This window comes from Cynocephalus volans, chromosome 8 (genome assembly GCF_027409185.1).
Source record: "Cynocephalus volans isolate mCynVol1 chromosome 8, mCynVol1.pri, whole genome shotgun sequence".
NCBI classification, from domain to species: Eukaryota; Metazoa; Chordata; class Mammalia; order Dermoptera; family Cynocephalidae; genus Cynocephalus; species Cynocephalus volans.
This window is the reverse complement of record NC_084467.1, coordinates 138207544-138278770: the sequence shown is the minus strand read 5'-3', so window position 1 is coordinate 138278770 and position 71227 is coordinate 138207544. Positions and strand designations below refer to the sequence as shown.

Genomic DNA, 71227 nt, shown 5'->3' with positions numbered 1-71227 from the left:
AGCCTCTGAGGCACTTTGCATTTCTTATTAGACTTGAACATGCACAGGGGTCACCTGGAAAGATTGTTACAAGTGCTAATTCCTAGGTTCCATTCCCAGAGATGCTGATCTGACAGACCTGGGGTGGGACCCAGAAATCTGCATTTTTAATTAGCTCCTGGGTGTGTAGTAGACTATGGACTTTGGAAAAAGATGGTCTAAGACAGTGGCTTGCAACCTTGGCTGCTCATTAGAATCACGTGGGGAGCTTTAAAAACTTGTATGTCGCAGGTCCCACCCCAGAACAACTAAATCAGAAGCTCTTTGGTAGGGACCCAGGCATCAGTAATTTTTAAAGCTCCACAGGTGACTCCAGTGTGCAGGTGGGGTTAGGAAGCACTGGCCTGAGGAGTGAGAAGGAACATGGCTGAGGTAAAATACAGCTGTGAGGGCCCGGGGACAAGAGCATGCCCAGACACAGACAAGCACAGTGACCAGGAAACCCGCCAGCCAGCTGCCCTCTGCGCCCTCTCAGCCTGACTTGCTCCTTGGACATAAGAGTGCTTTGGCCCAAGTTATGTGCACTGTTTGGCAGCAGGTATGCCAAAGGTGGGGAGCGAAGGCTACTTGATCAAGAGATCCAAGCTTGGTTGTGTGTCTGAGTCCTGTCACAGGCTTCCTCCAAGCTTGCCCTGGGGGCTGTCTCCCATTTGTTTTCATGCGCTCTTCTGTTTGGCCATCTGTGTTGGGCTGTGCCCTGTACCCAAGGCCATGCAACACGGTAGCCAGAGCTCAGGTAGTGAGTAAGAGTGTCATGCTAGTGGTAATAGTAGTAGCATAGTGACCTCCACCTTTCTCTCTGGAGGGTGTCACATCCTGGGGATATCAAGATCGGTGAGGCTTTGTAAAGCCACAGTAGGGTTTTGATCTTTGTTCCAACCCCTTCCTATGCCCTCTTTGGTCCTAGGCTGGAGGGGCAGCTGGGGAGTACCTAGCTGATTTTGCTCTCTGGTGCTCTCCCCAAAACTTGCTGCTGTGAATAAACCAAAGCTGTGAAGTAGCGTCTGTCCGGGCTGCAGGCCCTGCCTCTGGAGGCACGCCCTGGGCACTTCTCCTCGGCATGGTGTGTCCTGGTGCCCCAGGCCCTTTGTGCTATGAACCTAGTGTGTGAAGAGCTGGGGGAGGTTGGGAATGGGGAAGACTGGAGAGGAAGGAGCAGGGCAGGACAGACAAGCTGCCGATGTGGTGTCTGCTTCTCCATGTGACAGAGGGAAAGGTGGCATGTAGCCATTCAGAGGCAGGATGGTCTCCCATCCACAAGAGTGCCCAGGACTCTCCTGACCCTGTCTGTGCTCTCTTGCAAGCAGGGCAGAGGCATGACAGTTTTCCATCCTAGGCCATTTTTCAATCTGCCCAGTGCCAACTTTCTTTAAATCTGTATCCCTTCAAGTTAGAGGCAAGAGAGGTGGCAAAGTCACTCCTGGCATTGAGAGCCGGTGCCACCGTGCCACTTGGCATGAGACTGTGGAGGAAGAAGCCAAGAGTGAGGTGTCCTCCTGTCCCTGTGGCCTCTCTGGACTCCACAAAATGCTGTGGACTAAAAGGGGAGACTTCAGGATGCGGCCACTGGCCTTCCCAGGTTTGGGATCTGGGTCCTCTCAATAAACTGTTCCTTTCTTGATCCCTACTCCCTTTCGATCCTTCTGCTCCCTGCCCTCTGCCAGGTGCGGAGAAGGTGGCCAGGCTTGGTCTGCACCCCGGCCACAGTGGCGTCAGCCGAGTCACGCAGTGAGCACAAGAGATCTGTAGCAGCTCATCTGCCGCACAAACCACTTGGCCAGTGGAGTCCTCATTGAGTTGTTTCATGACCGTGGCAAGTGGAATGTCATTCACCTTCACTATACACAAGGCTGTGAGAACATAATAAACAGAACCTGAACAAGCTGCCCTTCGCTCTCTGCCCACATTTCTGGCCAGCTGACTCTTTGTGAGGAAACTCTTCACATTAACACATGGACCCCCTGGGGGAGCACGCGACTTCATCCTGGCAGAGGCTGGCACAGGGCTGTGGGTGGAAACAGGAGGGGCATGGTTTGGGGATGAGCATGAGGGTGGAGGGTGACTTTGGGTTATGAGAGTGGCTTTGAAGCTGTGAGGTGCTATACCAATGTGAGGTGGTATTTTTATTAGTACCACCTACGGCTTGAAAATGCAGGGAGAGAAAAGGCTCAGATGGTTTGTATGTTTGTTCAGCTGTAACCATCTGAGAATGCAGGGGTTGATTTTGCTCCTTCCTTTACACAATCAGTGTGTCCTTGAAAAGTGTGTATTGCCCATCAGATCATTGAGTGTCTCTGGTGACAGCTTCCATGGAGGCTACCAAAGGAAGATAAGGCACAGCATCTGCTCACAAAAGCTCATTCTTCAGGTGGGGTGGTAAGAGAGAGATATACAAAACCTTAACATTCCAAACAATTTGAAATGCACCAGAGATGTCTGTCTTTAAAAGAAAGCTGATGCTTCTTCAAAGGTAATTCCTTTGGATTAAATGAAAACGCCTTTTGTGATGCAAATGATCACCCCCAGATCCCAATTTTGTAGACTGGGCAATGGGCTCGGGCTGCTGCAGACAGGAGGCCCACCACTGGCAAAGGGGCTGTGGCTGGCTTCTCTCCTTCCAGGTTTACTCTTTTGCTCCTCCTATCCCTATTGCCACCTGGGGTTTCTGACAACTTCAAGAGTGAGTGGAGGGGAGGAAGGGGAGGAAAGGGAGTGACACTTGATGCAGATGCCATCCAGGATAGGCCATGGGCTCTCTAGACCTGGGAGGACCCTAGTGGGTCCTTCTTGGTTCATTGGAAACCCTGTATCTTGGAAATCCCCCTTATAGTTCCCCCAGTGAGGGTGAATGAGTCCACTCTGGCTGGTGGCCTGGTCCTTCCTGGACAGTGCCCCAGCTTCTCTCTGCTGCAGTCTGTTTACCCCTCTGGCCCACCCTCTTGGACAGGTCCTAGGGTAAACTCCTGCCAGTCTTTCTCTCAAGAGGCCCAACTGGCCTAGTGGAAACATTTAGTCCTTGTTCCCCATAGAATTACAAGGCAGCAGCTGCTCTCCTTTGCTTTGTGGCCATGGCCCCCAGCCAGCCCACTGCTCACATTATTGATTTTCCTAGCTGGAATCAGACACCAGTCACCTGGGTCCTCGAGCATTAGGGACCCATGCCAGGCTCTCTCTAAGAGTGAGATGAGAGATAGGCATTCCTCCCCTCTCCTTCCAGTGGAGTGGGGCTCACGGCACACAAACAGCTCTCTCCAAAAGCCTTCACAAATTCTCTCTAGCCTCTGATATTTTCTCCATGGGACAGGTTTTCAGTGCCCTCTCACTGGGTCTCTACTTACTGCCTGGAGAGTTTGCTTCGTCTGGAACCTGCTGAGCTCTCTTTCCTAGGCCTTGAAAGAAGGCTCGTACACACATAAGACACTTAGCAATATGCCTGGCCTCTCACCGAAATGCAGTACATGTAGAATAAAACAAATCCTATTATCTACATCAACAAAGTGAGAGCCATGGCCACAGGGAGACAAAAGATGTCACTGAGATACCTCCCTCCTGTGGATACTTCTTACTTAGAATCTCTTAGTCCGTTAGGGCTGCTATAACAAAGTACCATAGACTGGTGGCTTATAGACAACAGAAATTTATTTCTCACAGTTCTGGAGGCTGGAAGTGCAAGGTGAGGGTGGCAGCATGGTTGGGTTCTGGGAGGTTCCTCTTCTGGACTGCAGACTGCTGACTGCTCACCATATACTCACACGGAGGAAAGAGAGCTGGTTAGTTCTCTGGCCTCTTATAAAAGGCATTAATTAATCCCAGTCACGAGGGCTCCTCTCTCATAACCTAATCATCTCCCAAAGGCCCCGGTTCCAAATACCATCACATTGGGATTAGGGTTTCAACATATGTGTGGGGAGAGGGGGGCACAAACATTCAGTCCATTGCAGGGTCTGTACTTGTGTCCTGTTCAGGAGAGGTGGAACAAAGCCCTGAAGGCTAAAGGGAGAGGGTGGGACATGCTGTCACTTCATGAGAGGGGATTCCAAGCCCATGCCCCTGGTCACAGTGGCTGTATGCCCAGCCATGGAAACAGGAAAGCCACAGGCCTGAGACAACTGCCTTTGACCAGGGTTTCATCAACACACCCTTCCTGATCACTTGGGCTCTGACGATAGATAGACTTTCTGGGTTTGAATCTCAGCTTTAACTTTTCTAAATTGTGTGATCCTAGGGAAGTTACTTCTGTTCCTCAATTTCCTCCTCTTTAGAACTAAAATAATAATAACAGAGTCAACCACGTGGGGCATTTATGAACATTAAGTAGGTTAACATGGGAAGAGTGCGGCACACAGTAGGCACGAAGTATGCACCAAGTGGTGTCTTCTCTCACACTGGAGTCACCAGCATCTCCATTTAGCTCACTTGCTTCTCAGGTAAATACAAAAGAAAACTGCTCAAGTCAAATTACATTACAGGATCAGACTCTAAGCTCCCCAAGGGCAGAGACATTGCTCTGCGTTCTTCCCGATGTTCTGCTTTGTTTAACTCTCTAGTCCCTAAATATTTGTTGAAAGAATCTTGAATCTGCAAATGTTTTTTGAGCACCTCTTACAGATGAGGCACTTGGGTAGACTGGGGAGTGGAAGCAAGAAATCTCACACCTGGGCCTTTAAAGAGCTTACTTAGCTCTTACAAGGACTCAGAGCCTGACAAGCACTGGCACTTCCCAGAGGAGTGGTGCAGGAAGTCATTGGCCGCACACTCAGAAGCAGAAGTGCTAGCAGGAAACACTCAGGAGCCAGAACCTTGCTGGGCAACTTAGATGGTTCCCCTAGTTGGATCCTTGCAAAAATTTGATGAGGGAGTGTATTAGTTTGTTCAGGTTGCCAAAACATAATACCATAGACTGGGCGGCTTAAATAACAGAAATCATATTTTCTTACAGTTCTGGAGGCTAGAAGACCAAGATCAAGTTGTTGGCAGGTTTGGTTTCTTCGAAGGCCTCTCTCCTTGGCTTGCAGGTGGCTGCCTTCTCCTTGTGTCCTCACATGGTCTTTCCTCCCTACCCTTTAACCCTTGTTGTCTCTTCCTCTTCTCACCAGTCATGTGGGATTAAAGCCCCATCCTCACCTCTTTAAGAGCACTGTCTCCAAATACAGTCACATTCTGAGGTATTAGGGGTTAGGCTTCAACATATGAATTTTCAAAGGACACAATTCAGCCCATAACAGGTAGATATTGTTAGTATCCCCACTTACAGATGAGGAAACCGAAGCCCAGAGAGGTTGAGTGATATGCACAAGGTCATATAATGTGCAGGTGGCAGAATTGGGATTTATAACCCTGGCGCTGTAAATCCAGAGCCCAGTGCCCTTAACTATTGCTGTGCTGTGGACTAGAAGGGAGGGGGTAGGATGGGGCATGAGGGGGGAAGGGACCCGGGAGTGCAGGAGCTAAACTGCTCATGGGGGCTGGCCCTTGGCTCACTTGGGAGAGTGCGGTGCTGATAACACCAAGGCCGCGGGTTCGGATCCCACATAGGGATGGCCGGTTTGCTCACTGGCTGAGCGTGATGCTGACACCACCAAGTCAAGGGTGAAGATCCTCTGACCGGTCATCTTTAAAAAAAAAAAATACATAAAAAAATAAACTGCTCATGGGATGGGAAGGACGAGCACACACCATGCAGGTCGCTAGAGGGAGAGTAGGAGGAGAAATGACGGTCAGTTCTCTGTCTTCAGCTTGCTCAGAAATCTTAGCTCCTGGATAAGCTGGAGGCCTGGAGGAAAATGATGGTGGCCGAAAGACATGCTGCAAAGCCCAGTGGAGACTGGATGAACCGATTATCTGCCTAAGCTGTTCCTGGCAGTGAGTGCAGGGGCAATTACCTGGGTTTGTTTTTTTTTCTGCCCTGCCCTTTGTACTCAGTCTTCATTAGGACAGTCAGTCTGTGGCTGTCTCCCCCAGCACAGACCAGCCAGCATCCTCAGAGCGCAGCATTCTTCCTGGGGAAGCTGAGTCACGACCCGTTCACAACCCAGGCATAAGTGCTGGTTCTGTCTCCTGCATCTGCCATAGGAGAGCACATCTGCGGGGTGCAGGCTCCAAACATGCCCTTCACAAGAAATGAGAAGTAACCCCCATCTCTGTAGGCACTAATACCAGGCTTGCAGGCACCAAAAGGGGCAGGGGCTCTCCCCAAAACCATGTGATACGAGGGAGAACACAGGATTTGGAGGCAGACAGGACTGACGCTGGATCCTGACACTGTTGCTTACTCTGTGTGTGGAGAGAAGGTACTTAGCCCCTCATTGCCTCAGTTTTCTTATTAGCAAAAGAGAGATAATAATACCCACACTTCAAGGCAGGGCTGCTGTGAGAATTAGAGATGACATGTGTGTAGCACTTGGGGCAGGACCTGTATTGTGTAGGTGCTCAAAAAGTAGTAGCTGTAAGACTTAGATACACTGGTCTGTAGGCATCTCAGCACTAGGTCTCTAAACCTTGCTGGGGTCAGAACCTGTCATGGAGCAGTTGGCAACAGAAAGTCTGTCAACGTAGTTGGAAGGTAAGTTGTACTTGCAGAAGAAGAGGACCTCTCTCAGCTAGAAGCCAAACAAGGTGCCTTTCATTCAGAAGGGTGCTCTGCCCTGGCCAGGGAGCCAATCCTTGGGTGCACTATGAGACAAATGTAACAGGATCACTCACTTGTCACACAGGCTTTTCAATGTGGCACCCAAAACACAAACAGATTAACTGCATGTTTGAGTTGGCAGTGCTGAAAAAGCAAATCCCTGAGCCAAGTCAACTGGTCAGGCCCCTTCGGCATGCTCTCATCTCATTTATCTCGGGATAACCAGAGTGCTATTTTTGACTTTGTAGACTTTGGAGAAACACAGGAAACATAACTGATGTGGTTGTTCTTATTCAAGGTACAGAGGCTGTAAATGGCTCTGGAATAGATGGAAATGGAGCCTGCCTGGAAGACGGAATTGCTCTGTGTGGGTTTGCTGGGATATTAAGGGAAATAATTTTATCATATGTCCTAAAAATAAAATTGTCAGGATTTTCCAGTAAGTGCTTTATCAGGTCAGTTTTAACCAATAAGCAAGGATGATTTAAACCTGCAACTCCTCAGGGCCTAGGTTGGCAGCATCTCCCAGGAAATGGCAAGGAAGGAGTCAGGCGCTGGGAAGGGGGATTCTCAAGCACGGTTTCTGAGACAGTGTGTGTCATAATCACATTCAAATCACAGCAGCCCGGGAAACAGCGGCATGCTGGGTCAGGGCAGACTTCCTCAGAGTCTCCCTGCAGCACAGGGAAAAGGAGAGCTGACCCTTGGGGAGATGAGTACGGGCAATTACTCACAAGCACTCTTGGCCCTTGCTCTAGCCTTGACCTGGTGGAAGTGGGGATAAACCCAGGGAGGACTGAACCAGGGCTGGAAGGCAAACAGGCTCAATGGGCTCGCATTCCTGACTCTGGTGGGGGTGGGGGCAGTCGCTAAGATAAATCGACCTGCAAATAAGAGAGGAGATAGCGCCCATGAGTAGCCAGGGGAGCCCTGGGACCCTCTCCCCTCCCACTGGCAAATGGCCCTTGCAGGCAACTCTGCAGAGGGACTTGTCTCAGCCAGGGCGAAACATTCTCATGCAGAGGGCGGCATCTGGGCCTGTGCTGAGCCACGGAGACAAGCTTGCTCTGTCAAGGGAGCAGCTGTTGGCCACCTGCTCATCAGCCTGGGCTGAGCCCTTTTTTTGAGCAGCAGCATGGGAGCCTGGCCACAAGAATAAAAGGCTGGAGGGACAGTGGAGAGCTAACATGGTGCATTTTGCACCTCCTGCAGTGGCCCAGGCGCCTGTTATGTGCCCCCTCTCACCCCACCTAAGGTTTCATGAACATGCCCTTCAGCATGCTGGCAGCTGTCCTGCCTGCCTGCCTTTTGTTTCATTGGCACCTGCTTCTGCTCCCACTTCCCTGCACCAGAGACAGCATCTGTCTCACAGCCAGACTGGCCAGCAGCAGGCTGGGCAGAGACTGGTGATTCCGGGCCACTTGGAGGGATTCCAGGGATTCAGCCTACTGCCTTTCCCCCTCCACTAGGACACATGCAGCCTATCCTGCAGGTCCCCGAGAGGCCCAGAAGCCATTGGGATGTCCATGCTTGTGTGTGGGGGTGGAGGGGAGGGTGGTGGGGGTAGAGGAGCAGGGAGATGCTCTCTAAAGCTGTAGAAGATGCCATTGTGTACATATTCACCACCAACTCAAAAAGAGAGGAAAGAAACAGACCAGAGGTGAGGAAATACCACATCCTATAATCATCGAGTTTGGAGAGAGACCTTGATAGGGCAGGGGGCCTGAGGAGGCCCATTCAGTTCTTGATGTAGGGATTGCTGCTATTTATGAAGCACTTGAGTGTGCCCATGTTTTACGAATGTCTTGTTTAATCTTCACCGCAGCCCTAAGAGCAGGTATTATTATCCCATATTACAGAAAAGTTAGGTGAGGCTCTGAGGGGTTGCTTACTGATTCCACGAGTGAGTGGAGGGGCAGTATCGCAGGGCACGTGTGTGTGACTGCAGCACGGAGGTGCTCGTAGCCATGCCTCCCACTGCCTGCTGTGCCCGTGTTTTGCCCTCTCCAGGAAAAGACCCGCGGGACTCTCCAGACCCCCTTTTCTCTGAGAGAGCTAAGCCATTTATTTAACTTTTCATGTGTTCATTCTCTCTGTGTTTTTACCCAAGGTATAGCTCTCAGAGGGCAAGAGTCAAGTCTGATATTTCTGGGCTGGCAGCCACCACTGCCCAGGGCACTTACAGGACACACGATTAGCACCTTCCTGTGCAAAGTTGACATCCCTGGCCTTCCATCTGTAGGGTTCCAATATGAGATAGTTTTTCCAGTTGGCACCCACACTCTTTCCCCTGATAGCCCTTAAAACCTTCAGCAAATTCCATCAGAAGGCTGGGTGAGGGCCAGTCTGTGACTTTGGGAAAGAGTGAGGTTGAGGGGCCCTCTGAGGAGGGGTTTTACAGGCCCTGCTTTAATATACACAGATCTTATTCTTAAATATACACAGATCCGTGACTCCCGTAAGCCTGAGGCAGTGAACAGCTGGTCTGCCGAGGGCACATTTGCCTGGTAATTCTAATCTTTATTTGAATGTGCACCTGCCCCATTACTGACATCACAGTGCAGCTGCAGGTCTTGTTGTCCCTTCCTGTTGCATGCGCCTGCGGCATGGCCTTGCACTCAGGGATGATTAAATGCCTCTGTGGGTGGCCTCACCTTGGTTAGTGTGTGCCTGGGGTGGGGTGGGGGCAGGTGGCCAGAAGGCAGTGAGAATTGATGCTGCAGAGCAGGAACAAGGGAGGCTCTGGCTTTGTGTATAGTGGGCAGTCTGGGAGCACCTCACTTGGGAAGGAGGGGATGCCCTCGGAACAGGCTGCTTCTGAAGCCCAGAAAAGTTTGCCCCTCCTCTAACAAAGTGATCAGTGCCGGGGTTTAAAGGGCCAAGTGACCCTTTGTCCAAAATCAGTGCAGAAGTTTTCCCAACCTCTGGAGTTTCCCAGTTCCATCATAGGTCAAGGCACATAAAAACAGGTACATGGAAGTCCCTGACTTACGATGGTTTGATTTATGATTTTTCAGCTTTGTGATGGAGCGAAAGCTATATGCATTCAGTAAAAACCATACTTCGAGCACCGCACCCATACAACCATGCTGTTTTTCACTTTCAGTGCAGTATTCAATGAATTACATAAGATGTTCAACACTTTATTGTAAAATAGGCTTTGTGTTAGATCATTTCCCCCAACTGTAGGCTAATGTAAGTGTTCTGAGCACATTTAAGGTAGGCAGGGCTAAGCTATGCTGTCCGGTAGGTTAGGTGTATCAAATGCATTTTCAACCTACTCTATTTTCAACTTGCAATGGGGTTTCTTAGGACATAACCTCATTGTAAGTCAAGGAGCATCTGTATAAAGCACCCAGCACCTTCCTAAATAGAATTTCTCATCTTAAGATAAGACTGTAAAGTAAAAAGAGTTTCCTCCTTACTCTGATGGCCCCCTACATCACCTTTCCCCCACTTTTTCCTCACCTTCTGTTCTTGATAGCAGTCCTGGGTTCAAATCCTGATTCTGGCTATTTACCAGCTGTGGGATCTTGAACAGTCTCGCTTACCTCTCTGAGCCTCAGTGTCCTCATCTGTAAAATGGACCCAGCAATTCTACTCTTATATATAAATCTTAGAAACATTCTTATACATGAGCATTCTTATACATTCTCATACAGAAAACACGTGCAAGAGTGTTCTTAGTGCACTGTTAGCAATAGCAAAAGACTGAATGCCACACAAAGGCCCTCATAAGAAGAATGGATAAACCGTGGCACATGTGCACAATAGAATATCACATAGCTGTGAAAATGAATGGACTACAGTGATACCATAGTAACCATATGGATAAATCTTAGCAAAATAATGCGGTGTGAAAAGAGCAAGTCCTTTTATTAAAATTTAAATACAGCCAAAATAAACAGTATATATTTAAGGTTTCCATATATGCGCCATAAAACTAAAAGAGCAAGGAAGTGATAGGCGATGGGTTGGCGTGAGTAAAGAGAGGCAGGGAGGAACAGGGAAAGAGCATATGAATACGTGTAAGTTACCACCAGGTTCGCATTCTTGGGTTGTCTATAGGTTCAAGGATGTTCATTCACTAAAATAAATGATTGAAAGAATAAATAAATAATTAGGACTCAAATGTGGGCCAATAAGGATAGTATACAATGAATGAAGGATTATGAAGATTAATTCAATTTTGTGCTCTGAGTTCCCTTAAAAATATGATTGCAGGATTGCATTAAATAAGATAATGTCAGTCACAACCCACTAATGCACTCCCTGTTATCCAGTAGGTGTTCAAGAAATAAAGTTAATCTCTCTATTCTCCCAGCCAAGCAGGGATCTTACCTTGGTCCCCATAACTCAGGGTTCCTAATGCTTTAATCCTTTAGTGCTGAATCTTAAGTCACCCACTAACTTCCTTCCATTTCCTCCCTCTTCCGTCTCCCCACGGCCCCCTCCCCAGAACAAATAAAGCTTATCTATCCAGGACACAGAGTCACGGGGGTGGTATATAAGAGAAAGCGTGGACACTATTAACTGTGTCTGGTGTCTGGAAAATCATTGCTCTCTATACCCCTGCATTGCACTATGGATAAAAAGAACAAGGCACAGCTCTGAGGCAGCGGGGGCTCACCCACAGGTAAAACAGACACAGGCTATGCTGTTGGTGTTCAGAAAGGAGAGAGACTGATGTGATCTGTAGTATTCTAGGAGGATGCTGGAGGAGGTGGCCTGAGGTTGCACCTGGAATGGCATCTGTGGGAAGAACTTTGGACTTGGAGTTGCAAAACCCAGGTTAGAGTCTTGACCTTCCCACTCACTGGCTGCAAGTGGGCAAGTTACTTAGCCTCACTGAGCCCTGCTTTCCTCATCTGTACAATGCAACTTGGAATGTATATGAAACACACACACACGCACACAACCAATACAATGCTTAACACAGACTGAGCGTACACTGGTGCCCTTGTGTCAGGTGGAACCAAGGGAAGGAGACAACCAGAGCAGGCCTGGGAGGGAAAAGAAGCCACTGAAAAGCAATTCTAGAGAACCCCAATGGTGATGGAACTTGGGGGGACGTTTCGGGGGGACTGGTGATTTTAAAACCCATGGGCCTTTTAAAAGCTGTTAGGCTTGGCCCAAGAAAGTTACCTCCTTTTTCCTCAAAAAATGACTTAGCTCAGCACAGCAGCATGATTCAGTCTAGGTCTGTGAGACAGACAGGAAGCTTGGGGGGAACTCTGCTACTTATTTTCAAAACAGAGATATACTGAACGCTCATTATGTGCTAGGCATGGTACTGAGCTATTTATATACTTAAAACTAAAACAAAAACAAAAAAAACTTCAGAGTATGGAACCATTGAATGTCCCAAATATTCATGTTCTAGGGAAGAAACAGACTTGTGACAGACAGTTTCTCAGGTCAGATGGGGTTATCCAGAGATCGATAGTGAAAATGTGGGTGCAGAAACCAGGAGTAGGCGTGGAGGTGACTGGTGGAGGGGGCAGCACCAATGGGAAATGTGGGCGTCCTGTACCCTAGGTCACCCCTGCCTGTCTAACTCAGAGGTGGGGTGGTGTCTGCGGATTTTGACTAGAGCACAGTTATCAGACTGGAGACAGCGGCCCTGGAGGCCCCCAGCTTCCCAGCTGGAAATGTCCCTGCCATTACTGAACTTTCTACACAGCCAATCTGGCCACCTCACGTGGTAAATGGAGGGTGACTAATGTTTGCCTCACTCCAGCCACATTTGCATTTAATTGAGATAAAAGCCTGAGCCTGAAGGGATAAAGCTTGGTGAGATTTTGAGCACCAGTCAGAATTTCAGGGGAGGGAGGGTTTTTAAAGGGACCTTTGGGTGCCCCTCTCCAGAGGTGCAGAATTCTGTCCTAACTGCAAATGTGGCCTGCCCTCCCCCACCCTCCCCTCCGATATATTTGAAACTCTGGGTATTTGCTTGTCTTTGTGGGTAGGAAAAGGCCTTTTTACACTTTTTTTTTTTTCTGAGATAAGGTATATGAAAATGTTTTATAAATAGTAAAAGGTTACATAAGTGTAAGGCAATGCTTTTATTACTGCTTCCTGTGGAACCTGCTGCAGGCAGAGGCCTCTGATCTCACTCCCACTGGGAGCCTTTCTCCCTTCTCTGGAGCCTGACCCAGATGGGAAGCCCAGAAACATGTCTTACATAAGATTTGGCTAAATTAAATAGTGCCCCTCTTCTGGTCCAAATTTGGTTTGACTTATTTCAATTAAAAAAATTGTATTAAGTGTCCACTATGTGCCCAGTCACTGTGCACAGTTGAGGGTATAAAGGAGAATAATATATGCATGATCCTGTCTTCAGGGAATTTACAGATCAGTTGAATGACCAAAAAAAAAAAAAAAAAAAAAAAAAGGGGGAATTTTTTGTTAAACGAAATTTTAGTTAAAACCCCAATCTGTAAAATGAAGAGGTAGCTGCTTTGATTGAGGTGGAGATGGGGAAGGGGAAGGAAGGTCAGGGTGCTGGTGGCTGACCCATGTCCTCTTGAGGCTCTTCTACGTATTCTCAGAGGTCAGTCCAAAAAGCAGTCATATCCATAAAGCTTCTAGAAGAAAACAGAATACCTTCATTGCTTGGGAACAGGCAACGATTTCTTAGGACACAAAAGCACTAAGCATAAAAGGAAAAAATTGATAAATTAGACTATATCAAAACTTAAAATGTCTGCTTATCAAATGACGCTGTTAAAATAAATAGGGAAGCCAGATTGCGAGAAGATATTTGCAATTCTCATATCTGACAATAGACTTGTATCCAGAATACGTAAAGAACTCCTACAACTCAATACAAAACAAACAAAAAGCAATTTAAAAAATTTATCAAAAGACTTGAATAGACACTTCACAAACGAATGTACACAAACTGTACATAAATGGCCAATACACCAAATAAAACACTGGTGAATACCGTCAATCATTAGGGAAACGCAAATCAAGCACTTGGCCAGCATTTTGCTTTGTAAATATTGGTGCCAGAATCTGAAATAGCCTATGTCCTTACCAGTTTCATGGATCCCCAAGGCATTTTCCTACTTTAGTTGTAAAACTTTTTCTCCTGTCCCTTCTCTGCCTCCGAATCATTTTTATCTACAGCACTAAGACCATGAGGATGCAGCTAGATTTCCATAGATGTCAGTCGTTATGTAATTCTTCACTTGTGGCCTTGAAGGCTCTTTTCTAAGCTCACAAATGACATATTCATATTTCTGTTTGCCCAGGAGCAATCTCCCAGTGGGCTGCAGTTACTGCCCTCGGTAAATACACAAACCCACATTAATGGTGCTCTCCCTCCCACAAACAGCAGCACTTGTAAAATATAAATGACAGCCAGAAAGACTGCTGAGAGACCCCTGTTCAGAGTTCTATAAGGATTTCTTTCCAGGGACTAGAGAATGTTTGGAAAAATAATGCCAAAACCCACAGTGAGTTTCTACCATAAACCCTCTAGAATGTGTAAAATGAAAACCCTGATTACAAAAAGGGTTGGCCAGGCTATGACATGACTGACATTCTTATATAGTGCTGGTGTGAAGGAAGAATGGTACAAAACACTTTAGAAATACAAAACAGCTTGCTAAATACGAACCTGCTCTATGGCCCAGCTACTCCACTCACAGGTCTGAAAACCTAAAACATGTATGCAAATATTCATAGCAGCTTTATCCACAATAGGCAAAAACTTGAAACAACCCAGATAAAGAGGACAATAGCTAAGCAAAATGTGGTATATTTATACCATGGAATACTACTCGGCAATGAAAAGGAACGTGCTCCTGATAAATGTGCCAATACTGATGAATCTCAAAAGCATGCCGAGTGAAAGATGTCAGACTCGAAAGACTACCTTCTGTATAATTACGTTATGTGAAATTCTAGAACAGGCAAACTAATCAATGGTTAAAAATAAAATTAGAAAAGTAGATACGTGGTTGGGGGTGGGGTGAGGTGAAATGGCAGCAGGAAACTGGGGAGGGGTACAAAGGAACTATCTGGGTGTTGGGAATGTGCCGTGTGTTCATGGTGATGTGGTTACATGAGTGAATGCTTTGTCAGAACTCCTTGAATTAAAACTGTTAAGATCTGAGCATTTTGCTGTATGTAGATTACATCTCAGTACAAAATGTTAGGCAATGACTTTACAGAAGGACAAAACTATGGAGACAGTAAAAAGAGCAGTGGTTTCCAGCGTTTGGGGGGAGGGAGGGACGAATAGAGTTCTTAGGGCCCTGGAAGTGCTCTGTATGATGCTATAATGTTAGCTACATGAAACACTGTCCAAACCCAAAGGCTGTTCAAGGTCAAGAGGGAGCCGAAATGTTAACTATGACTCTGGGTGATGATGATGTGTCAGGGTAGGTTCATCAGTTGAAACAAATGTACCACTCTGGTGGGGAGGCTGCGCCTGTGTGGGGGCAGCGAGTATATGGGACATCTCTGCACCTTCTGCTCAATTATGCTGTGACCCTAAAACTGCTATAAAAATTAAAGTCTAATAAAATATGTTAGGCAAAGTAATCATGAGTTTCCAATTTCAAGAAGAGTCAAGACCTTTCTGTACCCTTCTTCTCTTAAAAACAACTCACAAGGCTGGCCAGTTAGCTCAGTTGGTTAGAACACGGTGCTGATAACACCAAGGTCCAGGGTTCGATCCCTGTGCCAGCCAGCCACCAAAAAAAAAAAAAAAAAAAAAAAGAAACCAAAAATCAAAAATCACCCAAAACACAACTAACAACCAGCAGAACAAGAAACAGCAAAATCAACTTTAGTTCAGTGAAACTAGATAACATCTGTAACCCACAGTGTTACACGGAGACAGAAAGCAGATAGAGGATGACAGATGACTTACCAGAATGGAGAAAGCCAAACCTGAGCCCAGAGGGCGAGTGGTGAAGGCAGGGGGGGTTGCTTGATTGACAAGAGGCAAGTTCACCTGCCTGAAGAATCCCAGTGAGGCTCAGGTACTGGAGGAATCTGCAGGAAAGTGGATGAGAGGGATGTTGGAGCAGGGCTGTCTGAGAGCCTGCTGAGAACAGTTCACTGCCCCCTGCCCTCTCCTCCCCTAAGACCCCATGGGTATGAACCCACAGACCCCTTCTCCTTGTACCATTCTGCAAACCTGAACCCTTTTGAAGGCTTAGGGACTGGGAAATCTGAAGCTAGGAAGATCTTCAGGCTACTTCTGTTTTCCCAGTCTGTGTAATACTTCTCTGACTGAATAAGGCATTTTGTCAGTTATTTGCTTGAATGGAAAAAGGGAAAGAGGAAATTTTAAGTAGGAAAAAAACCCAAACAGGTTCATATTGTCAAATATCATCTAGCTACTTACACATGCATGTGTATTACACATTTTCTAGTATCATACCGTACGCAGCATTTCCACCAAACATGAATCTGTGGGGCAGTGCAGGTACTATTATTCCCTGATAAGGGAAACTGAGGCACAGAAAGGTTACATGACCAAGGTCACACAATGTATTGCTGTCTAACCAGAACAATGGCCCTGGTCTCCTAGTTCCAAGATCGGTATTCTTCCACTATTCGATGATGACTGCTTACTGCTCTTCAAAAATATGGGCAGACAGACAAAAACAGAGAATACACTGTATGATTTCATTTATATACAACTCTGAAAAATGTAAACTAATCCACAGTGACAGAAAGGATCAGTGATTGCCTGGGGATGGGAAGGTGGGGAGGGATACAAGGAGTCATGAGAGAGATTCAGGATAATGGATGTGCTCACTGTTTTGATTGTGATGATTTCACAGGTGTTTACATATCAAACCTTATCAAATTGTCCACTTTAACCATGTACAGTTTTTGTGTGTTTATCGTCCCTTAATAAAGCTATTTAAAAAATATGGGCAGAAATGAATCAGTTGTTGCAAGTTCTTACAATAATCATTTCCACTTTTTAACCTTACAGAAAGTCCAAATATATGTTAGACCTACAGACTAATATAGACCCTGCCTTCATGGGGATATGCTTAACAAAGAGGACTTCAAACATTTAAGAGAACAAACATTTACTGAGCATTTAACATATTATCTTTTTGATCTTCACTAAACCCTATGTGACAGACATTATCATCATATTCATTTTACTGGTAAGGAAATTCTCAAGCCAGTAATAGTTGGGGTCTAAGGGAGCCAATAACTGGCACCTCTTTTTCCCACCCACTTCCTGAGTTCTGAACCCTTTGACATAGGAGTCAGACATCATCAGACTCATCAGCCACCCCTACATTACAGCTCTGGCCTCAACTGTCTTTTTCAGCGTATCTTCTGCTCATTGATTCCTTTTGTGCCCCCTATTACCAATAAGTGGTAATAGGATATTGCCTACCACGACACTTGTGGCTCCTGCACATACACCTTTATATTATTCTCTATACCTGGGCTCCAATTCAATTAAGCAAAACATTTTGAGCATCAGCTGTGTTTGGTCTATGAGAGGCAGACCTACAAAGAGGAATCATATCTCACTACTAAATGTTGCAAATCTTGCCTTTTGAATGTCTAAATTCTATCCTTCCTTCAAGGTCCACTTCCTCCATGAAGACTTCTCAGGTTTCCCACCAGCCTTGGTCTCTGGTGTTTGCCTCTTTGGAGTATTTGAATTGTAGCCTTGAATGGGCTTTCACCTGCTGATCGGAGACCCCCTCAGCCACAACTAGCAAAGGCAGCACAGTGGAAACACCCCATAACTGCATGACTACCTTTATACCTGGGTCCCTGAAAAGTGAATCTTTCATTCCCTTGCCTAAAATTTGTTGCTCTGCATACAATGGGCAGGAAAGGACACAGTCAATGGATGGACCACTTGCTTGGCCTGTCCCTGCACCTTGCTTGGCTACCTGCCTCTCTAGTTCACCTGCATCTCAGTGGCAAAGGAAGACCTTCCCGTTGCCATGGCTATTGGTCCTCTCCACTTTCCTCTCCTGCCCTCTCCCCACAGCCTCTGCACTTCAAGCTTGAGCAAGCCCCCGCCATAGAAGCCCTCACCTGTCCCCTATAGCCCAGGATCTCAGCCTGTTCAGTCCATCCTTTCGCCCACCCTACAGTCCAAGTCCATCTCCAGGAAGCTGAAGGGGCTCTGTCCTGGGCCCAGGGCCAGAATGCATTTTGATGCAACCATAGGGACTCCTTTGGGTTTTTCCAGGCTTAGACCTACCAAATGTCCCACCAGACCAGAGAATATGGATAGATCTTCTTTTCTTCTGCTTCCTGTACAGGATCAAGAAGTGGGGGAGGCCCCCTCTATTATTATAGAAATTTTGGTTTGCCCAGAAATTCAACTCAAGCCAGCATTAATAAAAGAGGGTTTTGGCCAGAATACTGGTATAGCCGATGGTATATGGACAGGGATGCAGCACAGCTGGGATCAGAAACAGTGAGCAGAGCCCTAAAGAACCCAGAAGCCTGTTTCTCCTCTCCTCAGTTTCTCTCTGTGTACCTGCTCTATCTTTTTCTCTTCTTGCAGTCTGTTTTTCTCTATTTCCCAGTAAACATGATAAGAAATGGCTAATAGCTTCCAGGTTTACATATCAGTCCTAACACAAAGACATTGAGAAGGAGACCATTCTATCTCTTAGTATTGGGTCCAAAATTCCCAGGTAAGGGACTGATTGGCCCAGCTTGATTTGGAGGTGCTCACTCTGATTGATGAGGCAAGGTCACATTATCAGAATGCAGCTTCACCCAGGTGCATGCAGGAGGGGAAGGGGAAAGTCCTACAGAGAGGGACACTGGAGCCACAATCCAACACATGTCTCCCAGACCCTCTCATAGAGCACACTGATAGCCCCTGCTTTGAGGAAACTGGTCCTGCCTTATTCTGCAACCATCCACTTGGACACTATTGTTGGTAATATGCTAATTTACAGATGTTTCTTCTATCCACTCCCTACCCCTTCTTGAGCTCCTGGAAGGGCAGGGACAGGCTTAGAGCTGTTTATACCTCCCCAGTTCTTACCCAGTGCCTGCACTCAGTAGACTCACCAAGTGTCTGCTGAGAGAACATAATGTTTACAGGTACCAGGAATTGTTCTGGGTCCCTTACACATTAGCTCATTCAACCCTTGAAATAACCCTAAGAGGTAGGAACGTGTGAGGAGACTGAGGAGGTATGCAACTTGTCCAAAATCACGTAGATAGTAAGTGGAAGAGCCAGGATTCAGACCCAGGCCAACTGGCACTCAGGTCCAGGCTTCTGAGCAATGGACTCTATCACATCTCCATCAACATTTGGTGAGTTTCTACCTTGTTCCTAAGGTTTTTCCAAGGGATTCACATGTGTGTATGCCCACTGGCAGCAGTGTCCCTGAGTAAGAAGGGGAAGTAGGACTCAGGAAATACTTGGCCCTTCCTTAGGTAGAATTGGCTACTTTCTTGTATGCCCACACTTTAAATGTGCATATAGTACCTGTAACTTTTTCCTTCACTGATCTACTTACATGTCTGTTTCACATACACGACCAGTAGGGCTCATTTTTAACATTTACTTAATACACTTTTATTTTAAATCAAAGTATTTCTGGGCAATTTGTTTTACGTTATATATCTAGAAAAGCATAATAAAAATTACCTGTCTCTTATTCTCCTGCCATCTGCCCTACCACCCTTTCCCCAGAGAAAACCACTTTCAACTCTAAGTTCAGTTATTCATCTGGTATTTTTCCTATATTTCTAACTCACAGAGTGTGCAGCTCTCTCTTGATTTATCAACTTTAGACATGAGTTATAGACTTCCTATAGGGTAATGAGGATTTTTAACTCATGTACATTCCCCTCTTTTCTTCTTCTAGCCCCTGGCTTCCCCAATTTTTGGATAACTAAGCTTTTGTTATCCTGATTGTATAAACATTATTTACTATTAAGCAAGGTAATATATTTTAATTACATATCCATTCTTGCATAATTTTTTTGTTTGTTTTTCCTGGAGTTAATAATTGCTTCTGATTTTCATTTGTTTAGTTTTTTGTGAATACCTGACTAAGTCCTCCCACATGCTCCCGCAGCTCTGTGAAACACTGCTCAATGACATTCCCACATTGTCAAGCCTGTCAGATCATGTTTTCCCTGAGACATCTCTCCTGAGCCCTCTGACTACTTATTCAAGGTTGATTGCTCTCCAGGTCAGCTGTGGTCCTGCCCTTTCCTTTGCTGATTCTTTCTTGTCTCCTGATTCCTGTCTTCCTCTCCATCCTCTGTCTCGCTTTATGGCCTTACTTCAACAGAACATATTTTCTAAGAAAAGATGCATGGGAGATAATTTTTTGAGGCTTTGCTGACTAGAAGTCTTCATTCTCTGCTCATTCTTGAACTGGTTGATATAGAATTCCAGGTTGAAAATAAGTTTCACTTAGAACTTTGGAGGTGCTGCTACATGTTGTCTTCTATTTTTAGTGTTGCTATTTAGAAGACTGATGTCATTTTAGTTCCTGTTCATTGTTTCTGGTCTGTTCCCCACTCCCCATCCCCATCTCCCTGGTCTTTAAACTTTTAGGATCTCCTTTTTATCCCAGGGTTCTGAATTTATGATGATATGGGGCTTTTTACATTCAAAATGAGCCCTTGGTAGGCCTTGTCAGTTTGGAGACTGACATTCTGCGGATGATTTTCTTATATTAGTTCTTTGATGATTTCCTCCCCACCATTTTCTCTGTCTTCTTTATGACATTCCTACTAGTCAGAAATAGGACTTCTTGGCTTTATCCTCTAATTTTCTTTATTCTTTCCTATTGTCCTTTTTATTAAAATCTTTCTATCCCCCCTACCTTCTGGAATATTTCCTCAACATTGTCTCTAAACCCTTATGTTGAATTTTTTTTTTTTTGCTATCATATTTTTAATATTGAAGACCTTGTAATTTTTCTCTGATTGTTCCTTAGAAAACAAAATTCTGTCCTTGTTTCATGGATGCAATATTTTCTTCTATTTCCCTGAGGATTTTAATGATGGGTTTTGTTTTGTTTTAGTTCATTTAACTTTTATTCTATTCCCTGCTTTGTTTCTCTTTCTCGTGGGTTCCTTTTTATTATTTGTTTTAGTTTCTTTCTTTTATGTTTGAGGCTTTGTTCTAAGGTCTGGTGATCCTTGGCTGTTCATGCATATTTGAGAGCAAGGCACTAAAAATGTCACTGGGAGCTGTGTGCATGAGCAGGACCTTTAGAGCAACTCAGTGGTTTTTTCCATGGGGAACCCCAAATGTCAGCATCTGTAAATCTTCCCTGGCATGGTTTGGCCTTTCCATCGAAAAGGATTTCCCCTGGGGCTAGGGCAGGAAGGAATGAACTTCTGGGTTATCAAAGCAGGAGGACCCTGGGACCTGTTTTAACAAGGGTGTTTCTGGGGAGTCAGCAAGTCCCCAGAGAGGAATAGCTGGGAGGGCAAGTAGTCAGTGCTGCAAAATGTTCCTGTTGATCAAGAGAAGTAACAAGGCAGCACAGAGCCTCTGGACCTGAAGGACCTGTAGATAGGAATTGGCTGTCTCAGCAGAAACCCGAGTGAACAGAAGGCCCCAAACTAGAGGGTCACTTATGCCCACTACTCGTGCCTTAGTATTGTATAAAGGCTAGGGCCACTCATGGACAGGTACCTTGGGAAGGTCTGATTTTTTGTTTTGTTTTGCTTTTTGCCTCTCTGGCAGTCTGCAGAATGAGTGGTCTGCTTGAGAAATTAAGTTAAGCAATAGGAAATAAAGAACATAGTAGTTTGTGGACTGGGATTCATAACGAGCATGTGCACATTTGCATATGAACTAATGCTAAGTGTTCCAAATAATAATGACATAAAAGAAATTCCTAGGCCCCAAATGCAGGTGTTCTGGATAGGCTTCTGTAGGCTCCCTGCCTGCCCTCAGCCTCTACATTCTGGATCTAGTCTGCATCCATCATCAGATGAGGCCGAAGAATCTTTCTACCCTTCATTGATTGTCACAGCCACACATCATCAGGGAATCTCCAACCCTCCAGCAGGAAAGTCAAACAAATGCAGCTGAAACTGCTGGCATTTCTGGGAAGAATTTCAGTCCTTCAGTTTACACACATGTGTGCATGCATGTATACTCAAGTAATCACAGGCAAGATGTGGAGACATGGAGGGGAAAGCTCACTCCCTGCCAAATCCCTGTCCAGGGGTCCCCAGGAGGGGCCCGTTGCCTCTGGAGATGTAATCACAGTCCCAAACAGGTGTCTACGGTAGGTGTCTGATAGTTCCATAAAGGCAGGGTGGAAAAGACAGATGGAGTCAGAACAGGGAGGCACACAGGAGGACAGTGACAAGAACTGGACACTCTCCTATGGACTGGTGAGAAACAGCCCTTCCTCTCCTCCTGCATCTCCCCTAGAGCCCGAGTGCTGAGGCAATGTGTCACCGTATTTTCAGCAATTCTGCTAAGTTGTGTCTCAGAGAAGTGAAAGACAAGTCTCCAGAGGTTTGCATGTTTGATTCACATCTAACACAACAGCTGTCTGCTGCCAGGGGAAACACTTCTGTGTAGATTTCCAGCAGCAGCCAGAGACAGCCTTCAACCTAATAGCCATTTTCCTTGTCTTGTTGTTCAGGCCGTGGGGAAGAGTGTGAATGATGTAATGTCAACCCTCCTTGCTAGGAATGGTTCAGGCACTGACACTTTGGGAAAATAGAAACCTGGCCCAGGGCAGGGCATTTAGCAAGCAGTGGCAGTGACCTCTCCATCAGACCCAGAGGTGAGACGCTGCTCTCTTCACAGATGCGTGCAGACTGCATTCTAATAGTGTCTTGTGCTTATCTCAGAGGGGCTCTCAAAACAGGAAGAAAGCCTCAATTAAAATCTCATGGCAGCCTCATAAAATATACAAAAGATTCTATGCTCCATAATGCAAAGAGAGAAACTGAGTCTGGAAAGGTTGGCTGGGTAGCCCACAACTGACCAGTAACAGAAAGGCCCAGAAATCTGTATTCATTCTTACTGCCTCTCTCCTCCTCTCTCCATTTTCTTTGAGCAAATTACCTGTCTTAAAGTACTGGTTTATTACCAGACCAATAAGTATATACGTGCAATCTGATTAATAAATACTGAAAAGAAAAAAAATCCAATTCAGAATACAGATATTTTTAGGGATGAACTTTCTTATCAAGCAGCAATTTTTTTACTTATAAAATGATTCCCCTGGGAGTCCATTAGCGGTGAGTTACCCTGTTACATTTAAGTATTGGCCTATAGATCTTTGCTTGCCAAGAAAAGTAGGGAAGGGAGGGGACAATGAAACTGTGAGCTGGAGAGCAGTTAGAGATTAACAATGATTTCTAAAATGATGGTGTAAGCCAATAAGCATAGAATTGATTCACAAACGTGCAACTCACATGCAGCTTTGGGGGCCATATGTATTTTGTGTGAAGTGAGCCCTGCCTACAGCAGTGTAAATCCAGAACTGTAGAATTCCAGAGGGACTTTATGGGTCAATGGGGTGCAGGAGTCTGCCTTGACAAAGAAGGAACCAAATGGCTTCATAGAGCTCATCTCCCTGGGAGGCTGGGATAGCTGCTGTGGTCTGGATATCAGGAGGGATGTAGGGGGTTGGCAGGGTAAGGGACTATAAACCTGTGGTTGTAAATCCAGATGGAGCTGACTGTTCTCTTCCTTCACACGTCATGGCTGGGATTTGCAAGCAGGATCACCTCTGTGCTGATAATTAGCCTGCCTTTCTTGTGTGCTCCCAAGAGCCTAATAAACCTGAGTTCAAATTGACCAGCTGCTTAGTTTGGAGAGCCTGGACAAGATTCCCAACCTCTCAGAGCCTTACATTCTGTGTCTAAAATGGAGAGAATAATTAACTACCTGCAAGGGGGTAGTAAGTCTTAGAAATGAAGGCTTACTTCTGTGATGAATTTGCATATAATAGGCATTCAAAATTAGTGGCGATTATTTTTATTGGAAGACAGGTGGAAACCCTACCGGGGGATGAGAAAGGCTGCCTCAGCCAAGCTGGGTTGTGTGTGCTTGGGGAGACTTTGATAAAGAGTGGTTGGATTGTCAGTCGTCCCTGCCCCCACTGTTACCCCCAACCTGCCCCACACGCAGGTCTGCATACTCAGAGCAGTGGGAACAGTGCCAGCAGCTGGTGTTTGCCCAGCACAGCCTGGAACTTTGCATGAGAAGAAGCAGGGACCCAATTAGGCAGACCCTTCTGGGACTTTGAGGCAGGAGGTGGTGATGCAAAGAAATGAGGTGGTGGAGAATCCACTTTTGGGTCAGCGGTGGCTGCCACATCTGGTTTCTGGGGGCGGCAGACAGCAGTGGCGTCTGGGGAGTTCTGTCGCTGGGTGTGGAGTAGGCAGAGGTGTCTAGCCTTCAGCCATAGCTCCTGTTGGGACCTCATCAAAGGGGTTTTGTGGAGGGATTTTTGGCTGCCAGGCCTCTCTTTGTTCTTGGCTGTATTCTGAGACTTCCTAAAAACTCTGTTGGCTTCCCCAAACTCCTTACGATAACTTTTTTTTTTTTTTTTAGAGAAAAGTTAGAGAAAGTCCACTTCCGTCCATAGGAACAGAATAAGGACCCAGGACCCTTCCCAAACCATCTTACTTAAAGTAGTTCTCCCTTTTCCTCTCTTTTTCTTTGTGGCATTAATCACCAATTGCCGTTGGTAATTATGTTACCAATTTGCAACTTCTTCATTACCTGTCTTCCCTTCCAGAATGTGACCCAACTGAGGGACCTCACCTGCTGTCCTCACCATGCTGCTCCACTGCCAGGTGCCTGTAAGCCACGTGGCACAGTGTAGTGGTTAATTCCACAGATGCTGGAGCCAGGCTGTGAACATGGCTCTGCCACTGTGAGATTGTGCACCTCCGTGTGTCTCAGCTTCCTCATCAGTAAAGTAGGGAAAATAACAGTTCTTATACACAGTTGTGCAAATTAAATGAGCTAATATATGTGAAGAGCGCTTGGCACAGAGAGTTTGAGTGAGTGGACTTTGGAGGAATTCAGATGAGAATAGTTATTTTTGAGGATTTTGAGATCTTTATCCCATCACCTCAACTCCCGCTCTCTGGAAGTGACCCTTCCCCGAGGGTCAGGCTGAAGGTTTGCCAGATTGGAATTTTGGGTCTGTTGAGTCACAGAACTAACAGTCCAGTCTTCAAAGTGGCTTTCGACTTCAGCCACTTTATGTAGCCCACATTTTGTTATATAAGCATCCCAAACCCGGCCCTCAGGGCCTGGGAAGTTGAGTCTCTGAAACATCAAGTCATAGAGACCCCCCTCCCTGCCCCCTCCTGCCCCCCCAGTGGCCTCTCAGCATCTCTTTCCAGCCTGCTAAAGCCAGCAGGACTGCCACCACTTCCAGGAAGAGCTGCTCCTTTGGAGCCCCAGGCCTAGGGGCATGCAGGAACATCAGAACAAAGCTCATAAGTGGGAGCTAAGCGAGAAAGAAGGAAGGAAAGACAGACCACAGTGGTGCATTGGACTTGCAGAGGGAGAGAACAGACCTTGGGATACAAAGTGGAGTGGGTGGAAAAGGGGGAGGGGGAGGGAGGGAGGTTGGGGACAATTGGGTGGGGGACACGGGGTACCATCACAATTTGTGGTAATGGGCATGCTGCCAGTATGGATTTGGCCTTCACCTCCCGGGCACGAGGGTGACAATCAGCTTTGTATCTCATGAATATTCATTACCGCCCCCCCAAACCCAGGAAACTTGACAACAAAAAAGAGCAGAGAAATTGTATCTTCTGAAAATAAAATAAAAATGTAATTTGTCAGGAAAAGAAAAAAAAAAAAAAAAAAAAAGCATATCTCACCCAGTCAGGGCTGGAGAGGGGCAGCCAACCGAAACACCGCATTCCTGGATGACTGCTTTTCTCTGGAAGTCTGGAAGGCAGGCATTCCTTTTTCCATGGCCTTGGCTCTTCTGGAGCAGAGCGGAGCAGAGGGCCAGGGGCCACGTGAGCAGCCGTCAGCATGTGTGGACTGCGCAACTGAGCCGGGGGCTGTGAGCCTCATATTTGCTGCTCTATTTTAAGATTCCCAGCCCTGTCTGTTTCCCAGCAGTTGTCAGTTGGTCAGAGGAAGCGGGGGGGGGGGTGGGGGGGGGGGGTGGGGGGGTGAGACAACAAGGCCAGAGCCATGGCCACATTACTTCCAGCGAGGTGGAAATTCCCATTTTCTGTGGAAGAGACGCATTGCCCCCCTCCTCCGCTCCTCCCCCAACACTAAGAGACTCAGAATTCTTCACGGTCAGGGCAAAGTCTTGCTCATTTTAATTACAAAAGTAAGAATGGTGCCACACTATTTGCAAAACATGTTAGACTTCTCAGAGTACTTTCAAACCCTTTCCCCCATTTGTTGGGTAAGCCAGACATCATTATTCCCCATTTGCAAGTGAGAAAACAGGCTCAGAGAGGTCAGTGATGGCACATGGGTCCACAGCTAATCATAAAACCAGTCACAGAGGCTAGATCTTCTGTGTTTCAATCTATGTTCTGTCATTCAGTAAATAGCCATTTATGATCTTTCCTCCACACTGCAGCACCTTTCCAGTGCTCGTGAGCATCCATGCTATGGAGGATGGTGCATGCGGGATGGGCTGGTGTACTGGTGACTTCCTATTCCTGTGGCTTATTGCTTCTCAAGTGCAGCCTTCATTTATGAATACAGTTATTGAGCGCCTATTGTGTGCAGCGATGGCGCTTCTGCCCAGTCTATGGGAGAAAGTTTCTAAGCATATAATTACAATAAAATATCAAAGTTTTTGGCAAATATACAATATTAGGGAAATAGAGAAAGAGGTAATTCACATGGTAAGGGGGCAATGAGGAAGCCTTTAAAGTCTTTCCCCCAACTTTTTATTATAAAAATTTTCAATTATACAGAATAATTGAAAGATGGTACAATGACTAATGACTACCACCTAGATTCAATGATTTTAGCATTTGTCCTGTTGGCTTTATCGCTCTTGATATATAGATAAGAAGATACAGACATATAGATTTATGCACATATATGTAGACATTCAGCTGAAGCATTAGAAAGGAAGAGAGACATGTCATGATATTCACTTTTAAACATTCCAGCATGCATCTTTTGAGAAAAAGGATATTCAGAGAGATGAATTTTGATTTGGGTCTTGCCAGATAAATAGGAGTTTATTGGACAGAAGGGGAAGGTCATTCCAGGTAGTGGAAACAATGTATGCAAAAGTGAATGGGCTGACAGCATGGAGTATTTTAGGGGAAGATGGTTGAGCGCAATTAGACAAGAGGTTGGAGAGCAGCCGCGAGAGAGGTGGGAGCAACTGAAGAGAACCAGACTGCGAAGGAACTGGGATGTCCTGACAAGGAGTTTCAATATAACCCTAGGTGAGCTGGGAGATGCTGGAGGCTTTGACAAGAGGGATGATGTGGTTTATCCATATCTGACAGCAGAGTAGGTAGGATGGGTAAGATGGAGAAGATGGGTCAGGATGTGAGAGGGCGAGAACAATGATTGTATGGATGGGAAGATTCCAGAGATCAGATGAGAGAGGACTTGGAGGCTGATTGGAAATAGGAGGGAGGCAAGTGAGGTACCATGGACGATGATTGCGACTTCTTTCAAAAGCCACTGAACAGATGCATGAAAGCCATTAATTAATGCTGCTAATCTAGCCAACTGTGGTGGTGTGTACAAGACATTAAATTAATTTTGGACAAGTTAAGTCTGAAGACACTTAGTATGCAGGTGGAAATAGGGGTCTGGAACTCTAGTAGAGGCCAGAGAGATAGGTTTGGGGTGTCTTTTGCATATAGATATGGTTGAAGCGATAACAACTGGCTTTGGTAGAGGCTGTAGCATGAGCAGGGAAGAGAGCCTAGGCCACAACTCTGGGAAGCACTTACATTGAAGGGACCGAGAGGACACGAAGAGGAGCAGCCAGTGTGGCCAAGCCTCCCCAGTAGGTTTGCAGTGACTATTAGATGAGCTCATATGTATGAAATCCCAAACCCCAGGCTAGGACTTTGCAGTTGCTGGATAAGTGGAAGTCCCATTGTTAGAGGGGAGGCACATTCTAGATAAAGAGAGAGGCCCCAAAGCTGGCCCTCTTTAAATTACATCTAAGAAACTGAAAGTCCTTTTCCTCTGCTCCTTCTGACACCTTCCAAGAAGTGAAGGCTAGGTAGAACTGTAAGAGAAGCTAAACCATTCATGTCTTGCATCCTCTTGGAGCTGGGAATGTGAGCGTTTCAGAACTCAGGGCAGGAAAGAACTTTCTGCAACTCTTGGAGGTGGGGGGTGGGGGCCGTCTGCAGTGTGAGTAGCTAACTGCATGGACACTGCAGTCAGATGATCCAGTATTAAATAAGGGCACTGTGCTTCTGTTCCTTCCTCCATTTACCTCCCCATGCCTCAGTTTCCCCATCTGTAAACTGACAGAGTACCTTCTTCAGACATTAGTGTGTGAGGATTAAATAAGATGAAGACTATAATAACCAATAAACTGTGAGCAGAGAGGAAATGCTCAATCATGTTAGCGACTGTCAGCACTATTGTTACCGCAGCCGAGGGGTTTGGGAGGCCTGGAGATTTGTGGCCGCACTTGGAGCTGCACAGCCAGGCGGCTGCTGGAGAAGGAGTGGCTCAACCAGCCTCAGTCACACAGCTGACCGCGTGTGTCTCCCTGCTCAGATGTGTGGGGCCTTTTAGGGGGAGCTCATTCTTTCTCTGCAAAACATCCCATACCCCCACCTGCTGTGCTGCTCCCTCTGCCCACCTAGGCCCGTTTCTAGGACAGCTGCAGTGTCACGGGCTGATGGCCTGGGAGCTTGTGAAAGGACCACCTGTTTCCATCACTCTGCCAGCCCCAGCCTCCCAGCTGCTCACACATCCAACCACGTTTCTCGTCTGCTCAGGTGTCGTGGGCACATTGTGAGAAGCACGTTTCCTGACAACTTGTTACCACACCACGGCCAGTGCTGGTGCTTTGTCAAGCCTCTCCTGTTTTTCTGTAAAACTGCTTTTCTTCTGTGCCTCTGTACCAGCCATCCCTGCTCTCACATTCCACTCTCCCTATCGACATGAGGCTTCTGGAAGGAAAGGGAATCAAAGGAAAGGAAGAAGGCCACAGAGAGAGCAGGTCCCTAGCTCCCTGGAGAAGCAAAGCCAGTCCTGTGCCCCTGGCCTAACATCTGCGCATGTGTGTGTGATGTTCATGTGTTGGGGCCTGCTGTCCTGGGGTCCTTTGTCTCATCTGTGACCCATATAGGCACCTAGAAATTCCTGACTAGGATAGTGGGGAGAAATGGACGGAAGTTGCAGACAGGGGCAGTGGGAGAGTTGCCCCGAGGCCAGGGGATGTGGCGTTGAGTAGCCTTGGGTTTGGAGCTTCTGGGCAGAACTTGGTTCCAATCCTGGCACCTCTGTTTATGAGATGTGTCACTGTGGGTAGATTACTTACCCACTGGTGTCTGTTTCCCCACCTGTAGAGGTGGCAACTGTAAGGCATGGGGCTCAGTGTTAGATCATGGTGGGCCCTACAAATGGTAGTTTCCTTTTTTCCAAGACAGAACCTAGAACAGGGCCAGGGGTTAGTCAGAGGGAGCTAGCTGGGATCTTCTTATTACCAAACACAGAGCTCAGGTTTGGCCCACAGGGTCTCCTTAGCACATAAGTCCCTGGAGTACTTGCAGGGGCATGGGGGAGGTGAGGTGGGCTGGGGCTTTTCACACTGAAGACCATCCGAGGGTTGGGAGAGTTGGCACTGGTCCTTATGTGTTTGGTGCCCCATTTCCAACTCTAGCTGGACTCTGGAGCCACTGACATCTGCCCAACCCTTCCCTGACCTTGCTCTACTTTGCTCTACATTGGGAGACACTGCAAACCACAGGGGAGGGCTAGCTGTGTTGGTTGTGTGTGTGTGTGTGGGGGGGGGGCGTGTAGTAATAAGTTTCACTGCATGATTCAGCCGGTCTGGGACCTATTTCCAGAAAGTTGTCTGGTCAAAGTTCAGCTGAGAATGCCTGAAATCCCAGGGATCCTGGGGAAGTGGGATTGACAGTCACTCCCCAAGAATATTCACCATGTCTACAGTGGGATTCATTCGCTCAGTATTTCATGAGTGCCTATATTGTGTCAGATACTATGTGAGGCACCAAGATTTCCAGGCTTCCCGGCCTCTCTCTGGTCACTTTCAACCTGCCCAAGCAAATACTCACATCTCAAAGGCAGCTTTCCAACCAAGGAGAGCACATTGAGTGTCTTTGGAACTAAGGACAGTCTGATTTGCTGAGTTTCCCAAGAAATGAGTGTGGGTTGGCTGGAACTTAAACAGCTCCTTATAGAGGTTTTCCTCTGTGAGGGTCTTTCAGTTCCCTGACCCAAACACACACACACGCACACGCGCACACACACACACACACGCACACACGCGCACATGCACACATGCACACACACAATTTGAGAGCAAAACATTTCCTCCCTTCCTATTCTATATCCCAGTTCTCTCGACATAACAACTAGGACATTTGCAGCGTCTTCCCAAAGAACAATGTGCTTTCTCCTTGCCTACAACATTACATAGCGGCACTGGCTATTGCCCTGGTTGGAGAATTGGGTAGGGGGAGTGGTGGCCAGAATCCCTCCTCTGCTACTAGTCTGGGGGTGGCATCTGTCAGATTTCCTCCAGTGCTTATTTCTTGCCTGGAGACAGAGGCACAATCTGAGGCACAATAGCTGCCTGACTTTCCAGTTCTGAAATCAAAAAGTGCTCAATTCTCAGCCTGCAAAGGAACAAGGAATTAGTAATGTAAAACATCACCCTTCGGTCATTTGCAAATCCCAGGCCTCACTTTCCCCCCCTAGTCTTTTATTTTAAGTGGCTCCTCAGGGCCTTGGGAAATTATTAAGTGAAAAAAACCCAGATTTTGATAAACTTTGTTCCTAAGTCTTAGTGAGTGAAAGTGAGATGCTCTCAGAAAAGGTGAAGAAGGGGTGGGGAAGTACAGTGAGAAGGAGGAAGACATTCAAAACCCAGGGTTCCCGGGGAATTCTACTTTGGAAATGGCATGTAAGTATGAGATGGGGTCCATGTACTGGTGTTGATTGAGCTAGTGCTTTGGGGACTGCATGGTGACAGGGGTGGTGGGCATGCAGGTGAGAGCTGAGGCTGCATGGGGTGGGTGAGCACTGGCAGAGGCCAGAGAACCCAAGAAGGGAGAAATCCAGAGTCTGGAGGCAGGTGGGCAGTCAGGTACAGTGTGGGGTAGAGCAGACCTCACAGCCAGGCAGACAAGCCCCCTGCGTCAAACCACAAAACACCAAGCTCTGGGCTCAGGAAAGGGCTCAAACCAGCATGTGAGAACCAAGAAAGCGCGCACACCAGAGGGCCAGGCTCCGTTCACCAGCAGGCAGGGTCCCAGGAGGACAGGGAGGAACAGAGGACCTCAGGGCCCACCACATCCTGCAGCCTCTGGGAGCTGAAGGTCTGGGTCCTTTCCAGGTGAGAACCAGGGTCTTCCACGAGCAGTGAAGGAGGGGAAAGCAGGGGCTGGCAAAGGTGGCAGTGCATGCAGAGCTGAACTCTGAACTATCCCACAGGAGAAATAAAAGCCCGGATGTTAACTGAGAGACAGCAGAGGAAGGGGCTCTCCACAGCCACACTCTGGGGACTGGGAAGTAAGGAAGCAGAAAAATCCAGGACCAGTGATGACACCATAGTAAGGCTCATGACAAACTGGAAAATGTGAGTGTGGAGAGAGGAACTCAGTGAGTGAGGGAGAGTGGAGGGAAGGGATACAAGAGCCAATTACAGAAGACAGAAGGTGAGTCATAGTGTCTCGTCCTTACTCCCCAAGGACGTGCTTCACTCCTCTCATAGTCAGGCCAGTCTGAGTTCTAGAAAACACCACACAGTAAGTTGACATGGTGGATGCTTAGGAACACAGGCTCTGGCTTGAGATCATCTGAGATTGAAACCCAGCCTGACCACTTACTAGCTTTGTGACCATGGGCAAGTTACTTAACCAATCTCTGCTGCAGTTTACTCAAATGTAAAATGAGGACGATATGTATCCCTTCTTATGGGTGTAATTGTGAGCAATGAAAGAGATAATTCAGGTTGAAAGCACACAGAACAGAGCCTGGCACATAGTAAGTGTTCAAGAAATATTAGCTTCTATTATTTGTGTTGAGACATAAGCCATCTACCCAAGCAGTCTTTATGGAACATATACTAAACTAAGCATGGTGTTAGGGGGCTGAAGATAAAAAGATGACCAAGGCAATAGTCCCCACCTTCCAGGAGCTCAGAGAGGAAACAGATTGTAAATCGACTCTGTGAACGAGTACGGAAAAACAGAGGAACGAACAAGGTACAGAGATGGCTCAGAGGAGGGTCAACTCTGGTCAACTCTGCTTGGAGATGGGGTGGGTGTGGGGAACTAGGGAGGGTATGAGGGAAGAGAAGGCACTTGAACTAGGTCTCAGAAACAGGTAGAGAAGTCAAGAGTTGACACCAATCTATGGTTCTAGCACTCAGACTAGTGGTCGCCTCTGTTTGTGAGGGGAGAGTTATTGGTTGGAAGGGGCATGAGGGAAGTTTCTGGAGGGATGGACGTATTCTTGATTGGGTATGGGTTACATGGGTATATGCATTTGTCAAAACACATCAAACCGAACACATAAGATCTGTGCATTTTACCATACATAAATTATATCTCAATATATAAAAATAAAATTAGTTCATTAAAAATATTTTTGAAATGAATAGTGCAGGGAGGGGAGGCACCTTCAAGCTGAGAGAATCACACACTCAGGGGTTTGTGGGTGTAGGGTAGTGTGGTGCCCATGGCCCTGCCAGCTGCTGAGCTTGGTGGGAGGTACAGGACGTGAGAGCAGGTGGTGAGAGCCTGAAATGTCATACAGAGGAGTCCAGATATCATCCTCCAAGCCTGAGGGAAGGGAGGGAATAGGAGAAGAAACCAGAGAGGACTAAAATAGCAGGGAAGTGAGCTGCCCCTGGTGCCCTAAAGGGTAATCAGAGAAAACAGTCACTTCCTACACCCAGGCTGAACTCAGTCAACTTCTGCCCAGAAGGGGAGGGTGTCCAAAGTTTTCATCATGACCCAGCAGGGAAATGTGCCCAGGGACTGCCTATTTCACTTCTGCTGGAGGTGATCGCTGTCCCCTCATCTAGCTGCCTGAAGGATACATGTTACCCTTGCTGATTCTATGCTCCTAAACCTGTATATCCCACAGACCTAAGTGCCTCTGCCAGTATTTAAGGAATTCTTAAATCTTTCTGCACCTTGCTGTACTCCCATACTAAAATAGACTTTTTCCAGCTGTTTCTTCCATTTGAAGCACGCTCCCTCCGACCTGTCCTGTGTCTAAACCTCACCGTCTGCCATGGCTGCTAAACCCCCCTCACTACTTTTTCAGTGCTGCCAACTCTCTCTGATCAGCCTCCTCCCTCCACATCTGTTTCAGTGACAGATAATAGTTTCCTATCACTTTCCCCCGGCCCCACTAAGTAATTCTGTTTCCTCAGTTATATTCCAAGGTCCTTGAAGTCAGGCAAGAGCCTTAAAAACTGTTTCCCCACTAACCTGGAAATATAGTACATCCTTAATAAATATTTATCGGCAGATCGATGATTGAATTTGGAGGATCCAGACGGCTGTGGAGATCCTCTGTGCTGAATCAGAAATTGAGGAAGTGTTTTCGTTTCCCCTAACCATTTCCAGTAGGTGAGGATCCCATCCCTCTGCTTCCATGGAAAAGGTGGGGCTGGGGTCAGAGGGGATGAGGGGGATGGAAGGCAATGTGGCTGGGACACTAGGACATTTAATCCTGACCCAGCTTTGCTCAGATTACTGACCCCAGATGACCCATGCCACAGAACTATGTCCACACCCTCCATTAAAGAGATTGCAGCTGCTCTGGGAGTGCTGGACAAAAACAAGGTCAGGTTTTGTCAAAGCCAGTGCAATTCACAAATGAGCTCAGCTTGCTGGATTTACAGCAACTGTCTAGTCACCCTGCACTACTGAAATTGTAGATACGAGTTGACCTGCTGGGAAGAGAATCTGGGATAAATTGCGAACTTCAAAAAGTTTCTGCCTGGAAACTGAAGAGGTAACCATGGCAACTGGGAGGCAGGTTGAACTCAGAGAAGGCTCTTCATATTGAGCAAGGAGCTCTGTGCTCTTAGATTTGCCATCTGCGCAAGGCGCATCGACCCCTTTGTCTCTTTTGCTGTCCTTGTAGAATAGGAGGAAGTACTAGCTCAAGAACTGGGAGATGGGGCCCAGGTTTCAGCAGTTTTCAGTTCCAGCACATGTAACTACAGGTGCCTTAGGCACTGCTATTGTGTTTTCTGCAAGATGGAAAATGGCAAAACTGGTAAAGAGGAGTCTGGCCCATTCACAGGGATGCAGAAAAGATGGGAAAGTTTGAGGAGATTCTCCACATAATCACTATTATTGTGTCATGTGGCATGTCTGGGCTGATATGAACATGGTACTACTGAGGACAAGACTATGAGTTTGATCCGTCTATAAACTCGATTTCATCACATGGAGAAAAGCTGCTGTCTCACAGACAGCACCCGTATCCCCACCTGGCTGCTGCATAGTAAAAGTGTGCCTGGGCAAGAGCAGCAGCAGGTCAAACAACCACCCTCACCTGGGCTGACCGTCTCCTCTAGCAGAATGTCCTGCTGGTAGGGCTGGGGTGGGCTGCTTCAGAGTGGATGAAGGACTCTCCTGAGAAACATAGATGTTCAAAAGACATCCTTCCCTTGCCTGGGTGGACACAACTTCCTCACGCCCATCCAGCCCTAGACTTGTGAGAAAGAGCCCTGGATGGCAAGATGGGGTGAGGGTGGAAGGCTGGCATCTGAGATGGTTCTGCAATGTGAGGAGCTGCTGCTGCACCTGCCTCTGTCCTCCACTAACCAGCAGGGAGGTTTGGGAAGGGTTACTACACTGGCTCTTCAGATTATATATGTTTTGGCTAACTGGGTCATCTGTCGCAGGCCCTGGTTTAACAAGGGAATCTGCTTTCACAAATGACCCTGCACTGTGTTCTGACTTTGACTTCTGTTGCTCCAGCAGCCTCAGCCGCTGTCTCACAGTGGAGGAGGGGGTCTCCTCCTCCTCTCCCCCCTCTGTGGTTTTCCCCTTTCTTTCCATTACTGCCTGTTCTCAGCCTTCTCACTGAGCTTTCTGAGATGGGGAGCCTTTTCTCCTCACTTTGTTTCTCTCTTTTCTGACCCTTTACTTGCAGGAAATTAGGGCAGGACTTTCTGCAGAACAGCTGCTCATAGATGCCCCTTATGAAATAAAACCCCACATTCCAAGAGGCCCAGATAATTCACTTTTTCTTTATTGTCTAGAAATCCTAGTATTCCTATTTAGTAAAACTGAAAGCTAACATTTATTGAGTGCTAACTATGTGCTGAGCAGTGTTCTAAGCACCCTACATGATGTTGTGCAGGCCGCGGCATGCTACCCAGATCCCCTCTTCAGTACTGTGGCTGTCATCCCCCATCGTGTTGTCTGCTGTAGGCTCTCCGCAGGAGCTGCTCTCTCTCAACAGAGAGCTGCCTTTTTAAAGATTAGGCCATCTTCTCAGGGCAGCTGCATCCGAAGAATGGTTGACGTGGGGAAATAAAGGCCCTCCCCCTTGCTTCAATGGTAGACAGTTCCAAAGCAGTGCCTGAGCTCCAGAACATCCCCTGTGACCCGCTGGGGTCTCTGTTGAAGTGGCATGGCATTCAGCTTCTCCCTCTGCCATACCCTGCTTCCTTCACTCCCTCTCAGTTCTAAGAACTGGCCTCAGTAAACCTCCTGCATGTGAGTCTCTGTCTCTTGGAGTCTGTTTCCTGGGGAACTCAAACTAAGAATTAACTTTAGTCGTCACAACAACCTTAGGAAACAAGTGTATTGGTGTTCTCGTTTTAGAGACAAGGAAATGCAGACATGGTAAGGTTAAGAAGTGTGCCCAAGGTCTCCCATCAGTAACTGGTAGAGACATGATATGAAATCTGAAAATCTAGCTCTGGACCCTGTACTCTTAACAGCAATTCCAAAGGGAACCGAGGGGCAATGGGGCTGGCTATAAATGCCTTTATGGGCAAGCAGAGGAGAGAGGCAGAGCATGTATTATTTTACATGGGAGACAGCACCACTCAGCTAACAACTGCTTAAACCCAGGATCATTTCACCAGCTGCAGAGTCAGTGTGATTCTAACTTTTTTTTTTCTTTTTTGGCCGTGGAAAAGCATGGTAAATTCATACTTGAATTCCGGCGCCAACACTTAACTGTGTAACTTTGAGCAAGTTATTTAAGCTCTCTGAGTTTTAGTAAAAGTGTCTGGAACACAGTAGGCGTTCAATACAGTCGCCAGCCCCTCCTCCCAATTTCTCCGCTATTTCCAACTCTGATCTTTGGCAAGTCTCTTTAGCCTTCTATCCTCAGTTTCTTCATCTATAAAATGGGACCGAGGATGAGGCTGATGAACAGCTGACGCAGCCCCGTGGCCATGGGGGTAGGAGCGCCGTTAGTCGTAGTTAACGGTATAATCATGATGCTGACCCCAGCGTGCACAGACTTTCCTGTAATAGACGCTGTGCGTGCCTCCCCGACCCACGAGCCCCCCACAAACCCTCCTGACACCGCTGCGCTGGTTTCCTGCTTTTTACTAGAAGTCGACGGCCTTCCCCCCCCCCCCCCCGTTAAACTAGGTACGCGCTTCTCACTCTCGTGCCATCTCCCTGCCGCTCTGCCCTGCACGCCGCCGTCCGTCGGGAGGAGGGTGCAGCCCCGTGTGTCCCCGCGCGTGCAAGCCGCGCCCCGCCCCGTCGGGCTCCCGGGCCCCGCCTCTTCCCGCGCGGCGCCCAGCCCCGCTCTCCGATTGGTCAGGGGCGCACGGCCCCGCCCGCCCCCTCCGAGGGGATAAAAGCCGAGGCAGCGCCGGCCGGGCTCACGCAGGCTGAGCATCCCAGCCCGCGCGCCGCTCCTCCTCCTCGTCCCGCTCGCAGAGCTCCCTGGAGCCCGCCGCTATCCTCTCCACGACGTGTTGCCCCGCGCCTGCAGCCATGTGTCGGACCCTGACTGCCTTCCCCACCACCTGCCTGGAGAGGTAAGAGGAGCTTGCGCAGCTGTCCGGAGGAAGAAGTCCAAGTTCCACCAACTCTTAGGGACTGGAGCAGTAGCCTGGGGACCTGGGAGGCTGGGGAAATGGGAGTGGAGAGGCAGAGGCCAGCTTGATGCCACGTGCTCAGGTGCCAGGAGTAGTAGGGAGAAGGAAAGGTGAAGGAAAGCGGAGGGCTGGCTGCTTGCTGCTTTTCCCATCTTCTGACAAAGGGACCCTGCTGCAGGAATGCAGGAAGACCACGTTGGCATCTCCCGCAGAGCTGAGTCTGCCCCAGTTTCTTAAGCACTTGGTTTTCATTGCACAGCCCACAGCTAGGGTCATGTCCTCCTCAGCCACTGGGAAGGCAGGGAGATGTTTTTCGGGTTCTACCCAGAGGAATGTGTCTGCCAACTTCCCAGGGAACGACTCAACAGCTCCCAGTTCTTACAGGAGCTGTGGCTGGGAAAGAAAAGGTAAAGATGAAGATAGGGAATCAGCTTTCACACAGTTCCAGAAATACTCCTGACAAGCTTAGGGGATGCTGAACCGTGTTCTGCTAATCAACAGGCACAGAGATAGATCAGTGTGACTTAGGCAGGAAAAAGTCTGTATGTGCAGTGCTGTAAACCCAGAAAGTGTAGGACCTCTCGTGGCACAGCTCAAACGTTGCTTTTGTTGCTTGGGGGTTGATACTCATGAGAGAAGCACAGTTTGGGCCTTGGGAACAGCCAAAGGTTTCCAGCAACTCTGGAGGCTAAACTTTGGGTGGCACCAGCCAGAGCACTTCTGGGACCCCATAAACCTCTCCACACTGGCTGAGCAAATGGAGAGTCCTTTCATGATCCTGACTTGTCTTTCAGAGCCAAAGAGTTCAAGACACGCCTGGGGATCTTTCTTCACAAGTCAGAGCCGGGCTCTGATACTGGAAGTGTTGCTAAGTTTGAGTGGGGCAGCAAACACAGCAAAGAACGGTAAGTCCTGCTGACCAGCTCAGGTCCCTGGAGGGGAGGGAGCTTCCAATCCCTTTTCCACTTAGGAAAGGAGTTGTGAGAAGGGGAATACAAGGGAAACTAGGACATACTAGGTTGAACCTTGGCAACCCCTTCCCAGAGATTTCAGTGGGACTCGTTGCTGGTCTGCTTTGGCTTCTTGGCTCATGGGTGAGTGGGTGGGTGGCTCTGGGGTTCTAAGTCCACCAACAGATGACTGCACCCAGGGCATGAATGTCTAGTTACCAGACTTCTTTGATCTGAGGATATCATTGAACATGCAGCCAGGGCAAGCACAGGGTCCAAGACCACCTGAAGTTTTTATTAATGACTCTACTTCTGTTAGCATGCAGCTTGCCTAGAAACCCTCTCATATTGAACATCCACTGTGCCAGGTGCTACCACTAGGCTCTGGGGTTATGGGTAGATGTAATCTCTATTTATGAGGCCCTTATTCTTTGCGGAGGTGTACAAAACAAAGCTCTGACAGTCAGTGGAAGGGAAGGAATTTTGGACGGAGAAAAGACAGCCTTAGAGATGTTGACTGAAGACTAAAGGGTCCCTGGCTTCTGCTTCTGGTTGCTGAGTTGTCCTCTAAAAAACACGACTGCTTGCCTTAACTCCAACTAAGAGCTTGTAGAGTCAACTTCAATAATCACCAAGCAAGCCTTTGTGTGAGTTATGCACCTTCTCATCAGAATTCTGGTTAGGATTTGTGCTATGCTTTGGTTTGTTGATTTAAAAAATATATTTTTTTAAATCTTGGCTTTTTCTTCTTAGCAGAAACTTCTCAGAAGATGTGCTGGGGTGGAGAGAGTCGTTCGACTTGCTTCTGAGCAGTAAAAGTGAGTAGGACCCTGTTGTGTCTGTCTGTGTATGGCACATGTATACTCATGTGCTTTGGAGCCAGTCCGAGCGATGCTGAAAGCCGAGGCAAAATAATGGTAGTAGGAATAATAATAATGATTCCCCAGTGTGCCAGCCTCTATTCAGAATACAAAGGCAGGTCCTTGTTCAAGAAAATGACATCCTAAAAATAGAGCCATTAACTGCAATTGCTGTCTTTTCTTCTTTTATTCCCACTGTTCCCCATTCTGACCTGTTTCCTCTTCTCTCCCTCAACCCCAGATGGAGTGGCCGCCTTCCACGCTTTCCTGAAGACCGAGTTCAGCGAGGAGAATCTGGAGTTCTGGCTGGCCTGTGAAGAGTTCAAGAAGATTCGATCGGCTACCAAGCTGGCCTCCAGGGCTCACCGGATCTTTGAGGAGTTCATTTGCAGTGAAGCCCCCAAAGAGGTCAGAGCCTCAACATGTTCAATGACTCCTCCAGACCCAGCCTGTTTCTTTCCTACTGAGAATTAGAGTCGGGGAGGCCAGCAGGTGAAGGATTGGGTTTAGAAGTAGAGTGGCCTTATTTGGCACAGGGATGAGTGGGCTTCTGTGGCCAGAAGTTAGGAAAACCAGTCTCTGTGCTACCCCTGGGAGCTGTTACCCTTAGACTCACAATAGGGCAGGATGGGTTGGCGGGGTTTTTGGCTTCTGTCCATACGCACTTTTATAAACCAATCCCTTTTTAGAAGCTCAACACACCTACCAACTGGGGAGACAAGGTCATCATAGGACCTCATGTAACCTGGCTCAGTCTCCTGGCTGAGCTGCCTCAGGCCTGTAGGTCTGTGGTCCCTGGATGATTTTTCAAGTCAGCCTTCCCTTCTGGCTGCCTTTGCCTGGCAGCCACATTTGATAAAGAACATGGGGCCACCTGGTGGACAGATAGGAGTAATGCCTCGCCTTGTATCATTTTTTATTTTGTTTTCTGACCACTTTGGTTTATTCCACGTTATTCCATAAATATTTATTTATGGAACTGATTACAGTCAAGGCACTGTTATAGTCATGGGGGATATAGCAGAAACAAAACAAAGTCCCTGCCCTAGTGGAACTTATGTTCTAATGGGAGCAGATGCCAATAACTTATTAAACACATATAAGCCAGGTGAGGATATATGCTCTGATAAAAAGTAAAACAGAAAATGAGATATAGGGAGTACCAGAGGTATGGAGTGGGAGGAGGTGGGGTCTCTCCATTTTATAAAGGGAAGTCAGGAGTGGTCTGTTGATAAGGTGACATATAAGCAGAGAGATTAAAGACTTGAGGGAGCAAAGAACATTCTAACACAGGAAACGGCAAGTGCAAAGGCCAGAGAGTGCCTGTTGTAGACACAGAACAGCAAGTGGGCCCGTGTGGAGCAGGGAGAGAGTGTAGGGGATGAGGTCAGGCAGGTGGCAGATGGCCAGATATGAACCGTGGGGGCCTGGCAAGCAGTTTAGCTTTTGCTCTGAGTGACATGGGAAGACAAAAGGAGTGCTACCAAACTGATTTTTTTAAAAAAATTAATGAGAAATTTATGGCTTCAGAAAACAATTATAGGAGCTGATAAAAACACATTTGGTAGCAACAGCAATGCCAAGTTGAATTGCTTTCAAGAAGAATCATTGATATTGATGCCATATCCACCACTAGTCATGTTTGACAGCAGCTTGTAAATTCATCGGTCTTTCTCTGAGCCAGCACCTCAGGTGATTTGGAATGGGAAATTTCAGTCCTTGGAAATGTTTATGACACAGTGCTAAGTGAAAAAAAGCAAACTTGAAAACTATATATGGTGCATTCCCAATATGGTGAAAAACCCTGCTTTGTGTATGTATTTCGTCCTGCTGACTTGGGTTTTACAAGGCTCACTCTAGCTGCTGGTGGAGGACAGGCTGTGGGGGTGAGGGTGGAGGAGAGAGACCACTGAGGAGACTGGCACGAATCCAGGAGAGAGGTGCCAGTGACTTGAGGCAGGGCTATTACAGAAGAAGGGGTGTAAAGACGCGGAATTTGTACACCTTCCTAATATATCCTCATACTGATCCTGAGAGGTTGGAGGACAGACACTGGATCAGATGTGGGGACAGGCCCAGAGCTGAAAAGCTAGTTAATGATTGATTCGGGAGACTCCAGGTTCTTGATTCAGAATCTGGTGCTCTTTCCTGGGTCCCCCTCAGCCCGCTGAACCCCTTGCCTTGCCCACCCTCCCACCCCCACTTATCCTGTGCTTGTCCTCCTGTGCACAGGTGAACATAGACCACGAGACCCGGGAGCTGACGAGGATGAACCTGCAGGCTGCCACGGCCACGTGCTTTGACGCAGCTCAGGGCAAGACACGCACCCTGATGGAGAAGGACTCCTACCCACGCTTCCTGAAGTCGCCCACCTACCGGGACCTGGCTGCCCAAGCCTCGGCTGCCTCTGCCTCTCTGTCCAGCTGCAGCTCGGCCGAGCCCTCGCGCACCTGAGCCTCCGTGGCAGGGAGGAAGCCAGCCAGGAAGAGAGGTGGAGTCACCCGTCCCCGTGTGGGAGGCAGGTTCTGCAGAGCAAGATCGAGAGGAGGGTGAAGGAAAGAGCAGATCTAGCAGCCTTTTGTGAGCAAGCACCCTCTCCTTCAGATACTGCGGGACTTGAATCTGTGCATGAGAGTGTCCCCACTTCCAGGACCTGAGGATAAGGGCTAGTGATGCGGATCACGTGGGGCTTTCTGGGGAAAAGAACGGAGGCTCAGGAATTAGCACTGGCTCTGGTCCTTCTCAGTGGGGCAAGGGGATATCCAGGTGTGCTTTAGGAAACATGGATGAAGGGAAACTTGGAAACAAAAGGGGGAAAGACCACCAAGAGGAGCTGTCAGTTGACTCTAGCTTCCTGTTTTCCCAGTTTCCAGCCTGTTCTGGGCAGAGGGAGCCATGGGTGTGGAGTCCTCCTGTTCTGCCCTCCTCACCTGCCCCGGGGCTGCCTCGGGGTCCCTCAGCTTCTTAACATGCCTGTGTGTCCAGCCTTGCTGTATTATCAAGGCCAGCAAGCCGATGTGTCTCTTGCCCAAAATGAGATTTTTGTACTTCAGAAACTGGAGTCTGAGGCCTTTCCAAGTCAGTAGAGAGCCCTTGAAAAGAAGCCATCTCGCTCGAGTGAGATCCGTCTTGGTGCTCGTGGTGACCTCTTGCAGGTGGCCCCACGGAGGGGACTCCTGCAGGAATGTGTCCTCAGCTCTGTGCTGCCCTTGATTGGGGTGGTGGGCATGAAAAGAAAGGTGGAGGCCTCGGGTGGCTAGTCCACTCTCCTGCCTGGCAGTGTGGAACGAAAGAGAAAAGGTTTGTAAGAAGCAAACCTCTTGGCAATTCCTGAAAGTCCTGCTGAAATCAAGCCAGTATTTTTTGTGGGTATGAGAACAGGGAAAAGAGACACCCCAGAGTGGAAGGGGAGCTTGTGTTTTTTTCCTGTGAACATGAGGTGCACCACTGGAGTGTTGGGAGAGACAGGACAGGAACCACAGTGGCCCTGCGACAGAATGTAGACGTTGGGAGTGAAGTTGGGGAGAAAGGCTGCTGGAACAGCGGGACTGGGGGAAATCAGAACCTGCCTGTCACCTCAGGGCATCACCAAACAAACATTTCGTGCTGAGACTTCTTGCACAAAAGCCCAAGCTGGGGAGGTGAATTAACCGGGACAAGCCCTTATGCCCCAGGGTAATCAACACTGTTCTCTCTGCACTGTGAGCTCCTCCAGGAGAAAATTATTTAAGTATAATGTATCGTTGCTTTGTGCCAATTGTCCTAGCATATTATTTTTGTTACTTTTGTTGCTGTTATTTATTGTAATTTCAGTTTGCCTCTGCTGGAGAATCTCAGCGGGAGTTGCAGCCTGACTGTCTCCCTCCCTCCACCAGACTCTACCTCTTACCCTGCTGGGAACCTCTTAGCACCTGTCAGGAACTCCTTGCTGTTTAAATATTTATTTATTGTTGACCAATGGAGCTGGTTTCCGAGATATGAATGATGTACACAATCCCCATTTTCCTGTTTCAGCATGTTGTATTCTTGTAAAATAAAAACAAAACTCAAATATGACATCTGTCTCCAAGGGCTGTGTGGTCAGGGGGAAAACGGGAAAGGGAAGTAAAGTGGCAAGGCCTGTGGCTCTGGGAATCCCACAGGACGGGCGGGAGTTTCCATGGCATAGGCAGTGGCACAAGTGGAAGACCGGTGTTCATTTGGGAACTGGGAGAATCGGAGAGGGGGCGTAGGTTCCCACCATGGCCACCTTGACTGGTGACTTCTTTTAGCTGATAACAGCCTGGCTTGAGTTGGGCTGTTTTGTGCGGATTGGACTGGGCCTGGTCTGCTGTCATTTCAAAGCCCGTATCCTCTGTCTACCCGACTGGAACTTGGCAAAGCCATTCCCGATGCTGCCTGTGACAGTGAAAGGGTCAGTATGCCTTGGTCAAATAGCCAGATATTATCAGTTAGACGGCGACTTTTGTAACATCTGGAGCACATATTCAAGGCAATCCTAAAATTTGGCCCAAATAAAACCTTTTTTTTTTTTTTGTCTCAGTTTCTTTTTTTAGGTTTACATTGCTTAACAAATGGCTGAGTTAATGATTAATTTAAAATCCAGCAGGAGAACTGTTAGATTACGATTTCCAACCTCCTACTGGACTTCTCTCCCTGCGCGTTCCGCAGGCTCTTCATATGTAACGCGTTCAAAGCCAAGGTCATCATGGCCCCCCTCAGACATCCTCTGCCTTCTGTTTCCCTGACCCTGATACTCAGAGGCAGTGGCCACCCAGTGTCAGGCTTCTCCATAGCTCTTCCTCGTCACATCTGCTCCCCATCAAAGCCAAATGGGCTGAGTCCAGCTTCTCCTTCCCAGACTCACCGGGCCTTCTTAGAGGACTCTCTCGTCCTTTCTAATGTGGGCTATAACTATTCCCCACCTCGTCTCCCTATCCCAGCCTCTCCCTTCTCTAGTTTATTTTCCACACTGCCCCAGTCCTCATCCATAAAGCACAGATCTGAGCACTTCATGGCTACACTAAAACCCTTCAATGGTTCAGCTTTAACCATGAGATGGAGTCCAGCTCTTACCATGACATGCAAGGCTCTCTGATCTGACCCAAGTCCCCAGATGGCCTTTACCTACGAGTTCTTTCCTTCCCTTTGTTTGTGGGTCACTGCACGCACTGTTCTCTCTGCTTGAAATGCCCTTTACTTCCCCTTTTTTTAAAAAAATTGAGGGTTGGGGGGTGAGGAGGAAAATGACAATTTTCAAAATCCAAAAAAAAAATAACCTCCTCCTGGACCACCCCGTACAGAAGTAATTGCTCTGGCTTCTGTGATTCTAAGACACTTTTTACCTCGATTGTAGCATGTGTGGCATCGACCATAACTAATCTCGTCACAGCTCTTCCTCTTCCATTAAACTGAGCTCTTTAAGGTCAGGAGCCATATTATTCACCTTGACAAGATGGGGCAGAACGGAGCACAGCAAAGTGGTTTGCAGCCCTAGCTGTGGAATTGGAATGTTGGGGTTGGAATCCTGGATCATTCACCTTGTGAAGTTATTTAAGCCTAAGGTTCAATCCCCTCATCTCTAAAACGAGGATAATAAGAGTACCCCTGATAGGGAACACTGAATGAAATAAAAGCATTTGACACAATGTTGATGTCCCATAAATATTAGCTATTATTATTATTTGATTCCAGCACTTAGCACAGTGCCTTTTACATCATAGGCATTAGTCAAGAACTATTTATTGGCTTTTTGGATAAGATGGCAGAACCAAGATTCACACCCAGGATTACAAATCTACTTTTCCTTCAAGTACAGTACAGCTGTTTCAATACCATATTTCATCTGATACTCAAATCATTCCAGAATTTCAGATGAGGAAGTTGTAGATTGGAGGTATTAAGCAAACCACTGTATTGCAGGGACTGCAGGAGTCACACGAACCCGCCAGCTAGGGCTGGCTTTCCTGTGACCGCTTTAAGGCTGGCCTATTTATCCCCTCTGCTGCCTCCCTGTGGCCATAGCAGGACATGCCAGCTTGTTCTTCGGCATCACTTGGCTTCCATCATATGCCAAGTTCGGCTTCTTCATTCGGAATTATATCCAATGACTATCATTTGTTTCACTGTAGTTTTGTTTATTAATACATTTTCATAAAATTATAAAATTTTAATATCAATGAGAATTATTAACATAGCTACCGAGACAGCCCAGTAGGTATAGGAGTCAAACCAATATTTCTTTAGTCAAAAGGGCTGAAATGACCTTTAAAAATTGAAGTTCTTAGGCAAAGAGAAAAGGATGTTAGAGCTTATTAAGTGCTGAACTCAAGGTAATCCACTGTCACTGAATCCTTTAAATTGGGTCAGTTATTCAAAGTGCTTTAGGGAAGAAAAGAAAGATTTAAAATTTAAGTAGCTGAGGTATGATCCCTAAGGTAAGAGATGCAAGATAGGTGCTAGATGGTGGAGTTCGGGTCTCCATCATTTAGAGAAGATATCTCCTGACTTACAATGTTGGTCTTTTCTAAGCTTTGATCACTAACCTGGATAATGCTTTCTTTTAAACTTTAGGAAAAGCAACAATGTGTGGATTAATCTTTTATTTGTAATGGGTTCCCACTTGAGGGATAGTTCTATGCCGAGAAGGATAATTGTCTCAGCTAATTCCATCTCACCAATTCCAGGGGGCAGCTTCGCAGAGAGGGTGGTCTAATGATTTAGACAGTGGGCTTGGAAGTTAGGCAACTAAATTTGGTCCCACATCCACTGCTTTTTAGCTGAGTAATCTTCGGCACATTACTCAATTTTTCAGAGCCTCACTTTTTTCTGTAAAATGTAAATAACAATAGTATTGGCTTCGTGACTTTTGTGATAGTAGAATAAGAATATTTATGAAAGATATTTATCGTAGTACTTGACAGTTAAGTGCTCAGAAATGGCAGCTGCTTGTACGAAACAGGCACTGTTCTCAGTACTTCATGTACACTAATTTCTGTAATCCTCACAATATTCCCAGGAGGAAGCAACTGTTATTACCAACCCCACTTTACAGATGTAGAAACCAAGGCCCAATTTCAAGTAAATTGCCCCAATTGCTTAAAGTTAAAGTGAAAAAAAGTTTAAATAAATTGCCCTAATTCAAAGAGCTAGCAGATAGCTGTACCAGCTAACTATTGCTGCATAACAAACCATTCTCATGTCACTGATGTGAGAACATCAGTGTTATACTTAATTCAATTTGATTCCATTGTCCTCTCATCAAGATCTAAGAAGAAGGGTTTTTGGTAAGTAAAGCACAGTTCATTCCCAAGTTTAGAGTGAATCCCTGCAGTCTTAGGAGTCTTTCTGGTCAAAGGAAGTAAAGGTTGAGGACACTGATCAATTCTAACATCCTGGGTATGGGAAGGAGGGAGCCAGAGGGAAGGACAGAGAAGTCCTTGCATTTCACCTTGCCCTTGGTTTCTCTCTGCATGTTTCCAGCCTGGGAGTCCCACCTCCTCCTGGGCCTGCTCTCTTCTGCCCTTAGTGATTAATTTTTCAGAGTCTGGATACCTGAACCCAGCTCAGCAGCTGGGATCTCTTTGTAGACAGACGGATCTTTCCTACCAGGGCAGTTGTCAGACTCTGCATATCTCTTGGGCCACCTCCTCCTTGATTCTCCTGGTTTAAGGTAGTCTGGGGGTAATCATGGTTTCCACCTCATGCTTGTTCACTGGACTGACCCTCCCCCATGTATACACATCCCCAGGAGGGGGGTAGCCAGTGCCAGGTGCCAATCCTCTTGTGCATGCTTGCGGGACACTCTCTTTGCCTTGGCCTTGACCCAGAGTTAAGTTTTCTGTTTAAACATGATAGTTATCCTCCTCCGTTATTTGTCACTTCTCTTATTCTTGTGTTAACAGTTTGGGGTTTTAATTGGTAAAGGAGAATAAAAAATGTTTACATTGTGTAATGACAAAACAAAACAAAAAATAGATTCAGATACATTCAAAATTTTAAAAAAGGTTCTGGTCAAGATGGTGGAATAGATGGTCCCCAGCATCACTCTCTCCCACAAATCAACAAATTTACAAGTATAAAAATGTAACAATACCCAAGCTGCAGCTGCTAGAGCTCAGGGGAAGAGGAGAGACCTATGGAGTTCATGAAGGCGGGAGAAGGCACCATGAGAGAAAGAAAAAACTGCTCTGAGCATTTTGTGCCGTGGCAGCTTTAAGGCTGGAGCTGCTGAGTGCATGGAGCAGGAGCCAGCAGAAGCTGCAGCTGTGCCTTTCGGATGGAGATGCTTGAAGGTGGCAGGGGGGAGGAGGGCCTTGGTGGCACCCAGGGCAGCAAGACCACTAAGAGGGTTCCCGTGGACCCACACAGGAGTGAGGAGCCAGAACAAGTGAAAAAAGAAGCCACTCAGAGGCTGCTGAGTCATCACAAGGGACCAGTGCATGGCCCATCCCATGGGAGGTGTTTGCAGCACAGGTGGTGATAGAGATGGGCCCACCGGGGGAACACTGGGGCACAGCAAGGACAGCTGATCTGCCTCCCAATCAGTGCAGGATCACTCACAGAAGACTGGTAAGGAATATCAAACTGCAGGGGGAGCAGTTTGATGAAAAGACTCAGGCCCAGATCAGAGTTTCTATACAACCCAGGTGCATCAGGTCTCTGGAGAGCCAGAAGTACCTGTAAGGTCAACCATTAAACCCTTTGCTGCACAAAAGCCTTCACTAGGGAAACAGCAGTAAAGCAGCAATTCAGCTAAACCACACAGCTCAAGTACTGGTTCCCACAGGAAGTTCATCCATTTTAGAAGTAAGCAAAGGACAAAATCTAGTTCTGGCCCAGGTACACCATCAGCACCTCGGGACTGCCTGGGGACTTGGGGCATTAAGCCAGGGACTGGCCCCCCCCCCACAACCAGGCGCACTGCCAGTGCCAACCAAGGAGTATGCCAAAAACATCACCTCCACGTGGGTGGCCCACCACAGCCACCACAGTAACCACAGCTGCCGCAAAAGTGGCTAGACATCACAACCACCACGCAGATGGTCCACCAGCCACTGGAGGGCATTGACACAAGGAGAGTCACCAGCAAAGACCAAAGAAAAGAAGAGGATGTCTCTCTCTACAAAGCCCATTCCAGAGTGACAGGAGAAGCATCTGCTCTATGATAATAGTGGGGGACCTGATCACACCTCTCAGCATTGGACAGATCATTTAGGCAACAAATCAACACAGTAACCATTACGCTTTCAGAACGAGAGAAGAAATCTGGGGTTGTCAGTGGTGCGAGGGGGGATGGAGAGGGGGATAGGGAGAGATTGGACAAGGGGCATAAAGAATAATTACAATGTGTAACAATATATATACTAGTAATATTGATTTGATCAAGATATGTCAACATTGAACCCCCAAAATATGTATAATTCACTATGATTCAATTAAAAAAAAATTACATAGCTTTGTAAAAAAAATAGTTTGGGGTTTTATTACATCTGTGGTTTTTATTATAAGTGGCCTCAAATCCTTTTTGGAAGTGGGTTTCTAGAGTCATAGAAAATGTAATGAACCAGCGTGCCAGCCTACCTCTGCAGAACCAGTCAGAAACACCTACCGTGGAATCCAGTTTGGGGTCATTTGAAACTCTCCCCCAGGAAGGGGGTGTCAGGGTTGAGGGAAGTAATATTTAATTTTCTAAAATGACCCACTCAGACACCAGTTGGATTTTTTCAAGCTGAGCTTATTCCTCCACCTATGAAACCAATTTCTGCTTTGGAACTCTGGCTTAACTCTAAATAGCGTGAGGAAGAGAAAACAAATAAAAACTAGAAAAACAGCCCTGGTGACTGACTAATGCCGATACCGTAGGATTTCCACTGGACAGCATTCCACTGAAGCTCAGCAGTGCTCAGATGACATCAACGCATGACCGTGGAAAAAAAGGCACAGATAAGGCCACTTCTCAATGAGGACTGAACATGAGGCAGAGACAAGATGCTGTGCTGCTGCAGCAGTGACCAGACATCCCTCTTCCAGCCAACGTGAGGGCTGCTGCTTCTGTATCAGCCACAGCTCTAGGTCCACTTTCTTCCTCCTGATTCCTAGATTAGTAATTAAGACACCCATCATCCAGTTGCTCCTGCTTCCCAACAGCACCCAATTGGGAACAAACCCTATCTCCTTGAACCCTCCCCTAAATCACCTAATCCAAAGTCCAAACCCCATAACAACACCCCTGATTCCCTCTCACTGAGATGCTCTGCAGTTCCTGAGGTGAGTTTTCCCTCGCTGTAGCAGGTTAATCTACCTAAGTTTGTCTCACTATAGGTGTGTTCCTTCTCACTGGGGTTTAACATATGTCAAGGTGACTAGAAAGGCCAGCATTCTTAAGGAGTCTTTATCAAATCTTCTGTTCAGGACAAACTAACATCCACTGCTACCTCTATGCTACCACCATGGCCTGGGCCACCATCAGCTCTCAGTTGTATTATTGCAATAGCCTGCTAACTGACTTTCTGACTTCTACCTTTGCTTTCAATCCTCAGGTTCTTCTGACCACATCACCAGAAATTATCCTCTAAATATATGATTCAGATCACGTTATGCTTCTTCTCCAACTCTCCAATGGCTGCCATCTTGCTCAGCATAGAAGCCAAAGTCCTTACATGGGTCTAAGGTCCGAAATGATCTGAACCTCTGCTTACCATCTCCCCTCACTCACTCTGCTCCATCCTCACTGGCCTCCTTGCTGCTCCTTGATCACATCAAGCATGCTCCTGCCTCAGGGCCTTTGCATGTGCTGTTTGCTCTGCTTACTGTGCTCTTGCCCAAGACATTTGCATAGCTTGCTTCTGCATCTTCCTCGAGTCTTTGCTCAAATGTCACCTTCTAAATGAGGCCCACCCCAACTCCCCTGTGTAAAATTACAATCCCCACCCTGGCACTTTCAACTGTCCTTGTTCTACTTTATTATTCTCTGAAGATTTTTCAGCAAAAAATGTACTATATGATTCATTTATTTTTTTATTGTCTGGCTTCAATGAGATTGAGGGTAGGCATCTTTCTCTGTGTTCTTTGATAATATAGCTCAAATTCCTAGAACAAAGTTACTTAACCATGTTATGCATCAGTTTCCTCATTTGTAAAATAGGGACAAAAATAGTATCTACTTCATGAGGGTTTGATTATATGATTTAATTTGTATTAAGTGCTCAGAACAGTTCCTGGAGCATACGACAGAGCAATGTAAGTCTTTGTTATTATTAACAGCATTAGTATCATCATCATTCTCATTACTGTCATAACTAGCTCAGGTAGCAAAGCAGCATGTGCAAGGACACAGAGGTGGGAAGCGGTATGATGTGATGGGGACTGTGTGGGAGCGGCGATGATGCCCATGAGGAGTAGGGACAGTCAGGGACTGTATCATCACCTGAAATCATACACTATGTTGGATTTTTCAGTTGTTTATCATCTATTTCTGTCTACTAAGACTCGAGCACCATGAAGCACTCCATGAGAAACTTGCGTGGTAGATCACTGCATCCCAAGCATTTAGAATAGTCACTGGCAACATAGTTGGTGCTCAGTAAGTATCAATTGAATGAGTAATGGATGAAGGATGTTGAACTTTGTCCTGAAAACTATGGTGAATCAACAACGTGGGATGGGACGATAGACGAGGGTCTAGGAAGCAAGCCATTGGTTTCTTGTAATAAACGATAAAGGCTGAGATTAGTATTTCCTTGGCAGATGAAAGTAGGGGACTTAGTGTCAGGATAAGAGTGAGGGGTAGCCTCCAGGTGGTGGTGCCATGCATGAAGATGGAGAAAATGAAAGGGGCAGATTTAGTGAGAGATGGGAGTCCTGTTTGGGACATGCTCAAGATCTGTGGGTCTGAAGCTCGAGGGAGAGTCTGGGATTAGAGAGAGGCCTGGGAGTCATCAGTGCATACGGGACAGTAGAGGCCCAAGACTGGGTGATATGACACAGCTGACCAGCACGTGACCTTGTACTACTTTCTATTCATGACTCAGGGCTTTGCTTCCCCAGCAAGGCTGGATATTCCATGGGTTCAGAAATACTTCCCACTGCAGCATTCATTACACAATATGCAGCTCAGTGCAAGGAAAATGGTCAAGAACAGAACTTGTAGATCAGAAAAGAACCTTAAAAGCCAATTTCCAGGAGAGAACTGAGACCCAGCATGGTTAAACCACCTGCCTGAGGTCCTGAGGTCACTCAGCTAAATAGCCATGGCGCTGGCTATAGGACCAGGTCTCCAAATCGCCTGTGTGGTGTCCTGCTGATAAGGATACACTGCTTCCAGGCAGCTAGTTGAGCGGAGTGAATCCAGATGAGTGAGAGAGCTGAGTTTTGGGCCTTTGGGCTTGCTTAGCTTCTGTGAGCCTCAGTTTTATAATCAACGAGATTGTTAGGGGTTAACTGGGACCATGCCACATGTAAAGCATGGTATCTGGCACACAGTAGGTATCCAATAAGTGTTTTTTGGTCCATTCCTTCCCCCCAGGAAGGCAGGGGATTTGCAGTCACATGAAAAAGATCCAAAAGGGATGGATGCAGCTGGATGCTGCCACCTGAAAGGGTAGCAGCATGATCGTGGACTGCAGATCAGCCAGCAGCTGTCAGAGAAGGGCCGCCGCTTTCCTCCAGGGGTTGTGAAAGCACTGAGCACGGCTGTTACGCCTGGGGTGACTGCCTGCCAGCTCGCCCTGTCTCCGCCCTCCTGGCCCACTGACGTCACCAAGAGGAACTGCTTCCTTGCTGGGAACAGTCTTCCAAGATTAGTTACTGCCAAAAGAGGAACAGAGGAGCAGCCTGAGTTTATAAGGTAAGATAGGCAGAAGGAGGAGAGCTGGAAAAGCTTGAGAAGCCGTTCTTTGCAGAATTCCTTGGGCTTTGGGGACTGGAGATGAAAGGGGCGGGAACATGTGGGGAGTGGGAGAGCTCAGAGCAGGCTGGCTGCCCCGTGGGGACCCTTCGGTCCAGAGCCCTTCCCTCCAAGGCTCTTTCACAATCCACACATTATTTTTCCAAGTCCTCTGTTTCTCAGGCAACTGTGGTCAGGTGGAGAAAATGAAACTGAACGCAGGATTTGTCTGTTGCAGTGCATTTGCTGGGGTGTCTGTATTCTCTGCTCTGTTTTACTCAGGGTTTCCTTGACTTTCCTTCTCTTCTCCTTTATTCACACCAGCCCACCTCACATCCACTTTTAATGAGGACTGTCTACACAAACAATTGGGTCCAAAGTTTTCATTGCCTGGTGATGGTGTTTATGTTGCACGATTGATTAGACCTTGGAGGGTTTAATCACTTAAACTCTTAGCCTCTAAAATTGTCAAAGTGGTGAGATCGCTGAGAAAGTGTTACTTTGTGAACTTTGTAACAGATGCAGTTGTTTAAATGTTCATGTAATAGTTCGGGGCTGTCTGATGATTGAATTTGATCTATATTCTCAGATCTGACTAAGGTCAGTTGGACTACATTGATATCCCCCAAGTTCCCTGTTTGTGTGGTATCGTTATGCACATGGATGGGGTGAATGGGATTCATTAAAAAAATTTTTATAAAGGGACATAATTAGCCCTGACATTCACTGAATGTCTAACACTTGCCACGCACTGTACCTTAATGCACTTTAGACACATGACTATTTATTGTCCCCATTTGAAGAAACAGACAATTGAGACTCAGTGATCTAAGGTTACAATTCAGGAAGTAACAGTTTGCAGTTACACAGCCAGCACTCAAACTTACATCTCACGGAGGTCAGAGTCCAAGCTCTTCCCACTACTACTTTGCATGGCAGCACACAGTTGTACAAAGAGTGCATGCACAGAGTCAGCAAACAGTGATCAGCCTTCCTGCTGATACAAGAAATGAAAACGGACAAAAAGCATGAAATACATTTTTTCTATCAAATGAGGGTTTTTTTTAAAAAAGAGACCACATTTTTCTTGTAAGAGTATGCTTATATGACATTGAAAGAAATTTGTTAATGTAAGTTGAAGTCCTAAACACAATCTTATCCTTTGACCAGTCATTCAATTCTTTGAAATCTATCATTAAAAATTTATCATAAGATCTGTCATAAGAAAATAAGCTAAATTTACTACATCATTTAGAGTTGTTTAAACAATTTTGATTTTAAAAATCTTGTTTAAAACTTATTTTAGAGAACAACTCAGCAATAGGGAAGTGAAACAACTGTACGATGGCATATTACACAGCCATCAAAAATGTTTTTAAAGACTTTGTAATAACACGGAAAATTATTTATAGCATGACATTAAATAAAAGAAAGCAGGATACAAAGTCACTTACAAAGCATGATCCCAACTATTTTTTAAAAATCCATAGATATAGGCTAAAATATCAACAGTGGCTGTTTCTAGGTAATGGAATTATAGGGTAATATTTTTCTTATTTTTAATTAACATATATTCATAATATTCTATAATTTAAAAGTTCTATAATAAATGAATAGGTGTATTTAGAAAAAGTTGCTGGTAAAATTAATCTGATTCAAATGTTTTCTCCCTATTATAAAATTATAAAGTACCTCTCTGTCTCCAGGTGGAATGTCGGAAAACTGAGAACGTCGTTCTTCCTCATCCTGCTGGTCTGTAGCCAGATAATCCCAATTTATGCTCCAAGCCTCTTTGATCAAGTCCCAAGGAGATACGTTTTCATTTTTTCAAGTAAAAGGCAAAAAGTCGTAGCCAGTGGCATTTACCATTATGGAGACCAAGGGTCATAACAGCCCCCAGGAGGGACCCATGTCCTCCAGAAGTAGGAGGGCTACAGTGGAAGACGGTTGTTTGTTGATCAAAGCTATTCAAGAAGAAAATGACAATCTGGTCCAGGAATTGCTGGGAAGAGGGGCTGATGTCAATTTCCAGGAAGAGGAAGGGGGCTGGACACCTTTGCACAATGCAGTACAAGTGAACAGGAAGGACTTCGTGGAACTGCTGCTTCGTCACGGTGCTGACCCTTGTCTGAGAAAGAGGAATGGGGCCACTCCCTTCATCGTGGCTGGGATTGAGGGAAATGTGGAGCTGCTCAAACTTTTCCTTTCTAAAGGAGCAGATGTCAATGAATGTGATGTTCATGGCTTCACGGCTTTCATGGAAGCTGCTGTGTATGGTCGGGTTGAAGCCTTAAGATTCCTTTATGAGAGTGGAGCAGAAGTGAATTTGGGTCGAAAGACAAGGGAGGACCAAGAGCGGCTTAAGAAAGGAGGCACGTCAGCTCTCATGGATGCGGCTGAAAATGGCCATCTAGATGTCTTGAAGATTCTTATTGATGAGATGGGGGCAGATGTCAATGCCTGTGACAATATGGGCAGAAATGCCTTGATCTATGCTCTTCTGAACTCTCCTGAGAGGAATGTGGAGGATACGACCGTGGAGGGTATTACCAGCTTTCTGCTGGACCGTGGGGCTGATGTCAACGTGAGGGGAGAAGGAGGGAAGACGCCCCTGATCCTGGCAGTGGAAAAGAAGCGCTTGGGTTTGGTGAAGATGCTTCTGGAACAAGAGCAAATAGAGATTAATGAAACAGACAGGGAGGGCAAGACAGCGCTGCTGATTGCTGTTGAACTCAAACTGAGGGAAATTGCCCAGTTGCTGTGCAGCAAAGAAGCGAGCACGGACTGTGGGGATCTTGTTAGGATGGCGAGGCGGAATCATGATAGTTCCCTTGCAAAGTTTCTTCTCCGTCATGGAGCTAGAGAACATTTTCACGCTCCTGCTGAATACTGGAAACCTCAGAGTTCACGTTGGCAGGAAGCCCTGAAAAATCTCCACAGAATATACCGCCCTATGATTGGCAAACTCAAGATCTTTATTGATAGAGAATATAAAATTGCTGACACTTCTGAAGGGGGCATCTACCTGGGCTTCTATGAGAAGCAAGAGGTAGCTGTGAAGCGATTTTGGGAGGGCAGCATACACGCTCAAAAGGAAATCTCCTGTCTGCAAAGTAGCCGAGAGAACAGTAACTTGGTGACGTTCTACGGGAGTGAGAGTTACAAGGGCTGTTTGTATGTGTGTGTCGCTCTCTGTGAGCAGACTCTGGAAGAGCACTTGAATGTGCACAGGGAGGAACCTTTGGAAAATGAGGAAGATGAGTTTGCCCGAAATGTCCTATTATCTGTATTTAAGGCTGTTCAAGAACTACACTCGCTGTGTGGATACACTCACCAGGATCTGCAGCCACAAAACATCTTAATCGGTGAGTCTCTAAATCCCAGTCCTCCTGTAGAAATTGTGTGGTCTTTGTTTCTGAAAGGAAAAGTTTTTCATTGCAGAGAGGAAAGGCCCAGAGTAAATGTGGATTATTCAATTTGATGATTATTAAAACAAAGTCATAATTACGGTACATTCTCTCTTGCTACCAATTATCACTGGGTTCTTTTTATCCACATGGAGGTCGGTGGATGACAACAGAATACCAAGATAGCCTCATACTTCCATTGGCAAATAAAAATATAAAGTTATGTCTTGGATGGTACCAGCTCCAGAAACTTGAATTTCTAGAGTTGTCTGCATGCCAGAGAACCCCGAAGGTTACTTCAGACAAGGTAACAGTGACTGTGAAACATTAAGGATGTCAGGACAAGATGTGACACAGTGAAAACACAGACACTAGGGCAGAACAAGTCAGCATCCACTGATTTAAGCCGAAAACAAAATAAATGAAAACAACCTTAAAGAAAACAAGCAGAGCTGAGCGTAAAGTCAGGAGGCAGTGTGGTAGAAAGAGCCCGGGCTTCAGCCGTGATTAAGGTGGTTTAAAGCCTAGTCTTGCCACTTCATAGCTTTCTAACCTCAACCAAGTCACTTGGTTCTGGGAGCCTCAGTTTCCTCATTTGATATTGATACTTCCTCCTTCACAGGTTGTTACGAGGTATAAGTGAAACGTGTTAAGAAGATAAGTCACCTGGTACATCACAGGTGCTCAACAAAGACCAGATGCTTGTCTGGAGAAGTAGAAGTAGATACCTGATCTATAGACATGCACAGAGATTGAAGCTTGTGTAAAGGAATAGGGCAAAAGGAGTGTTCAGGTATTGAGAGATAGAGAACAGTATAAAAGGTTCTGGAAGAGAGAAGTAGGTATATGTAAGAATATAACTAGGATTTGGCTTTTAGCCTGAGGACAGGTAGTGGTGACATCCCTTACTGGTTTTAGCAGCTTTGCTGGGGAGATTGCCCAGGACCAGAAGGTATGTGCAGCTCTACAGGGTGAAGCAGAGTCTTCAAGATTCAACCAAGGATGAGGTCCTTCCCAGTTCTAACTGTTGACCTTGATTTGAAAGTGTCATATAACACGTTCTAAAGAAAAATGACTTGCATGCTACCTACTGTTAGGACTTTCTAGGACCATCACTTCATTCTTCTAAAGCTTGAACAATAAAAAATTGCTTATACTTCTCTCCCAATGTGGTGAACCGAACGCATGCTGCAGACTTTATTCCCTGCATTAAATCCTTAAAATGGTATATAAAAAAAAGGTTTTTAAGTGAGTTCGTACCTGAGATAGAAAGAAAAATTTGTTTTCGTATAGACTATTTCCTTGCACACAACTTTTTAAGAAAATTCAAAAAATTGTATTTTTAATTATGGTAAAATACACATAAAAATGATTTCTATAGGAAAAAAAATCTTTAGAGAGTCATAGAGAGACTAAACATGGGTGGGATGGGCGTGAAGAAGGACACAGGAGCCCAGGACACATGCAGGAAGCCACAAATGAGTATTCCTTATAAAAGTGGGATCAGCACAAAGGAGCACCCCTCAAGAGTAACAGAAGCCAGGAGGAGAAGAGGACAAAGGACCAGTTAATGGGAGGATCGCTGCATCAGGGGACACTAGGTGATTAACCCCTGCTCGTCCCCTCTTTCCCAGAGACCAGGCACCTGTGACAGGCTGTCTGTCTGCAGACGGGGGTATTGCCTGAAACACTGGGTGGTTGGTGATCTCAAAAATGGTGAAGAGCAGCTAAATTCACAGGACTTCTTGCCAAGCACCCTGCTAAGAGGCATGTCCTGCGTATCCCCAAGTTTCACTGAACACACTATGGAGAGGAAGCTCTGATGGCTGCTTCTGTACCTCCTTTAGGTTGGGTGGCACTAACAGAAGCAACTCACTTGGAGACGGCAACAGGGATTCTCAGCTGCAAGGTTGGCTTACAATAAAAAATTATTTAAATATTTATTTATTTATTTTAAAGATGACCGGTAAGGGGATCTTAACCCTTGGCTTGGTGTTGTCAGCACCACGCTCAGCCAGTGAGCTAACCGGCCATCCCTATATGGGATCCGAACCCGGGGCCTTGGTGTTATCAGCACCGCACTCTCCCGAGTGAGCCACGGGCCGGCCCCTAAGATATTTAAAGAATGCCGATACCATGAAAAAGATTCATCAGACAGAAGAATTTATACTCAAAGCAATAGCACTGAGTGCATTAGTTATCCATGGCAGCTGAAACTAATCACCACAAACTCAGTGGCTTACAGTGACAGAAATTTATTCTCTCACAGTCCTGGAAGCAAAAGTGTGAAATCAGTTCCGCTGACCAGAAATCAGGTGGCAGCAGGGTTGAGCTCTGGAGGTCGTAGGGGAGGATCAGTTCTTGCCTCTCCCAGTTTCTGGTGGCTGGCTCTGGCCACTTCACTCTGATCTCTGTCTCCATGATCACACTGCCTTCTCTTCTATCACCAATTCTCCTTCTGCCTTTTTCATATAAGGATGCTTATCATTGCATTTAGGACTCACCTATAACCCAGAATAATCTACCCATCTCAAGATTCTTAATTTGCAGATTAATCTGCAAAGTCCCTTATGTGTGCATGATATACAGTAATATTTACATTTTCCAGGAATCAGAAAGTGAATATTTATCCAGCCTACCAAATTCAGTAACCACAACACAGTTTAAGAGTAAGTATAATTAATAAAAACAGAGAACAAAGATAGCGTATTACAGTCAAGAAGTAAGGATAAGCATTGTGAAAAGAACCAAATAGAGAATTTATGAATTAAAGAGATAATTGTTTAAACTAAAAAAGTCAAGAAACTAAGAAGCAAATATATCAGAGTTGCAGGATACAAGGTTAATACAAACAAGCTAATCACTTTCCCATATAGTAGCACTGAACAAGAGGAATTTGAAATTAAAAGCACAATACCATTTACATTAGCACCCCCAATAATGAAATACTTAGGTCTACATCTACCAAAATATGTCCAAGGTCTATAGGAGGAAAACTACAAAACTCTGATGAAAGAAATCAAAGGAGAACTAAGTAAACAGATATTTCATGTTCTTGATTAGGAAGACTTAATATTATCAACACGTCAGTTCTTCCTAACTTGATCTATAATTCAACACAAACCCAATCAAAATCCCAGCAAATTATTTCGTAGATATTGACAAACTGATTCTAAAGTTTATATGGAGAGACAAAAGACCCAGAATACCCACCATAATATTGAAGGAGGGGAACAAGTAAGTAATGGAACAGAACAGAGAGCTGAGAAATAGACTCATGTAAATTTAGTCAACTGATCTTTGACAAAGGAGCAAAGGTAATAAAATGGAGAAAAGATAAGTCTTTTCAACAAATGGTGCTGGGACAAATGGACATGCACATACAATAAAGAATGAGTCTAGACACAGACCTTACACCCTACAAAAAGTTAACTCAAAATGGATCACAGATCTAAATGTACAGTGAAACACTATAAAAATCCTAGAACATAATAGAAGAAATCTAGATGACCTTGAGTTTGGTGATGACTTTTTAGATACAAAACCAATGGTACAACCCATGAAAAAAATAATTGATAAGCTAGACTTCAGTAAAATTAAAACTTCATGAATGGGAGGTTCTGGTCAAGATGGCAGAATAGACAGTCCCCAGCGTCACTCTCTCCCACAAATCAAACAATTTACAACTATAAAAATGTAACGTCAGCCAAGCTGGGGCCTCTGGCGCTCAGGGGAAGAGGAGGAGAGACCTACGGAGTTCATGCAAGTGGGAGAAACCATGATGAGAGAAAGAAAAAACTGCTCTGAACATTTTGGGCCACGGCTGCTTTAATGCTGGAGCTGCTGAGTGCATAGAGCAGGAGCTGGCAGAAGCCACAGCTGTGCCCTTCAGATGGAGTTACTTGGAGGTGGCAGGGGAGAAAAGGAGCTTGGTGGCCACCAGGACAGCAAGACCACTAATAGGGTTCCTGTGGGCCCACACAGGAGCGAGGAGTCAGAAAAAAGGGGAGCCATTCAGAGGCCGGTGAGTCACCTCAAGGGACCAGTGCAGGGCCCATCTCATGGCAAGTTTTTCAAGCATGGAAGGTGGGGGAGATGGGCCCACTGGGAGAACACTGGGACATAGAAGGACAGCCGATCCATCCCCTAATCAGCACAGAACCACTCAGAGGAGACTGGTCAGGAATGCAGAATTGCATGGGGTGCAGTTTGATGAAAAAAACCCAGATCAGAGTACCTACACAACCCAGGTGCACCAAGTCTCTGGAGAGCCAGAAGTACCTATAAGGTCAACCATTAAACCCTGCGCTGCACAAAAAGCCTTCTCTAGGGAAACAGCAGCAAAGCAGCAATTTACTCAACCACACAGCTCAAGTACTTGTTCCCACCAGAAGTTCCCCCATGTTAGAAGTAAGAAAAGGACATGGGGCCGGCCCGTGGCTCACTCGGGAGAGTGCAGTGCTGATAATACCAAGGCCCCAGGTTTGGATCCCATATACGGATGGCCGGTTCGCTCACTGGCTGAGTGTGGTGCTGACAACACCAAGTCAAGGGTTAAGATCCCCTGACCGGTCATCTTTAAAAAAAATAAAAATAAAAAAGAAGTAAGAAAAGGACAAAAAATTAGTTCTGGCCCAGGCATACTACCAGCACCTTGGGCCCCACCAGGGGATATGAGGCATGGATCTGGGGACAGGACCCCCACCCACAACCATTCACACTGCCAGCACCTTGGGGCCTGCTCGGGGACTGGACCCCCCTCCCACAACCAGGCACACTGCACCAGTGTCTTGGGGCCTGCCTGGGGACCCAAGGCATGGAGAATGGGACCACACCCCCCTCATACCAGCACCTTGGGGCCCGCCCAGGGGTCTGGGGCATGCAGAAGGGGACTGGGCAGGCCGTGCCAGCATCTCAGGGCCTGCCCAGGGGCCTGAGGCATGGATCTGGGGACTGGGCCCCACTCCCACAACCAGGCTCACTGCCAGCACCAAGGAGCATGCCAAAAACATCACCTGCATGTGGGTGGCCCACCATAGCCACCACCATAACCATGGCTGACGTGAAAGTGCCTAAATGCCACCACCACTATGCAGATGGTCCACCAACCACTGGAGTGCATTGACACAAGGAGAGTCACCAGCAGAGATAAAGAAAAGAAGAGGATGTCTCTCTCCACAAAGCCCATTTCAGAGTGACAGAAGCAGCATCTGCTCTATGATAATATTGGGGGACCTGATCACACCTCTCAGCATTGGACAGATCATCTAGGCAACAGATCAACAGAGTAACCATTATTCTTTCAGAAGGAGAGAAGACATCTAGGGTAATTAGAGGGGGTAGGAGGGATGGAGAGAGATTGGACAAGGGGCATAAAGAATAATTATGATTTGTAACAATATATATGCTAGTAATATTGATTTGATCAACATATCTCAATGTTGAATCCCCAAAATATGTATAATTGATTTCGATTCAATAAAAATTAAAAAAAAAAAAAATCTTCTGGCCTGTAAAAGACTCTATCAAGAGAATAAAAAGACAAGCCAGAGACTGAGTGCAATATTTGCAAAAGACATATCTGCTAAAGCACCACTATCCAAAATTTAAAAAGAACTCTTAAAACTCAACAATAAGGACACAAAAAATCCAATTAAAGAAATAAGCCAAACAAACCAAAGTTCCATATGTCTGAACTCACAGGTACTTCTTTGTGTGCTTACAAGCTCATTCTTAGAAGTGGAATCACTGGTTAAAGGGTGCTGTGATTGTGAAGCTCTGCACCAGCTGTCTCTCCTGCTCGGACTGTTCTTTAGATCTTCACAAGGCTGGCTTCTTTTGTCATTCAGGTTTAAAATTAAATATTACTTGCTATCACATAACCCTGTTTTATTTTTACCACAGAACACATCACTCCCTAATGCTCTATTTTTTGATTTATTGGCTTATTGTTCATTCTCCCCACTAGAATATAAGTTCCTTAAGACAGCTCAGTAATTAACTGTTGGAAAAATCAGTGAATGATGAATGATAAACAAATGAGTGTTATATGTATAAATTAAAAACAAGGTGGCCAAAAAAAAAAAAAAAAGCCAAAAAGCTGAATAGGCACTTCCTCACAGAAGATATGCAGATGCTGAATAAGCAAATGAAAAGATCTTCCACATCTTTTGTTATCAGGGAAATGCAAATTAAAACAACAATGAGATGCACTACACGCCTGTTAGAATGGCTGAAACCTAGGACAGGGACAACACCAAATGCTGGTGAGGATGTGGAGCAACAGGAGCTCTCATTCATTGCTAATGCGAATGCAAAAAAATGGTCCAGGTACTTTGGAAAACAGTTTGGAATTTTCTTACAAAACTAAACATACTCTTACCATATGATCCAGCAGTCATGCTCCTTTGTATTTACCAACCAGAATTGAAAACCTATGTTCAGGGCCGGCCCCGTGGCTCACTCAGGAAGAGTGCGGCGCTGATAGTGCTGAGGCCGCGGGTTCGGATCCTATATAGGGATGGCTGGTGCGCTCACTGGCTGAGTGTGGTGCAGACCACACCGTGCCGAGGGTTGCGATACCCTTACTGGTCAAAAAAAAGAAAAAAAGAAAACTTATGTTCAGACAAAACCTGCACATGAATGTTTATAACAGCTTTATTCATGATTACCTAAACTTGGAAGCAACCAAGATGCCCCTGTGTAGGTGGATGGATGAATAAACTGTGGAATATTAGTCAGTGCTATAAAAAAATGAGCTATCAAGCCATGAAAGACATGGAGGAACCTTAAATGCATATTTCTAAGTGAAAGAAGTAAATCTGAAATGGCGGTATACTGTATGATTGCAACTATATGACGTTCTGGAAAAGGCAAAACGACGGAGATAGTAAAAAGATCAGTGATTGCTAGGAGTTAGGAGGGAGGGAGGGATGAATAGGCAGAGCACTGAGGATTTTTAGGAAAATGTAACTATTCCATATGACAGTGTAATGGTGGATACATTTCACCACACATTTGTCCAAACCCATAGAATGTGCAACACCAAGAGTGAACCTTAATGTAAACCAGGGACTGTGGGTTACAATGACGGATGCGTCAATGTAGATTCATCAGTTGAAACAATTGTACCACTCTGATGTGGGATTTTGATAATGGACCAGCATATACAGAGTCAGGGGCAGGAGGTATATGGGAAATTTCTGTACCTTCTATTCAGTTTTGCTGTGACCTAAAACTGCTTTAGAAAATAATATCTATTAAAAAAGAAAACATGCTCTCAATAGTGAAATAAGTAAATAAAAATAAAAAAGAAAACAAAAAGCAAAATAAACTTCAAGAATGGATTGACGATTGCATTAGTGAACTAGATAATTTCCCTGAGAAATTCTTCTAGGACACACAGGAAATCATAAAGGTATGGAATATGTTTTTTAAAAAATGATTTAGAGTCATGAAGACTAGATCCAGAAGTTTTAGTAGATATTCCAAAGGGAGAGAAAGAGAGAATGAGGATGAGGTAATATTTGGAAAAAACTAGCTAAGGTCTGTGGCCATCCTAACCTCAGGGTGCCTGACCTCGTGTGATCTCAGAAGCTAAGCAGGGTCAGGCCTAGCGAGTGTTTGGATGGGAGGGCGCCTGGGAAAATCAGGTGCTGTAGGCTTAAAAGAGAGAGAGAGAGAGAAAAGAAAAAAACTAGCTAAGAATTTCCCAGAACAAAAGACAGATATTAGTTCTCCTATTTAAAGACTTACCAAGTGTTGGGGGGGGGGGGAGGGAGAAGGGAGGGAGGTTTTGGTGATGGGGAGCAATAATCAGCCACAATGTATATCGACAAAATAAAATTTAAAAAATAAAATTAAAATAAATAAATAAATAAATGCTTCACCTTGATGATTAAATAAATAAATAAATAAATAAAGACTTACCAAGAACCTACAAGGCTAAATAAGGTAAAAAAACGAAACAAAAACACAAACCAGTGAGTCACATCATAAAGGAATTTCAAAACATTAAGGAAAAAGAGAAAAAAGACCTCAAAAGCTACCAAAGAGAAAAGAAATTGCCTGCACAGAAACTAGAATCAGATTGGCATAAGACTTGTCCTACCAGCATCCTGAAAGCAAGAAGAAAGAGCTGAAAAAAAAAAAAAAAAAACCATTTAACTGCCAAATTATTGTTCACATGTGATTTGAATTAAATATATATTATTATTTTTTGTAGCACTGAGGTATTCAGAAAACTTTTCACCCATAGCCCCATATGAAAGAACAGCTGGAGAATATGTGTAAGGAAGGAGAGAAAGAGTTTGGGAAAAATCAATGACTTGGAAGAAGCAAGGTTGAGCTAAGAAATTAATAATTTTTAAAAGTCGTCTAGACATATGTTGCTTTTTAAAAAACAAAAATTAAAAAAAAATGTTAATCCTAGATGGTGTCACTGTGGTGGGAGTGGGGGATGAGGCAAGGATGAAGATCAGTATGACAGAAAGGACTGAGGTTTGACTCGCTGGCGGCAGCAGGAGGGCAGTGCTGACTGCCCATCAACTGTTTAACAGTCTGTGATGATTTAATTACAGAAGCTAAATGTAAGTCTTTAAAATTTTTAATAGCAGTTGAATAATTGTTGAATCTAGTAGTAAAAATTGGGGCTGGTAAAAAAAAAAAAAATGAAGTGTTAGAGAAGTGAAGTGTTCCATTTAGGCACTTTCAAGTTCAAGTGGCTGAAAACTCAACTCAAAGTGACTTCAGCAGGGAAGGGAATGTACTGGTTCAGCGAGCTGGAAGCCATGCTGGTTTTCAACCCATACCCTATTGCCTCTTCAGGCTCCATGCAAGCCACTTTCTGAGCTCATCAGTGCTCTCTAGCACGTGGGCCTCCTTTCCGTCAGATTGGAATTCTCCAGGTTCCTTTGGGCCTCAGGGATCACTATGTGGAACTCTCTCTTCCCTCCCTTCTCCATTTCGCTCTCCTACCCAAATTCAACTCATCTTTTCTGTTGAAGTGTCTCTTCCTTAAAGGAGATCCCCCCATGCCCACCCCAACCGGCCATGTAGCTTTCCTGTAATCCACTTTCAGAGCATCCTGCGTTTTTTGCCAGCATTTCCAAAATTGCAATTAATTGTGTGTTTGTCGGTGTAATTATTCATTTAATTATTCATTTAATATCTGTCTCCTTGCTGGAGACTCTAAGCTAAACTCCTGGACTGTGTTCTCCTTCTTTGCCATCATTTCACCCCTCGAAAAGCATTTGTTGAATAATTTAGGGGTTCCTTTCTCTGAGACTCTAGGTTTCCACACAACTTTGATGCCTAAATTCAGAATCAAGGGGGTTCTAGAAACACACAATTGCATTGGCCGTCATCCTGTTTGGGGTTACCCAACCTTCCTTCTCAGAATCCTTCAAGCCAGAGGCAGGGGACCAGATCTTAGAGGACAAACCCTGGCTTGCCCTCCTTTCATCTGGTCCCCAACCTCTTATGCATTCATTCATCTCTCCTTCTGATTCCTCAGTGGCTTCCTTCAAGGGAGAAAGTTCCTGAAGGGGACAAGGAAGCAGAGACTCATTATAAACATGCCATTGATCCATGACAACTATTTAAAATGTCATAGTGGGCTGTGGCTGGTTGGCTTGATTTAAAGGGATGCTGTGCTAAGATGGTCTCGGAGTAAGAGCTGTGTGGGTTAGTCGTTCTTTAGCCACAGGATGTAACCTTCACTCCTGCCAGCAGCTCCTTTACAGATCCCTGCTGCTGGCCCCAGGAATTGCATGAATGGAAATCTGGTTAAATTTATCCTCATCCCTTCCTACCCGATAGCCTGGAGAAAATAAAGTATAAGTTCTGCTCTTGGCAGAACTTAATAGATCAAATGAAACAGTACATATGACAGTGTTTTCATCAGAGATCACGGATCGTTCATCACGTTACATATTTATTTCGACCCATTGACTCTCACATCATGGAGAATGAATATTTTCAGTGCATCTCTGCAAACTCTCTCAGATTCCAAGAATGCTGTTCGCCTGGCAGATTTTGATAAGAGCGTCAAGTGGGCTGGAGATCCAGAGAAAATCAAGAGAGATCTAGAGGTAATTTCTGCGATCTTGTTTACTTTTTCTTTTCCTTCCTTGTTTGTTCATTATCTTATTTCCTGTGGCCAATTAGAGAAGCTCCCTGTTTTAATCAGGAAGGAAGGAACTTTCAAGGCTTTCCCCCAGTCTTACCCACTGTTCTCACTGCCCTGCAGACAATGGCATTTCCTTGGGCTTCTCCAACAGCGGATCTTTCAGTGTGAAGAGGAGAAGGCATAATACCTGCATCGGTGTGGAGTTGGCTGTTGCCGTGGCCCCTTTCTATATCTCTAAATAAGTAAATAAGTGAATAAATTGAGCAAGATAATATATTGAGCATGTCACACTTCTTCTCCCAATACTTCCAGGAGGTATTTCCAAAATATCTCCAAAATTCCTCCAGGAGTTATTTTTCTGCCTAAGGACAAAGTAAATGAGATTTCTTTTCCCACTCCATTCAAACTCCTGTGCTAAGCTCTGAAGAGGGCCAGATACTCAGACTCTGGGAGGGATGAGGTCAGTCTCCAGCTTGAAAGAGACTAAGTTTGACCAGAAAGATTAAGATCCTGAAATGGCTGTGGCTCCTGAGAGGACACAGAGACTGGCTACTGCAGACCAAAGCTCCCTGGCTGACTCTGACCACGTCAGGACAGCTCTCTTCTGGAGTCCCCCAGCATGGTCAACTTTCAACCCAGTGGCTAAGGGATCTCCACATCTGGTCTCTTAGTTTGGCGACTCCAGATCACAGCTCCTTCCCTGACTGGCGTCCAGTGCAGAGTTCCTGTGCTGACCTCCCTCTCTGCCTTTCCTCCCTGCCTGGCCTAAGTCCTGGGGTGTCACCCTGCCCCTCCTGACCTGGACCAGCTCCTTTATCTGCTGCCTTTTGTAGCCCCAGACCCAAAGTCCTAGTTCCCAGCCAGGCTCCCTAATTCCCCTTGTTTAAATCATTCTCTCTTTCTGTGAGTTATCTGCATTCTATCCATACATTTGAGGCCCAGCTCCAGCAGTCTGCCCTGACAACTCTGGGCAAAATTATTACCTTTTGCCCTTCATGAGCCTAAATCATGTGGACCATACACTGCTCTAAGTCCTCGATGTGCAGATGTGTTCTTCTCTCCCTAACAAGCCTGCAGATCGGTTGAGTTCTTCCCGTCTTCTGTCTGCTTACAGTCTGCACCGCACCTTCCAAGGTCACCCACATAGAGAGAGAATTCATTAGCACCTTTGGCTTGATTTGTGACTTTTGTGCAGGCCCTTGGACTGCTGGTCCTATACGTGGTAAAGAAGGGAGACATCCCTTTTGAGAAGTTGAAGGCTCAAAGTAATGAAGAGGTGGTTCGACTTTCTCCAGATGAGGAAACTAAGGACCTTATTGGTCGCCTGTTCCACCCTGGGGAAAATGTGACGGACCATCTGAATGACCTGCTGGGTCACCCCTTCTTTTGGACTTGGGAGAGGTAAATAAAACTCGAGTGTATATCACAGACCCAGAATGGAGAGGGTGAGGTGGCGCAGGCAGGGGTTGGGGCTGGGAATTGGTAGACCCAGGCTTTCCTCTAAGCTTGGCATTTACTGGCTGTGTGTCCTTGGAGAGATGACTTAACCTCTCTGGTTTCTGGTTTTCTCTTCTGAAGAATAGGAGGGAGAGGGGACGGACGGGAAGAAGAGATGCTTGCCTCTCTCTTTATGCAGAAGTTTTGAAAACACGGTTTTACTACTTTTATTAAAAACCAAAATCTAACAGTTTTGTCTTTCTGGAAAGAGTGGGAGAAATGGAATGGTCATGATAATTCTGTTATCCTCAGCCGCTACAGGACACTTCGGAATGTGGGAAATGAATCTGACATCAAAAAGGGAAACTGTAAAAGCAAGATCTTCAAACTACTGCAACCTGGGCCATCTGAACCTCCCAGAAGTTTTGCCCAGTGGAAAACTAAGGTATTAACAATTCCTATGGTCTAGGGGATATTCCAGGAATAAGAATCTGTGTCATGTTTTATATGTTTTTCTAACTTATTTTATGCCACTGGCCTGTTCTGACCGTGGAGTGAAACAGGTAATTTCCTCCCCCCATCCCCACCCCCCTTGGCTCTTTTGGGTCTCTGGTCCCCCTTTTGGAGGCCAGGCCCTCTCTCTCTCTTCTCCAGACCCAGGCACCTCTGATAGACTCGTATTCAGGCTCCCCCTTGGGTTGGCCTTTTCCCAGCCCATGAGCCTTTCCCTCATGCCTGACTAATCATCCTGTTACCATGATGACAAGAGCAGCTGGCTAAGTAGAGTTTAACCCAAGGGAGGAACTCCACTAGGAGGCGATTCAGTCCAGGGAGAAACTGGCTGTCTCCACCACCTGTGAGTGGTCCAGCTCTGAGGACCCACCTGCAGACCTACATTCTGTCTTGACACTATGAAGCAAAAATCATCTTTCAAATTCCTTCTCTTCAAGAAAAGTTTCACTAACCTCAACTAAATACAGTAGAACTCTACAAAATTAATCACCATCTCAATCTAGTTAATACTATCCAAACTCCCATTATTATTAATTAACAAACATCTGTCAAATATCGATTATGTGTTAGGCCTGTGAGAGGCCTTGGGTGTACAAATAGAATACAACATGGCCCCTGAGAGGCTGAGAGACCCACAGAAATGATGCTGCGTGGTGTGTGTGGGGGTGCCCCAGAGACATTGCAAAGCACTGTGGGAGAATCCATAATCCTCAGGTCTTTGACTGAAACGAACTGCTTCCCTGTCCTAGGCCAGACCTGGGACCCTACCTCTCTCAGATCTCTTTGTTTCTGCTCCTTGCTTAGCTTTCCTTCCCTCGTTTGTCTGTAGACTACACCTCACTCTCATAACTGCTGGCCTAATGTCCGTTTTCCTTTCTAGCCTGTAAGTCCCACAAGGGTGGAGACTGCCCTCTGTCTTGTCTGTTACTGTATCCCTGGCATGGAGTAGGCATGCCATGGCTCTTTGTTAAATAAATGCCTATAAAACTCAAACTTGTAGAAACAGAGAAATTTGGAACTAGAGCAGATGATTGTGATACCTAACAATTTTGTAGCACTTCACTATGTGTCAGCCATCGTTCTCAGGACTTTGCACAAATTCCCACATTTAATCACTGTAACAACCTCTGAGACAATGATCTACATTTTGCAGATGGGCAAGTTGAGGCACAGACAAACAATTTTTCCAAAGGCATGGAGCCAGTAAGGGGTGCAGCAGGACTCGAAGCTGGAAAGAATGGCTGCAGAAGCCATGTGCTTAAGCCACCCCTCTCCACAATGCTACGATGGCGTCACGTCCACCAACACATTTAATCGCTGAGGAAATTGAGGCTCAGAGACGGGACCCGAATTACCCAGGGCTGGACAGCCAGAGATTGGCAGAGCTGTTCTTTTGTTTCTCAATGCACTGGCTCTTCTTCCTAAATTTCATTGATTTACATTGAATTCAATTGACTTTAAATCTTACCTTTTAATTCCCATTTTAGAGTTTGTTTTCCTGTTGATTTTAGTGACTTGCCCATTTTCTTGGTCCCACAGTTAGCTTTTGGCAGCACAGTCTGGAAGCCAAGTTTTCCAGTGTATACTGTGTGTGTTTCTCGGCTGCCCATCCTGCCACGCATGTGCCACTCAGCATTTCGCATGAGGGCTCCACACATGGCACACCTGGGCAGTCTTGGCAGCGTCCTCCCTAGAATTGGTCTAGTCACCAGTGACTCTTCCTACATGACCCTCGACTTCATGGTGGTTGCATCTTGTTCTCTTACCCCAAACTCTTTCTAAATATGAGAGCCTCACCACAAGGGTGACAAGCACAGAAAAAGAGGAAGGCATGAATATTGATAGAAGTTACCCTGGAAACCTAGAGGCAAGAAGAAACAAGTAACTTTTTGAAAATATACTTTTAAAAAACCAAAAAGAATCAAGCAAAAAACAACTACAACTCACTTTGGCAGTGGCTGCCAAGCCAGGGTTCAGTCTAACAATCCTCTCAAAGGAAGAAATGTTATGAAGTATGGATTTGTATTTTTATACAAGGGTAAAAATACTGTATAGTATAACGAGAAAATTTCCTAGTGTAGCAGTCAAAGATTTTTTAAACCATGTTTTAATGTATTTAATTTCTTATGAAAACAATTTCTTGTTGATACAATTCAATTTCTTATGATACAATCTTAAAGTTATGTATAATTCCACATCCAAACACAACTATAGTTAGCATTTTGTTACACAGTATTGACTTCCATTCTTTCCTTGCTGTTAATTTGCTTTATTAATTAATTGTAATTGTAGCATATATTCAAATTTGTATTTTGCCTTTTGGCATTAACATTCCATCAGGATTTATTATGTGTTGCTACCACATTTGTATTATGTTCTGTTTTTTTTAGATTAATGAATATGTTATGAGAGAAATGGATAAGTTCTATGTTAAAACAGGCAATTTCTACCAGAACACCGTGGGTGATCTGCTAAAGTTCATCCGGAATCTAGGAGAACACATTAATGAAGAAAGGAATAAAAAGTAAGTATTGTTTTCATTACTATAAATCATAATGTGAAATGAGAATAATTTAAAGTGTTCATTTCTAAATTCATATCTGCTATGGAAAGAAGCAAACTTATTTTGATGAAAGAAAAATAATGTCTCCCCTTTGTTTGCCACTGTGACCTTACATTTAATGATGGACGTGTCCAGCACCCTCTCATCACCCTTATCTTTTACTGGGCCCCGTTGAGTAGAAGACAGTGATTTCCTTGTGTGAAGTGACACAGGAGACTGGACAGCTCGGTAAAGTCAATGTAGAGTTATAAAAGTCTAAAAATAGCCCCATGTCAGTTTAATCAATTTTTTGCTATGAAAAATGTTAGCTGCAAAGTCAAAAAAACTTGAAGTTCAGGGTTCTTTTGGATTTTGGAATTGTAGATAGGGTATTGTGGCACTGTATTATTTCCATTTTATGAATGAAAAAACCGAGGTGCAGATAGATTAAGTGATCAAACTTTGCACAATTTGTTGAAGAGTCAAGAGATAAATCTTGCTCTGTCAGATTCCAAAGTCTTTATTAAATCCTGCTGTAAAAATCAAGAGAGCAAGTCTGGCTGATTAGGCCAGTTGGTTAGGGTGCTGTGCTACACCAAGGTCAAGGGTTCAGATTCCCCATACCGGCCAGCTGCCAAAACAAAAAATTCTCTTCCAAAAATCAAAAGAGCAAGCAGATCTCTTGCGCCATATTCTGTGAAGGGCAGGGGCAGGGTGGGGAGAATCTGGGGCAAGCAGATAAACCATTTGTGTTTCATTTCAGGATAAAGTTGAAAATTGAAGATCCTTCCCAGTATTTTCAGAAGACATTTCCGGATCTGGTGATCTATGTCTATACAAAACTACAGAACACAGAATACAGAAAACATTTTCCCAAAACCCACAATCCAAACATGCCTCAGTGTGAGGGATGTGGTGGGGGCAGCGGGGTGGCCAGCCCTGAACCCTGACCCACTGAGTCTTTCCAGTCCAGGGAGCCACTTATTAGCGGTCGTGTAGTCCTTGGCAAGTTGCTACTCTCTGGGCCTCTTAACTAACCCAGTTGCTTGTGAGGGATGGTGGATAGCTGATAGGACAGTTCCTGGTACAGTGCATTCCATGCATGTTTGTAACAAAAGCAGTATACTCATATGCCTAAACTACACTAGTCCATTTTAGCTGGTAAAGCTCATTGGCAGAAACTGAGATGGCATTCTAAGATTCCTTTTGTCAATTGCAACAAAGAGAGGAGTGCCTAGACCCCTAATGCTATATGTTTTACAACAATTATCTCACTTAATTCTCCCAATGACCTGTAAAACAGGATTTATTATTCCCATTTAAGAACTGAAGAACCTGAGACTCTGAGAGTTTGAGCTACTTGCCCAAGATCATACGACTTGTTATAAATGGATGAGGTTTTATTGTTCCCTCTCTTGGGCATCTTAGAGCTTAATTAGCAGCCCAGGGCTCTTCTGGATGAGACCCAAAAGGAATTATGCCAAAGAGGCTTTAGGAGGCTCATTCATTCATTCACTTGTTCAATCAGTATTTGCTAAACACCAGTATAAGTCTAGCACTAGCTGCATGAATTCCATTCCTTCTAGAACTACCTGCACTGGTTTTCCATGACTTTAAGGCAGTAGTTCTCAAG

At 45.8% G+C, this 71227-nt stretch overlaps 2 protein-coding genes across 3 annotated transcripts; both read left to right on the top strand.

Annotated features, from left to right (window-relative positions):
- Positions 1–36668: 36668 nt before the first annotated feature.
- Positions 36669–42690, top strand: RGS16 (regulator of G protein signaling 16). 2 transcript variants are annotated; one of them, XM_063105180.1, is made up of 5 exons: positions 36669–36810; positions 37665–37775; positions 38577–38638; positions 38922–39088; positions 40913–42690. In XM_063105180.1, the coding sequence occupies exons 1-5, from the start codon at positions 36767–36769 to the stop codon at positions 41132–41134; spliced, it is 606 nt and encodes a 201-aa protein (XP_062961250.1). In that variant the 5' UTR covers positions 36669–36766; the 3' UTR covers positions 41135–42690. The 2 variants fall into 2 exon arrangements, with proteins under 2 accessions (XP_062961250.1, XP_062961249.1); XM_063105179.1 differs by having other exon boundaries at positions 38574–38638.
- A 10746-nt stretch (positions 42691–53436) lies between these two features.
- RNASEL (ribonuclease L) lies at positions 53437–70615 on the top strand. Its single transcript, XM_063106955.1, has 6 exons — positions 53437–54931; positions 64979–65064; positions 66298–66503; positions 66852–66984; positions 69443–69576; positions 70358–70615. Exons 1-6 carry the CDS (start codon positions 53437–53439, stop codon positions 70542–70544), a joined length of 2241 nt encoding a protein of 746 aa, XP_062963025.1. The 3' UTR covers positions 70545–70615.
- The last annotated feature ends 612 nt before the right edge of the window (positions 70616–71227 follow it).

Excerpts from the sequence above, each read along its gene's own strand:
- RGS16 (XM_063105179.1), top strand. The coding sequence starts at position 36,767 with ATGTGTCGGACCCTGACTGCCTTCCCCACCACCTGCCTGGAGAG. Across the intron at positions 38,639-38,921 it reads CTTGCTTCTGAGCAGTAAAA|ATGGAGTGGCCGCCTTCCAC; the intron begins GTGAGTAGGACC and ends CCTCAACCCCAG. Across the intron at positions 39,089-40,912 it reads GCAGTGAAGCCCCCAAAGAG|GTGAACATAGACCACGAGAC; the intron begins GTCAGAGCCTCA and ends TCCTGTGCACAG.
- RNASEL (XM_063106955.1), top strand. The coding sequence starts at position 53,437 with ATGGAGACCAAGGGTCATAACAGCCCCCAGGAGGGACCCATGTCCTCC. Across the intron at positions 54,932-64,978 it reads GCCACAAAACATCTTAATCG|ATTCCAAGAATGCTGTTCGC; the intron begins GTGAGTCTCTAA and ends AAACTCTCTCAG. Across the intron at positions 66,985-69,442 it reads TTGCCCAGTGGAAAACTAAG|ATTAATGAATATGTTATGAG; the intron begins GTATTAACAATT and ends TGTTTTTTTTAG.